Source organism: Hyperoodon ampullatus (assembly GCF_949752795.1).
Source record: "Hyperoodon ampullatus genome assembly, chromosome: 19".
NCBI classification, from domain to species: domain Eukaryota; kingdom Metazoa; phylum Chordata; class Mammalia; order Artiodactyla; family Ziphiidae; genus Hyperoodon; species Hyperoodon ampullatus.
The window spans coordinates 50436755-50507291 of NC_136932.1; the positions used below are offsets into that span (position 1 = coordinate 50436755).

Genomic DNA, 70537 nt, shown 5'->3' on the forward strand with positions numbered 1-70537 from the left:
AACTTATGGTTACTGGGGGGAAAGCGGGGGGGAAGGGATAAATTGGGAGATTGGGATTGACAAAGACACACTACTAGATATAAATTAGACAACTAATAAGTTATCCAACTGTGTAGCACAGGGAACTCTACTCAGTACTCTGCAATGACCTATATGGGAAAAGAATCTAAAACAGAGTGGATAGATGTATATGTATAACTGATTCGCTTTGCTGTACAGCAGAAACTAACACAACATTGTGAATCAACTATACTCCAATAAGGGACTTCCCTGGTGATCTAGTGGGTAAGACTTCACACTCCCAATGCAGGGGGCCTGGGTTCAATCCCTCAGCGAAGTAGATCCTACATGCATGCCGCAACTAGGAGTCCGCCTGCCTCAACGAAGATCCCATGTGCCGCAACTAAGACCCAGTGCAGCATGCATAAATAAATAAATAAATATTTTAAAAACTATACTCCAATAAAAAAACTTTTTAATAAAATTAATATCACCCATACACTGATAACTCCTGATTTATATCCCCAGCCTTAACCTTTCTCCCAGGAGGCATCCTTCATTCCCTTTTCTTATCCAAATCTAATGCATTAGTTAAGTCCTGGCAACTCTACCTCTAAAATATGCCCAGAATCTGTCTACTTCTTTCTGTCTCTACTGGTCCTAACCACCAACATCTCCTGCATTAATTGTTGCCTGTCCCCATCCCAGCCACAAAGTAATCACAGTAATCTTTTTAAAATGTAGATCAAGTCACTCTGTCACTTAAAACCCTTCATTATATGCTTCCGTCACACTTAGGGAAAAAAAGAATCCAGGCCCTATCAAGCCTACATGATGCTCTGTGGTTACTAATTCAAATATCTACTATTTATGAGCTGCTGACCACGAGCCCCATGAAAGGAGGATGGGAGGGGACAGGTAAGCATAATTGCTGTATGTTGAAATCAAATGTTAGCATTCAGGAATAGAGGCCTGGCCTGGCCAAGTTTCTTTAATTTTCAAGAGAAATTGCAAGTCAGGGTCATTTATGTTTTTAGTGAAATCTCAAAAACACCATGTGAGCTAAATGTGATCCAGGGGACCCCACTTTGTGAACTACTTTTAACGTCATGTGCTACACTCTCCCCTTTTATTCTCTATGTCCCAGGTCTCACCGGCTAGCCTCCTATTCCTCAAGCATGCCATTTCAGGACCTGTGCCTTGCAGTTCCCTCTGCTTGGGGCCTGACCTCAAATAGCATGGTGGTAGTCTCATCATTCAGTTCTCAGCCCTAATGTCCCTTTCTCAGATGACATAAACAGCCAGCCCCCCACCTCCTGTCATTATATCACATTTTTCCTATGAATTCAGTAAACTTACCACTATCTTAAATTAGCTTGTTTACTGGTACATAAATTTTGTGTCTCCACATCAGAAAGTAAACTCCACAAGGGCAGGGAGCTCGTCTGTCTTGTTCACAACCTAAAATAATGCCAGGGGGGACTTCCCTGGTGGTACAGTGGATAAGACTCCACGCTCCCAATGCCGGGGGCCCGGGTTCAATCCCTGGTCAGGGAACTAGATCCCACATGGATGCCACAACTAAGAGTTAGCATGCCACAACTAAGGAGCCTGCGACCCGCAACTAAGACCCGGCGCAACCAAATAAATAAATACTTTAAAAAAAAAAAAGCATAATCCTGGACTGGATCCTGGATCAAAAAAAATAAAATAAAATAATGCCAGACACATAATAGGGCTCGATAAATATCTACTGAATGAATAATACCCACAAGGCAGCAAGTTGCTTGGCAAAGTTCTCAAAAGACCAAACTCATGGAAATTGGAACCAAAACAGAAGTCAGTTCAGCAGCTTAAAGGAAGGGATAAGAAATCTGCCTTGTGTCTCCCTTCTCTGGCACATGAAGCCCTTATCTATACTGAGAGGAGCAGCACAAGGAGATAGACACAATAGCCTCTACAGTGTAATGGGCCACCTCCGCATTTAGCAGCTAATACGAATTCTTCCTGGCACCAAACAAGCAACCCAGTAAGTAAATTGTTTTCCTGAGTTCTGTCAGCTGCTCTAGCAAATTAATCGAAACCTGAGGACGGGGTGGTGGGAAATTCTGATCTACAGTCAGTCAAGCGCAGATAACAACCTGGATTTGTGACTGGCATCCAAAATGGTGGGAGGGTGCAGTCTCATTGGACTGCGCACTTAACCGATGGGGTCTGACACTAGCTCCAGGTAGATAGCGTCAGAATTGAATTAAATGGCAGGACACCCAGCGGGTGTCACAGAATTGCTTGATGTTTGGAAAACCCATATGTCTGGTGTCAGAGTTAGGTAATATTCAGAGAGTATTGTGTATAATGTAAACGGAAACAGTAGAGTTTTTTCCATTACAATCACCAAGACCAAGACAGGAGCTGAAGGCAGGAGTGGGAAACCATAGTGGGCTGCTGGTCGGAAGGCTTCAGTAGGAAGTGGAACCTCCCAGAAAAGGAGAGAAGAGGGCTTGGGGCTCTCCTGGTATAAAGGCAATGGCACGAGGAACAAGAGAGGGAGCGTTCAACCCAGTCTTCAACCTCTGCTGCACACCAGAGCTGGAAAACCAGCGGTCATCAGTCCTGTGGAGGACACAAAACTTAAGTTTAAGGACACAAAACTTAAGTTTGCTCCTCAAATAGGCTCTCTCGGTAAAATTAATTTTCCTTTTGAAAATTATTAACTTACCTCCTAAGAAACGTGACCACCAGGACTTCACACTAGAAAACCCAACCAAAAGTTCAAGCAAGATGGTAGTACCTTTGAGTCTCCCTCCCTCTGTATCTGTGACCTCACCCCTGCCCCAGAAGCCCCATCTCTGGGCCATGGATTACCTACTCCCAAAGGCACACCTGACTCCTCTCAGCTGTCCTACTTCAACCTGGCAACTGCAGCACAAAGATGTTCAAAGGAGAGGCCAAAAAAAAAACCCTCTGGTTAAGAACCAACCTCCAGGGACTTCCACAGTGGTTCACTGGTTAAGACTCCACCCTTCCACTGCAAGGGGCATGGGTCTGATCCCTGGTCAGGGACTAAGAATGCCGCACAGCCAAAAAAAAAAAAAAGCCAACCTCCATAGCCTTTATTGAGAATGAAGAGCCATGGGTCGATATGAATTATTACATCTTCCTACAGCTGTTCCCTTTTAAATATTTATCCTGGCAAACACCACCACTGTTTTTTACAACTTATTTTAATTGTGTGACTATTAAGCAAACCAAACCGTAAAATCAGCTCTCGGTGCTGAAATTTATGTGATTCATAGACCAGAGCTTATTAAAAAGAAATCTACCGAGTGCGAACTAGCCTCATGAGTGCCCCACACCATCTCTAGGCAGGTGTGAAGCCTTTTCACTATTACTGCCTGTGGCTTCCAAGCTTCCACAGGGTGCAGCGTAAAAAAAGAACAGAATCTACTCATTTCCCTGTGATTTTTTTTTTTCTTCTTAACAATCCTGATGACTGAAAACCGGATGTCAGGGATGCTACAGTCCTAAAGGGGGTGGCAGAAGCTCTGAGAGACTCTCAAACAGGATCGGTGCCCTGGAAGATTTAGGATCAAGGTCTGAGGGAAGGACTTAATCATGGGACTTCGAAGAGCCAGGAGGTATCCTGCATATTTCCTACCAAGGTCCTTCTTGATTTGGATCATGGAACTGCTTTGAGACTCCAGTAGAAGCCCTCCCTCCAAAAATGCACTTACACACAAATATTTATATAAAATTTCAGGGGGTTCAAGGACACCCCTGAGCCTATCCACAGATCTCCTAGGGGTCCATGAGCCTTCAGTTATTACTTCTTTCACTGTTACCACTCAAGCTGCCCTCATTTCTCCCCTTTTTACAGTAGCCAACTAACTCATCTCCCACTCTCTCTACACAGCAGGCAGAGTGACAGCAATCCTGTTAAAACCTAATCAGATCATGTTACTTCTCTGCTCAATACCCACTAGCTTCCCATTTCACCTGCAATGAAACCCAACATCTTTACAGTGGTTTACAAGACATCTATCTCCAGATCCCCTGCTGAGCCCATCTCCCGTTCTCAGCCTTAACTCCTGCTGCTCTAGACACACCCATCTCCTTGTGACCCCTCAACAGCACAGACACCTGCTGCTCTGTCCTGTGCGGCCTTTTCTCGCTGCCCCCTCTCCACCTGGCTCTCTCCTTCATTCCTTCAAGTGTACTCAACTGTCACTGTCAGCGAGGCCTTCCTGACCACTGTATTTAAAACTGCAACCCCCTTTCTGCCCTCCCTGACACCTCCTGTCCTCTTCTTTCTTTTTCTCCATAACACCCATCATCATTTCACACAGTATGCATTTTCCTTACTGTTTATTATCTTTCTCCCATGCTAACCTGTTAGCTGCAGGAGGGCAGGGATTTCCGTCTGTTTTGCCTCACTGCTGTACTCCAGTTCCTGGAATAGTGTCTAACCCAGAGTAGGCACTCAATAAGCACTTGACTGATTGATGACTAGCTTAAACTCTGCAGTGCCATGAATGTGTCCAGGCTGGGAGCAGGCGGGAATGTACATTTACTGAAATACCTCCAAGGGACAAGCGGTTTGCAAGTTAATATATGTCATCTCATTTAATTGTCACACACAATCCTAAGAGGTATTTTTATCCCCATTTCACCATGCAAACTGAGCCCCAGAGAAATTAAGAAAATAAAGAGAGGTTACAAAGCCAGTGGTGGAACATAATTCAAACCTAAGTCTGTGTGACTCCAAAGCCCTGCTTTTCCCACCACACATCACCTCCTTCCTCTTGGTGGCAGCTCCCACTTCCCTAAGGAAATGCAACTGCCAGCTTTCACACCTCCTTCCACTTTACAGCTGGGGTCTCAGTCAAAGGTCATTAGGGGTTCGTTGGAGCTCTAATCAAGCAAAACACTTAGAGCCTGAGTCTTTTTGCACATTTACATCTAACATTGTCAAAGATACAATGTAATGAACATCCTTCTGAGGGAAGTTTATTGCTTTTAGAGGTTCATTCATTCATTCATTCCATTCACTCATAGGTTTCATTCATGTATTCATAAATACTTGCCTAGTGCCCACTATGCACCCGCTACTGTTCTAGGCGCTGAGGATAAAAAGATGCACGAGGCACAGACGTCACCCTTCACAAACAGGTTTGACCTCTCAGGTGGTGCTGTCCAACAGAAGTATAACACGGGCCATTTGCAGTTGTATATTCTCCTGTCACCACATTTTCAAAAAAGTAAACAGTTAAAATTTATTTGAATAATATATTTTTATTGAACCCAACATATCCAAAATATCACTTCAACATGCAATCAACATAAAAATATTATTAAAGAGATACCTTACAGTCTGTTTTGTTTGTTTGTTTTTCTGCGGTATGTGGGCCTCTCACTGTTGTGGCCTCTCCCGTTGCGGAGCACAGGCTCCGGACGCGCAGGCTCAGCGGCCATGGCTCACGGGCCCAGCCGCTCCACGGCATGTGGGATCCTCCCGGACTGGGGCACGAACCCGTGTCCCCTGCATCAGCAGGCGGACTCGCAACCACCATGCCACCAGGGAAGCCCTTACAGTCTGTCTGATAACATCTTCAAAATCAGTTTGTACTTTACACTTACAGCACATCTTAACTTGGATTTTTTTTTAAATTGAAGTGTAGTTGATTTACAACCTTGTGTTAGTTTGAGGCGTACAGCAAAGTGATTCAGTTATACATGAGCATATATCCTTTTTTTCATGTTCTTTTCCATTATAGGTTATTATGAGATATTGAATATAGTTCCCTGTGCTATACAGTAGGTCATTCTTGCTTATCTATTTTATATATAGTAGTGTGTATATGTTAACCCCAAACTCCTAATTTATCCCTCCCCCCAGCACATCTCAATTTGGACTGGCCACATTTCAAGAGCTCAATAGCCACATGTGGCTAAATGACAGCAACTGACAGCACAGGGCTGGGGAAAAAGACAGATGCAGTCAAGGGGACTTTCAAAACACCATAGTAAATGCAGTGACAGAGATTATGTTCAGGGCAGGGTCACTCAACCGAGAGAGTTCAGATTTGAGCCTCCAGTGACCTTCCAACCCCAGAACTGTTCACGCTGTCGCACATCAAAGACGTTGCCCACTTCAAGCAGTGGCCTCACTGCTGGCCTCGACCAACCAAACTTAATATATCCAAAATAAAATTCATCCTCTTCCCTCAAATACCTCCTCCTGCTCTCTCACTTTCTATTTCAGCTGATGGCACCATTATCTATCTGTTCACTCAAGTCATCTTCATTACATCTTTAGACAAAAGATTACTTTCCCTAGAAGATAATTTAAAATCTAAACGCTGGGACTTCCCTGGTGGCGCAGTGGTTAAGAATCCGCCTGCCAGTGCAGGGGACACGGGTTCGAGCCCTGGTCTGGGAAGATCCCACATGCCCCAGAGCAACTAAGCCCATGCGCCACAACTACTGAGCCTGGGTACCTAAAGCCCGTGCTCTGCAACGAGAAGCCACCCGCTCGCCGCAACTAGAGAAAGCCCGCGCGCAGCAACAAAGACCCAAAGCAGCCAAAAATAAACAAATAAATAAATTTATAAAAGAAAATAAGCTTATAAAAAAATCTAAATGCTTATCCAAAAATGCACCTTCCTCTCCACCCCAACTCACCGAGCTTGCTCAGGCCACTTTCATCTCTCACATGGGTTGTCACAAGAACCTTTTTCTTACCCAGTTTTATTGAGATATAATTGACATTCAGCACTGTGTAAGTTTAAGGTGTCCGGCATAATGGTTTGCCTTGTGCAGGAGAGCCGTGCTCATCTCTGTATGGGTCCATTTCAGTTAAAGTTTTGCCCAAGCCAGCACTGAAAACCTCTTAATTGGTTCCCTTACTATTTCATAAGGCCCTTCAAGGCTCTCCATCCCCTACATAACAAAGCCCATGATCTTTTTCACATAGCAAAGAATTCCCTCCAGGGTGTGACCTTTGCTCCTCTAACAATGCCCAGCTGTTTACCTTTCTTCGACCCTGAACAAGTTCTCTCACCTCCTCTGAGCCTGCAATTCTTTTGTACTTTGGTTGGTTGGTTGTTTTTTTTGGCCGGGCCCCAAGCTTGGGGGATCTTAATTCCCCCATCAGGGACTGAACCGGCCCCACCACTGAAAGCGCCCAGTCCTAACCACTGGATCGCCAGGTGTAAAAACAGCCATCCTAATCTCTCAAAAAGTTGACCTGAGGTTTAAAAGAAATATACCTTAAACAATACACAATCAAGGGTTTTCTGTACCCATTACTCCTTTATATATTTATCTAGTGCCCCTTTCCAATTAAATAACATTTATTGAATACTTACTATGTGCTAGGCACTTTGCGGGACACAAGACAATGGAAATACAGACAAGTAGATTGAATAACGCGACCTTTGCCTTCCCCAAGCTCATCACAATATAGTTTCTCAACCAGTACCTTTAATGACTAGATAATCTCTAAAGTTAAGAGCAAATGACGGGGGCACTTCCCTGGTGGCGCAGTGGTTAAGAATCCACCTGCCAATGCAGGGGACACGGGTTCAAGCTCTCGTCCGGGAAGATCCCACATGCCGGGGAGCAACTAAGCCTGTGCACCACAACTACTGAACCTGCGCTCTAGAGCCTGTGAGCCACACCTGAGCCCTTGTGCCACAACTACTGAAGCCCACGCGCCTAGAACCCATGCTCCGCAACGAGAGGCCACCTCAATGAGAAACCCGAGCACGGCAAGTAAGAGTAGCCCCCACTCACCACAACTAGAGAACGCCCACGTGCGGCAACAACCCAACACGGCCAAAAATAATAAATTTAAAAAACAAAGAGCAAATCAGCGTGTCCCCGGCGTTCCTTCAGGCGCCGCCTCATTCCAGCATCTGTGCTTTCTCCTGATGGGTAAACACCTCCGCCACGCCCCAATACAGAGTCCTAGGCTTCTCCCGGGGAACCTGACCACCGCCCACGTGGCAGGCGCGGGGCGGGGACTTCAGGCGCCGCTGGGGCCTGAACCTCTGCGCCTGCGCGCTGCGGCCAGCGCAAGGACCCGGATTTAAAGAGACAGGCGTTACAACGTTGGTGGCTGCGCGCGGCCTGTGGGTGCCTGGCCCTAGGCCTGAGGTGGAGCCGGAGCCGGGAGCGCAGGTGAGGGACGGCGCGGCCGGGCCGAGCAGGGGGGAGAGAGGCAGCCCGGGCCCCGAGGCTGGGGCGGCTGGGAGCCAGCCTCCTGACCTCCTCCTCCGCCCGCCCGCGGAGCCCCAGGGCACACCCTCCGTGACGTGGCGGCCCCCGGGGAGCCCCACCGGCCTGCGCCGAGGCAGGGTGCCCCCGGCTTCCGCGGGGCTGCTCTGGCCGGATCTGCCCACCCGCCGCGCTGAAGTCGATGGGCTTCGGAGGGACCTCGGGAGCCTTTCTCTTCCCGCCGCGTCCCCTTCAGCCCAGCCCCGGGCTGTGTCCTGGAGGCCCCTCCTGCCCGAATCGAGGGACTCGCTTCCCCGCCCCCTCCCGGTGTCCCCGCTGTCCGCCCCGGGCAGTAGTAGCCCGTGCCCACTCCCGAAAGCGTCGCGGGGAGGCCCTGCGGGAAAAACGGTCGCTGGGCTTTCATTTCCCGGCCCGGCTGCGTTCAGGCCTCAGTGGTTTTCTTTTCGGCTCCCTTTGATGAAATGCTGAGCGGCGGCTCTGGGGGCTGTGAGCCAGGCGGGGTTCCTCACGCGGCTTTGTGCCTCGTGGCCCAGCGCCTCCTGGGCCCTGCGGAGGGTCGGGCGCTGCGAGGTCCTCTCTTGTCGGCTCCTGTGGTTCCGGCGGGGGTGGGGGGGACGGGAGTGGGAGGGCTTCGTTACTCGCCCTCCAAGGAAGGTGGTGACCCTTGTTCTGAGCGCCTCTTACGGGCCTAGCGTGCTTTCCCGTACCTCACCCCTGTGGTTCCTCAACTTCTCGGGGTTATAGAGACCTTTGTGAGTTTCCTGAAAATCATGACCGTCTCTCCCCCCGCAAAATGTACAATGCTGAATGTGCACCTTTTTGTATACATTTTCAGGGAGTTCAGAGCCTCCCCCCCATGGACTTATTTTAATTTTCCCAGCCATCCCGTGAGGTAGGTATTATTTTCTCTGTCTTAGAAGTAAGAAAACAGACTCAGGGGAGTTAAAGGAAATTCTCAAAGATAACATAGTCCTTGAACTGTATGGTCACACTTGTGCTCCCGTCTCTGATTCCCGGTTACCTGCTGTCCTCTGCATCATGTTGCACTACAGTAAGTAAAGCCTGCCTTCCATTATCACCCGATAGCAATTTCACTACAAAGGTGGGTGCAGGCTGAAAATAACATCCAGTCTGTTTGAAGTTGGAACTACGAGGATACTTCAGAAAATATGTGTGTAAGAAGGTGGGGGGGGGTTCCCCTGTGGCGCAGTGGTTGAGCGTCCGCCTGCCGATGCAGGGGACGCGGGTTCGTGCCCCGGTCCGGGAGGATCCCACATACCGCAGAGCGGCTGGGCCCGTGAGCCGTGGCCGCTGAGTCTGCGCGTCCGGAGCCTGTGCTCTGCAGCGGGAGAAGCCGCAACAGTGAGAGGCCCGCGTACCGCAAAAAAAAAAAAAAAAGAAGAAGGTGGGGGATGCCATGTGGATATGATACCTGTTTCCATTCGGGTTGGTTGATCAGTTCCTTTGATTCTTGCTGTTCCAGCTACTTCAGCATTTCCCAATTCAAGCTGCTGAATCATAACCAGGCTAGTTTCACACAGGGAGCTTCAGCTTAAAGGATAACTGCTTCATTGATTTTGAGGGCTTTATTCTTAGAGTGACAACTCTTTGAGTTAGGTACTATTAATATCCACATTTTACAGTTAAGGAAATTGAGGAACTGAGAGGTTAAGTAACCTACCAAGGTCATACAGCCAATGAGCTAGGTAGGATTTGAAACCAGGCAGTCTGGTTTTAGGCTCCATTTAATTGCCTTTCAAAATAGGGCTTCTGATTAAATCGCACATCTATATAGTGGCTTAATTATTTTCTGAGGACGGCATATATATTATATTTCACATTAAAAACTTTATGAACATAATGTAGTGGGTTTGGTTTGCCGCACCACACAACTTTTGGGATCTCAGTTTCTCAACCAGGGTTTGAACCCTGGCCACTGCAGTGAAAGCGCAGAGTCCTAACCACTAGACCACCAGGGAACTCCCAATGTAATTTTTCTTGATGATTAAAAAGAAACTTTAGGATCTTTTTTTTTTTTTTTTTTTTTTTTTGCGGTACGCGGGCCTCTCACTGTTGCGGCCTCTCCCGTTGCGGAGCACAGGCTCCGGACGTGCAGGCTCAGCGGCCATGGCTCACGGGCCCAGCCGCTCCGCGGCATGTGGGATCCTCCCGGACCAGGGCACGAACCCGTGTCCCCTGCATCGGCAGGCGGACTCCCAATCACTGCGCCGCCAGGGAAGCCCCTAGGATCTTATTATTCTTTTTTTTGTGTGTGTGTGGTACGCGGGCCTCTCACTGTTGTGGCCTATCCCGTTGTGGAGCACAGGCTCCGGAAGCGCAGGCTCAGTGGCCATGGCCCACGGGCCCAGCCGCTCCGCGGCATGTGGGATCCTCCCAGACCGGGGCACGAACCCGTGTCCCCTGCATCAGCAGGCGGACTCTCAACCACTGCGCCACCAGGGAAGCCCGGATCTTATTATTCTTAAGGCTCACCATCCATTTTAAGGATTAGGGGCTGCTGGTGGCCTGAGAGAAGGTTTTATGTTATTTGGAGTCTCTTGATTGTGATTTACTAGAAACACATGTATACATTAGGTAATTGAACATCCTTTTGCAAACTGAATTTTCCTGTATTGGAACTCTGCATCCTGTAGGCAATAAATCTTTCATACCTGGTCTTCCCTGGTGGTCCAGTGGTTAAGACTCTGAGCTTCCACTTCAGGGGGCGCAGGTCCGATCCTGGATGGGGGAACTAAGATCCCATGTGCTGTGCTGCACAGCCGGAAAAAAAAAAAAAAACTTTCCTACTTTGGGAAGTGTTTGATTGGCCAGCATGGATTGTGTTAGGATGTCTGCCTTTGAGGAAATTAGAAGCCTACCTCCTCGTTTATAGCTCACTTTTCTGCTTCTCACCCTTTCATGCAGCTGTATGACTTTGGCTTTTAAGACCCTCTTACCACCAACTCTCCGTGCGCTCAGCCAAAAAGAACTGTGCCTATTCCGAGAACAACATCACTGGCCTGACGTAAGACAGTTCAGCCGGTGGTCAGAAACAGTTCTTCATGGACACCACCTCCTCCAGAGAAGAAAGCCTGTTGGGTCATTCCAGGAAAGCAATCTAAGACCACGTGCCACCTGCCTAGTTTTCTTGCCAGGGTCGCATGTGGGACTCTGCAGTGGCCCCTGTGAGATGGCAGAGCAACGGTTCTGTGTGGACTATGCCAAGCGTGGCACAGCTGGCTGCAAAAAATGCAAGGAAAAGATTGTAAAGGGCGTGTGCCGAATCGGCAAGGTGGTGCCCAATCCCTTTTCAGAGTCAGGGGGCGATATGAAAGAGTGGTACCACATTAAATGCATGTTTGAGAAACTGGAGCGGGCCCGGGCCACCACAAAAAAAATTGAGGACCTCACAGAGCTGGAAGGCTGGGAAGAGCTGGAAGATAATGAGAAAGAACAGATAAGCCAGCACATTGCAGGTGGGATGGAGAATACTGCTTTGTCAACTTACTGGTGCTGAGAAGAAAAGGGATGAGAGTAGAGCCCAGCTTCTTTCTTCCTGTTTGTCTTTCTGTCTTTGTTTTAAGTTTTGGTTCAGAAATAACTTCAGACTCACAGAAGAGTTGCAAGAATAAAAGTAATACAAAGGATGCTCATATTCACTTTTTTTTTTTTTTTTTTGCCACACCACGTGGCTTGTGGGATCTTAGTTCCCCAACCACAGATTGAACCCGGGTCCTCATCAGTGAGAGCGCAGAATCCTAACCACTGGACCGCTGGGGAATTCCCTCAGATTTACCTATCGTTAACATTTTGCTCTCTTTGCTTTATCATTTGTGTTCACGTGTGCGCGCTCGCGCACTCTCTCTTACTCTCTCCTTCCACACACACAGTTTTTTTTTCCTGAACCATTTGAACATACATTATGGCTCTTTGCCTTTAAATACTTCAATGTGTATATCTTAAGAATAAGGATATCTTGACCATAATACACCTATCAACCAGTAAATTTATCATGATATAATACTTTAATCCACCATCTGTATTCTAGTTTTGTCAGTTGATCAGATAATTTACAGCTGTTCTCTCCCTTCAGTATGGAATCCTAATCTAAGATCGGGTGTTTCATTTAGTTGTCATTTCTGGCCTCCTTTAATCTGGAACATTGCCATGGTCTTTCTTTTTCTTTTATGACATTGACATTTTTGAAGAATAGAGTACCTACCACTACACCCTTTTATCCATCAATTTATTATCTGTATGAACTCACAGATTACTACTTTTTCCTGGTGGCTTATAATTGTACTGTATTAATTTGGTACTAAATTGTCCCATATTTGGCCAGTTGGGAGCCCCTCTGAGCTAGTTTCTGTCCTCAATGCCCAAATCACATTTTTAAAAATGTTTTAAAGTACTTCCTTATTCTCTGGCATAACAATATGCTTGCTCTTAGGCTTACCTTGTATGTATCCTATCTTATCCCTGGAATCAGCCATTTCTCTGGAGTCCTTATTCCTGTTAGTGGGGAAATGGCATAAGAGACCAGAATCTAGATGTTCCATGTCCTGGGTGCCATGAGGTGTCCTTGCTTTTAAGCCCCTTCAGCAGACAGAACTAGAAAATATATGTTCGTATGTATGCAAAAACATATACATACACAGATACATATAGATGTGCACATACGTGCATATTCACATGTATGCATATTTTAGAAATCTTATACTTACAAATCCAGTTTGTACTTTCTGACCTTCAGTGTCTTCATCTATAAAGTAATATTCATATCTTCGATTACGTTTAGTTCTGGTCACCGTAAGACTACTCTAAAATGGGCATCTATCTTTGTTCTTTGAGAGGAAAAGAGATTTCTGGGAGAGAAAACTACTCGTACACTTTTTCCTCAAGCTCCCCTCCTGCCCTGCCTGGCCTTAGCCATTGGCCTCAGCCTTTGTTACTTCTTGACCCATCTCATTCAGAGGAAGAAGAACATGAGGTAGAAGTAGACTGTCAGATAGCTCAGATAACTCAGCAGCTGGAGGTTTTCTCCTCCTTAGACCAAATCAACATGCTCTGTTTATCCATCTTCATTTTGCTTTCTTGGTTATCTATAAATTGGGGCTAATTCCATAAGCTGAGGTCGCCACATTTTATCTGCTGAGACATGATTTCTGATTTCCTCCAAATAATCTGGAGATTATTATATGTGGGATAAGGGGTGGAGAGTGTTGATGAAAATTTAAGTTACTAATGAAAATAAAGAGTAACTGAGTCTTTTGTCCCCAGGACACCCTCTCCCTAATAACCTATTACTCACTACCTCCACTCAAGAAGACCGGCCAGCCAGTAGTCAGCATTGGGTTAATTCCATGGTAGTAACTTACCTAGCCAGGCTGTAAGAGCAGTTGATAGATTCTTTAGAAGCTTTCTCAGGGATCTTTCACTGAAGGATATTTTCCCTTCTTTTGGGGTCCTACAGATCTGTCTTCCAAGGCAGCAAACACACCAAAGAAGAAAGCTGTTGTCCAGGCTAAGTTGACAGCCACTGGCCAGGTGACATCTCCAGTGAAAGGTGCCTCATTTGTCACCAATACCAATCCCCGGAAATTTTCTGGCTTTTCAGGTAAGATAGGTCAGGGTTACCTGAGCTGTTACAGTCCTCCTTTTAATTTGGTATCCTATTTGGGACTCTGGTTAAGAGTGAACATTCTGTGCTATCTAGCCTCCTTAATACGGTGACCCTTGAACACATGGGCATTAGAGGCTCCAAACCCTCTGCACAGTTGAAAATTTATCCCATGTTTCTCCATACCCATTGTTCTCCCATACCCTCAGTTTGCATCCATGGATTCAATCAACTGCAGATTGTATAGTACTTACTTGCTATTGAAAAAAATCTGTGTGTAAGTGGACCCAGGCAGTTCAAACCTGTGTTGTTGAAGGGTCAACTGTAATTTGCTTCCATCTGAGCAGAGAGGTAATGGCTAATTCTCATTGCCCCACTTGTATAGCATTTCTTTGTATATTTTAATCTCTGTTGCAGCAAAAAGATGTTTGTTTTGCCAAGACTTTTTCCCCTCGAAGTAGTTTACCTGGATCAGACATAACCTGCCCTTTGCTTCCTTGTTTTTTAATAATGGAAGAATCTTGAGAAATTGCATGCCTAAACTTGCCCAAACTGGAGATGAAAGTAGAGAAGAAGGGAGATGTCCTGCATGGCCTTGTGTAGCAGATAGCGTTGGGCTGGGGGCTTTTACATACATGGTTTCATTTGTTCTTCGTTAAACTTTGGGAAGTACTTGTATTAGGCCCATTTTATCAATGAGAAAGCCAATGCTCCGCATCATTATGGAGTTAGTATTTACACTGAAGTCTGTTTAACTCCAGCACCTGTGGTCTTTTACCCTACAACCTGTTACTTTTATATGGAGACATTCTTGTGACCGCCTCAGCTAAAGAAAATAAAGTCATAACACATGGGCTCAGAAGTTGTTTGAGGAGGTTGCTTCTCTAGTGAGTGAAAGAAGCCCGGACTTGAGGTCAGAAGACCTGGGTCCTGGCCTGAGCCTCTGTGGCGTCATCTGTGAAGTGGGAATGGCAGCACCTGCCTTGTTGATCCCACAGTGTCTCACAAGGAATAAAGGAGATAAAGTTGCAAAAACAGTGTCCGACTCCCTGGGATTTTTTATTATTTTAAAACTCCAAGGTTTGCTTGGTTTTTGTCCAGCGGTAGGCCAAAGATAGAAATATGGAAGAGTCCAGGTGACAGGGCAGTGTGTTTCTGGAAGGGCCCTGGTTCTAGGGAGCGAATTTGGGAGAAACGGGGTGTTCTAGTTCTTACAAGCTGCTGAACAGTGACATTTTGGAGATCTTGTCCCCTAAAATCCTCTTTAGGCTCCGGGTTAGAGATGAGGATAGATTTATAATTTATAGAGCCCAGGCAAGAAGACACATATCAGCAGACAGCTTGCTAATGGCTTTGCTGCAAGCTTGCAGAATGAAATTTACTTTGTAAATGGTCACAAGGAGGTAAAAGAGGATCAACTCGAAAGAGTTGTACAGTTATTTGGGGTGTCTGGAGGAAAGACCTACTTGTTGCCTACTTTTTGTTTTTACAGTAAGGAAGAAAAGAAAGCGGTGTGGGGGTGGGTGGGAGTGGCAAGGAGCTGGGAATGTCTTCTCTCCTCTGGCCTTGGTCTCCTCATCAATAAGAAGAGATTGAACTAGATAATTTTTAAGGCTTCTTCCAGTTCCGACAATCTGCAGTAGCAGTGGTTTCAGATTGACTAACGAGTTCCCTGATTTCTTCCCCCTTCCTGATCCCAACTTTTCTGGGTTCAGCTTTGCAAGTGCTCTGAGACCGTCCTGACTACTCTTGGCATGAAAACGGCCCTTATTCTTCTGTGAAGCAGTCATATAAAGGGATGCACGTCAGCGGGTCTTCTGCTTCAGTGTGAGGCCGTCGTTTCTTTACTATTAACAGCTGTGAGATCTGGGGAGATCACTTGACCTCTGTTTTCTTACCCTTAAAATGGGTATAATATCTACTCCCAAAGGGCTCGTTTTGGGGGGTTAAGTGAAGCTGCATCTGTATAGAGCGCCAGCAGAGTGTCTATTAGTTTCCCTTTCTTCCTTCTCAGCAAGGCAAGATGAATCATCTGTGCTGTCTCTCTTTTTCTCTTCCCAACAGCGAAGCCCAACAACTCTGGGGAAGCCCACTCAAGCCCTACCCCTAAGACAAGTCTGTCCTCAAGCAAATGTGACCCTAAGCACAAGGATTGTCTGCTACGCGAGTTTCGGAAGTTGTGTGCCATGGTGGCTGAAAATCCTAGCTACAACACGAAGACCCAGATCATCCAGGACTTCCTTCAGAAAGGCTCAGCAGGAGGTGGGGCCTCGAGCATCCTGGATGGGCTTCTCCTCTAAAGAGCTCAGAGTCGTGGCCGCTTCATGGACATGTGAACAGTACAGTTTCACGGGGCTTCACGCTTGGTTTAATGCTTTGCTATTGCCATCTTGAAATTCTTAACACTTTTGAACAAAGAGCCCGCATTTTCATTTTGTACTGGGCCCCACGAAGTGTGTAGCCACTGCTGCTCAGAACATGTTGGCATCTTCCTTCCTCCCTTACTCTGGCCCCCAGGAGACCAGAAGAACCTATCCCATTTGAACAAGAGGAAAATACACTATCCTGCATGTTTGATTAGGTTTTTGTGAACCACTTGCACAGCTTGGGAATAGAATCTTCCAACTGTGTTTCTTTCATTCATCTAACAAATGATCATTGAGCATCTGTGATGTGCTCATCACTGGGGACACTACAGTGAAAGTCATGGCTCTGCCATGCGGGAGTTCATCCAGGGGCTAGAAGGGAGGCACACCACCAGCCACGCAACGCCACGGCCTTTGCTGCCGTAGTGAAATGCACACCCTACCCTGTGGTCCCGTCACGGCAAGGGCAGCAATGTAGACATCTCTTTTGGTTCCTTGAGGTTATGTATTTATTTGTTTATCTCCATTTCTCAAGAAGGGTTTCTTCTGTCTCCTCCAGATGGTTTCCACGGTGACGTGTACCTAACAGTGAAGCTGCTGCTGCCGGGTGTTATTAAGAGTGTTTACAACTTGAATGATAAGCAGATTGTGAAGCTTTTCAGCCGCATTTTTAACTGCAACTCAGATGATATGGCACGAGACCTAGAGCAGGTCAGAGGAAGGGGAGGGTAGGTGGATTCCAGGTGGGGTTCTGCCTAGCCAAGCACCTGTACCCTCTTTTTTCTGGCGGAGCACATACTGTTTTAGGAAACTGAAACACACTTGAGCAAGCTTTCATTATGAGAGGAGCTGAATGGGAGGCTACAGCTGTTAGTTTCACAAGGTTCTGAGGACTGAACGTATACCACTACTGCACCCGAGAGGCCTAGACCTCGAGGGGCTGGATCTGAGACTTCCCACTATCTCTCCAGGGGCTCTTATTCTAGACCCTGGCTTTTTCTGGCTTTTTTTCCCCTATAACTTGGGCTTACCATTCAGTTTTGGTTTGTTCATGACTCCAGCCTTGGCACAGTGGAAAGTTTCTATCCAAACATCCCCATTATCTGATGACCATATCTGTCTCTTAGTTCAGATTCTAACAGGCCTCAAATTGGCTTGGCCCTGGATTAGTTCTTGCATCACTTCTCAGCTAAGGCAGGTGGCCAGATCCTGTGGAGGATGGAGGTACCTTTTCCATGAGCTGTGGGTGGGACAGATTCTTAAGAAGTGAGGTCAATATGTGTGAGTTGGGGATAGGAGCGGTGATTGAACTCTCTGATTCACCCTTCAGTCCTGGGGACTCAGGGGTTACACTTGGCCACTCTGGGGTTGCTGCAGTGGCATTTTGGTTTTTGGAGACAGGGTGACGTGTCAGAGACAATCAGAGTCTTCTTTGAGCAGAGCAAGTCTTTCCCCCCAGCTGCCAAGAGCCTTCTTACCATCCAGGAGGTGGATGAATTCCTCCTGCGGCTCTCCAAGCTCACCAAGGAGGACGAGCAGCAGCAGGCCCTGCAGGACATCGCCTCCAGGTGGGGATGGGCCTGGGGGGATGGAATCACTAGGGAAGGAAGGTTTGGGAGTGCAGAGCTTTTCAGAGACCAAGTTGAATGTGCCTCCTCCCTCTAGGTGTACAGCCAATGACCTTAAGTGCATCATCAGGTTGATCAAACATGATCTGAAGATGAACTCAGGTGCAAAACATGTGTAAGTACCGGGTGCTCTGATAGTTGAAGCTGCCCACTTTCTTTGTTGTCAGCTGGTGTCAGGACTTTGGAGCCCTGATTTGGTTTTGAATCCTGATTCTCCCTTCTTCCTTCCTGTGGGACCCATCACTTGACCTAGCTCAGCCTCCATTTTCTCATACATTAAATGGAGATAACAGTACCTTTTCACAGAGTTATTACAATCAAACATATGGAATATGTTCAATAATTATGGTATGAGTTGCTTGCCCATTCCAGCCCCCGCTTTGCTGGAGCAGCATCCATGTAGCACAGTATCTCAAAAGAGCTGAGTTTTCCAAGAGCTTTTTCTCCTGCGAAAGTCTTTAGGCAATAGAACATAACCCCTTCCCCATATATTGGGAGCCCTCCTCTCTCTGAGGACAGACTGCTATCCAAAGCCTTAAGGTCAAAGGCAGTGGTTTTTGTTTCCTTGCTCCTGTTGGCCTTGGCAGGTTAGATGCCCTAGACCCCAATGCCTACGAAGCCTTCAAAGCCTCGCGCAACCTGCACGATGTGGTGGAGCGGGTCCTCCGCAACGAGCAGGAGGTGAAGAAGGAGCCAGGCCGGAAACGATCTCTGAGTGTCCAGGCCTCACTGATGACCCCGGTGCAGCCCATGCTGGTAAGGACGCTGCTCTGGCCCTGCTTTCTACTCCTATCCACGGTTACTATCCTTCCCCGTGAGATCTGATAGAGTACGATATTGATGGCCTGTGCATGTTGGCTGGAGGAGTTTGGGGTAGAGGGGGAGAAGGGTAGAGATGCAGAGGTGGTTTCTCATGGAGGAGTAAAGGCAGAGGAGGAGACGGAGTGACCTGGTGGAAAGGCCCGAGATCTAGGCTTGGCTCGGCCATCAGCAAGCTGTATAGAATCTTAGGTGAGTTCCTTAGCCTCTCTTGGTCCTTAGTTTTCTTATGGGAATGAAGTCTGAAGCGTCTACCTAGAGCGGTTCACCTGTCATCTTTCCTGAAGTCAGGTGGATGTATGAAGTAACTCCTGTTTCTGTCACCTGCCCCAGAGTACCTCTGAGAGTTGGTGACAGAGCCAGGCTTCCTATGACAGGGTGACTTGGGTCTCCTTTTTTTCTGGAAAGAGAGGAAGCTTAAGGAATGAAGACCAGCTCTTCTTGGGCCTCTGCTCATTTCATGAAAAATGAGATTTCCTTTCTGGCATGGGTTTTGTTGTGCAACAGGACTGTCCACATCTGCTGCCATGCCTGCTGTGAGAGCCTTTGCATTGTTTCAGTGGGGTGCGCTGCTTTGTATGAAACGGTCTTGTGTGTTTTACTGAAGTCTTGGTCTAGGGTTCTGTGTTTGGGACAGGGAAGTATTCTGTGGGACAGCCAGCACCAAAATAGTGAAATCTCAACTTGAGGGACCGGCCCCCTCCATTAGTGGCCTTTCTGACTTTTATAAGAATTCTATCTGGAGTCTCTTCTACAGCCTGTCATTTGAAGAGTGGCATGGGTTATACAGCTTACTGGTTAACCACCCAGGCTTTGGAGTTGGGCCTAGATTCACATCTCATTTCTGCCCTTTACTAGCTATGTAACCGAAAATGGGCATTTAACCTCTGTGAACTTCAGCTTTCTCATTCCTAAAGCGAAAGCAACAATATTTATGGCATAAGATACAACATTGAGGATGAAATGAAATTTTGTGTATGATCTGACACATAGAAATACCTCCAAGATGATAGTCATTGTTGTTTGAGTCAGGACAGCACAGTTATGTGAATAAGCACTCCTGTGTCCTGTCCTGTCCTAGGGATTCCTGATCACTGCCATCCTGCCAGCCTCACTGTCACCTGCACGCTTTAATCTTACCTCTGCCTAACCCCTGTGCTGAGATAACTGTGTGTTCAGTAATAAGCCAGAGGCCCTGCAAGACCCTAAATTATCACTGACAAAAAAATCAAATGCTGTTTCAGTGGAATTGTATTTGCTCTACAATGAATTGCATTCATATATTCCTCAAAATGCAAGCTCCTGTGTCAATTTCGATGGCGCTTTTATTGTTGGAATACGACACTGCCCAGCCTTTCCCATTCCCATCACCTCTTCCGCAGCCTGCCCTGGGGTTATGCTCTGGCTGTTGGCCCCTGGGACCTGGGCTCCGGGCTGTCCTTGCTGAGCAGCCCCTCTTGGAAGAGCACCTGTAAGTCTCCAGGCTTTTCTTTCCCTACCTCAAGGCCGAGGCCTGCAAGTCCATCGAGTACGCTATGAAGAAGTGTCCGAATGGCATGTTCTCTGAGATCAAGTATGATGGGGAGCGAGTCCAGGTGCATAAGAACGGGGACCACTTCAGCTACTTCAGCCGCAGTCTCAAGCCAGTCTTGCCGCACAAGGTACAGGTCCCTTCCTTTCCGCTGGGACTCTTTCACTTCCTGCCTCTAAGAAGCTCAAAGCCAGTGTTCCATAGCCATTCCAGCTCTGGTGTAAAATAGGGTCTACTTTGTATTTGTTGAATGAAAGAATGAATTCATGTATTCAGTTTTGGAGTCTTCCAATAATGAGGGGCTGCTCAGTAGGGACAGCCAAAGAGCGCAGACAGGGGTCAGTCAGCACGGAGCCTGGGGGCAGTGATGCCAGCTGTGATGCCGCGATAGCGAGCTCAGCTGGTGAGCCACGTGCAGTGCTTGTCTTCTGCGTTTCCGGGTCCTGTGTGCTCCCCCCTAGCTAAGTCATGGCTCAGGCACAAAGGGCCAATGGGCTGTCATTCATTAATTTGTTCAACAAATATTTATCAAGTGTTCAGTATATTCTGGTTGCTGTTTAGGTAGTGGGCATCCAGCATTAAAAAAAAAAAAAAAAAAAAAGGGTGGAAGTTCTGCCCCTCCAGAAGCTTACATTCAGATGTAAACACAATCCCACAAGGATTTCTGGGAGCCCAGAATCCTGCCCTCAATCAGAGGGCATTGAGAACCTCGCCCCTCAGCCCTTCTTAGCTCCCGGGGCCTCTGGGAGCTTTTGGGGGTGTCCAGGGAAAAGCAGCGGGAACATCTGGCTCCAGTCACTGGAGGGTAGGTAGACCTCTTGTTCTTGTTCCCCCTTCTATCTTGGCTCAGACTCCACTTCTCAGAGCCCCGGGAGAGGGGACGTGGTATGGGGCTCGCATCCTTACCTCAGCCTCCCCTGCCTGCTAGGGCACTGGGCAATCAGACCGTTCGGTGTGAGTGTTCTGGAGAGCTGAGCACGACCTCCCCGTGAGCACTGGTGTGGGCTCACTTGCTCCGTAGGGAGGGCTCACAGTCAAACTGTGAGCTGGTTCTGGAGCCACCTGCTCCTTAGGAAGGCATTTGAGCGCAGCTTTCCAGACCGGGGGCCGTTTCCCTGCTCTCCCTTGCCAAAGTTCCATTCATCCCTCTCTCCCCTTTGCTTTGGTTCCTGAAGGGCTGGGTCCCGGATGGAAGCGGAGTGGGATGGATGTGCAGGCCTTTCCTGTACCCCCTCCAAGCTTCTGAGGCAGTGATGGCCTAAGTGCCCTGCCCAGGGGAGGATGGGACCACAGTAATGCTCTCTGGACTGCCTTCGTGGCCTTACTCGGCAGGGGCCACCATGGGTTACAGTGGGACCTCTTCCTGTAGGACTGTAAACCTTAAGGCTCTGCCTTTCACAGGAAAAAAAAATCCAATTCCAAACACCCTTTTCTTCCTCATTCTGAAGATGGCTGTGGGTTCAGAGCTCCCACTCAGAGAAGAAGCTCCTCACGTTTCCTTGCTCCTCCTAAGGGGACTCATTTCTTCCTTCCATCTGTTTTCCAACTGGTCTGTCCTCCTGCACAAACCTCTGCCGGCCCACCTTCCCTCCCTCCACTCCGCGTTTGTCTGCCCCACCTCCTCCCGCTCATTTTCACTCTCAGTTTCTTCCTTTTTCCTGCAAATTCTCCTCTGCAGCCAATAGAAAATGACCTCAACATGGGCTGACCTCTTCCTGGGTCTGGGCAGAGGTCCCGAAACATAGCTGATTCTTCTTGTCTAGGTGGCTGCCGAGGCCTAGGTCTGTTCTGCACATTAGCTTGGCTTGCACATGTTGGTGTTCTGTGTTCCTTCTGGGGCCTGACTCCCTCCCCTGAGTGACCCTTCTGCCTCCAGGTGGCCCACTTTAAGGACTACATCCCCCAGGCTTTCCCTGGGGGCCACAGCATGATCTTGGACTCTGAGGTGCTCCTGATCGACAACAAGAAAGGCAAACCACTGCCCTTTGGGACTCTGGGAGTGCACAAGGTACTGGCTCAGGACCAGATGTGCAAGAGTGAGCGTGTGCACGTGTGTGCGCTGTCAGTCTGAATGGAGAGGAATGTGTCACTTACTTAGGGTCAAGCTTATCTTCATCTCTGAACTGGTTCTGAATTTAGCCCTGAGTTTAAATGTGTTTTTGTGTTTTGCATAAAAAAAGAGCTAGTAGTGGCAACTACCTTACAATTGGGTCAGTCTCTATTCAGGACCATCTGTCAAGTGCCCTTATGGCCCAGGGACTTCACAGCACAAATAGGCCTTTTGTATCAGATGCTTAAGAGGGTCTCTGGAAGTGGACTGGTACTCCCCATTTTTCATGCCCTCTTATTTTTGTCCCTTATGTACCTACTACCTCATTTTCCCTTACAGAAAGCTGCCTTCCAGGATGCTAATGTCTGCCTGTTTGTTTTTGATTGTATCTACTTCAATGATGTCAGCTTGATGGATAGGTGAGGAATCTATTTTTGATTCCTGGGTGGGGAGGTGAGGGCTTCAGATTGGATAGGAGGGAGGAGAAGTGGCTGGAGCTGGTGCCTCTGTGCCCAGGAGCTGCAGCGGGAGGGAGCTGAGAGCCAGCACAGTTGCTACACAGCTCCCCATTCAGTGTTACGAAGAGCCGATGTGTTGACTAGGTCTCGGCTCTGAATGCTTAAGTCACAGAGGAAACTCAACCACCCGCAGCAAAATGGATTGTTGACGAGATACAGTCTATGAGCACAGTAGGGTTTCAGTTTATCTTCAACAGCACCTACGGGTACATGAGGCAGATAGTCTTCAGCTCAGAGGTTTTGTTTTTGGAAGAGGCCGACAACAGGAAGCTTGTGATTGTCGGTGTTCTGTGGCTGGGGCCTTCTTAGGGATAACTAGCAGTCTTGACTTAGCTGCATCCAGTTCTTGAGCCTGAGAAACCGTTTTGGCCTCTTCCTCCCTTAGAGAGGCATCCCAGCCCCCACCCTCCACACCAGCCTTGAGTGTGGAAGGGGAAGGAGACAGAAGGGAGAAAGAACTGCGGGGGTAGGAGTTGGGGTTTGGGCTTCAGGTCCTGAGGCCTGTCAGCCTGCTCCAAGCACCAGCCCACCTGGGGCCTGGGGTGAAGCCGGGTGCAGAAAATGAGAGTCGGAGTTATTTTTCAAATGGGACCAGGATTTATACAGTCTGTTTGGGCTGATGAGGTAGAGACAGGAACTACAACAATGAAGTGGCTCTGTGCCATGGCTTATAACTGTCTGTCTTTGGTCCCAGTGGAGCCCTTGTCACCCTGGGCAGGCAGAACTGTTAAGACATGAGGGCCCTAAGCCATGGCAAACCCTGAAGCCGAAGTTCATGGTTGTGCCCCCTCCCTCCTCGGAACTCCTCAAGGGGGTGGGAGGATCCTGGCCTGACCTCGGTTCTCCTGTCCCCCTCAGGCCTCTGTGTGAACGGCGGAAGTTTCTTCACGATAACATGGTTGAAATTCCCAACCGGATCATGTTCTCAGAAATGAAGCAAGTCGCAGTGAGTGAATCCCACCCTAGGCAGTGTCCTAGTGGTTTGAAAGCAGTGCAGAGAGCCCCTTGGGTCAGATGTGACTGGGAGAATGAGTCTTAATTATTTTCTTATGAGGGAAGTGATGTGTATAGAGGCAGACCTTGGAGATATTGTGGGTTTGGTTCTAGACAATAAAGCAATATCACAATAAAATAAGTCATGAATTTTTTGGTTTCCCAGTGCATAGAAAAGTTATGTTAATACTATAGTCTCTTAAGTGTGTAATAGCATTATGTCTAAAAAAAACAATGTGCATACCTTAATTAAAAATACTAAAAAATGCTCACCATCATCTGACAACACAGGGTTGCCACAACCTTCAGTTTGTAAAAAACACAGTATCTGCAGAGTGCAACAAAGCAAAGCACAGGAAGACAAGGTCTGCCTGTGTTCGTCTACCAGTCTCCGCCTGGGAGGGCAGGGCGTGAAGCATCCTTCCCAGGTGGGCTCCCAGTGTCTCTGAGCCGCAGCAGCTCTCTGGCTGGTCGCTGCTCTGCTAGAGCTTTTGTCCCTTCTATTCAAGTCCGGGTGTCTCCGGCAGGCGCCGTGCCAGTGTGTGGAAAGAAACTCCTCTCTACCTCACTCCCAGAGCCCTTCTCTGTTCTCGCACCAACCGCAGCGTCTCTCCTGTTATCCCGCAGAAAGCTTCCGACTTGGCTGACATGATCAACCGGGTGCTCCAAGAGGGCTTGGAAGGGCTGGTGCTGAAGGACGTGAAGGTAAGACTGTCACCTCCTTCGCTTTCTCCTGCGAAGCCCTCCCCTGAGCCTTTCCAGCCCTGGCCAGGAGGTGGCGGTGGTGGTCTGAGGTGTTTGGGGGTGAGTGCAGGGGGGCGTCTTTCCAGAGTTCTGGGTCCTAGAGGATGGGTTTGTGTGTGTCTCCCGTAGTGCCTGGAGCAGAGTGGGCTGGGCACTGTGACAGATCCGGCAGGTCGCGTGAAGAGGTAGAAAGCCCACCCTCATACAGAGCATCCATTCTAGTTTGTGGTCTCTCTTGCTTCCCCTCAGGGTACATATGAGCCTGGAAAGCGTCATTGGCTGAAAGTGAAGAAGGACTATTTGAACGAGGGGGCCATGGCTGACACAGCTGACCTGGTGGTGCTTGGGGCCTTCTATGGGCAAGGGAGCAAAGGTCAGGGTGGCCTCTGGCCCCTGGGATGGTACTTCTTTGAAAGGTACCACTCAAGGAATAGGCAGGCCTTTTTCCTGGCTTGGTCTGCTAGCGTGGCCAGTCATGACGTCCAAAGCTCTGGGATTAGGGGCCCCAACCTCACCCATGCTACGTCAGGCAGGGACATTGAGAGCTGCGGACCTGGTAAGGGAGAGATCAGGCAAGAGTACCCTGTGCTAGCCTGGCGCAAAGAAGCTCACCACCAACTGTTTCTTCAGGGACTGGCAGCTTTCTCCTCAGGGAAAACCCCCATTTCCTGACTAGAGAGGAAGCTGGGTCTGAGGAGCTAGTACTGGTAGGCGTCTTTCTGTGTGCCAGGCTCTCTTCAATTCCTCTTACTCCACCAGAGCCCAGCGTCAGGTGTGATTATCCCTAATTCACTGAAGAGCAAACTGAGACTCAAAAAGGTTAAACTTACACAGCTAGTGAGGGGTAGGTCCAGGAGGTGATCTCTGGCATCTGATGCCAAGGCCTGGGCCCCTTCCTCCAGCAGGCTGCCCCTCACAGGGCACGAGCGGGTGGCAGAGATGCCCCCCCCCCCAGTTTATTTAGCCCCTCCTCCCCCCAGGTGGCATGATGTCCATCTTCCTCATGGGCTGCTATGACCCGAGCAGCCAGAAGTGGTGCACAGTCACCAAGTGCGCAGGAGGCCACGACGACGCGACGCTCGCCCGCCTACAGAAGGAACTGGACATGGTGAAGATCAGCAAGGTGAGGAGGGGACCTGGGGGCCCTGGCCTCTAGACTGGCAGTCATTCCTGAGACAGGCAGTGTTATGGGGGCTGCAGGTATCGTTTATCTGTTTCCACAGAAAAGAGAGCTGCTGCTTGGCCATAGGAGCAGTATTAGGCCCTCAAGTTCTCTGAGTACCTACCTTGTGGAAACTGGCCTGCATGCCCTCCAGGCCACACCCTCTCTGGGCAGGGAGGATCCCAGGGGGTGAGGGTCAGCCTTTTGTGATAAGTCACCTGTTCTCACAAGCCCGTGACCAACAAGGGGTTTAAGTCTCATTTTGGCAACAGCCCAGGACTGCATCTTTTCTCCTCTAGGATCCCAGCAAGATACCCAGCTGGCTGAAAATCAATAAGATCTACTATCCTGACTTCATCGTTCCAGACCCAAAGGTATTAGCCCAGGGTCTGGGGTCCTCCAGCCCAAAAACTGAGCTTGTACATTCTCTAGTGCCACAGAGACGTCACCTCGGCCTCACTGACAGTGCACCCAGGGTGGGGCTCTGGACTGTTTAGCCAAGTGACAGGCACAGGGATGACCAGTCAACACTGAGGAGGCATCCTCAGTAGAGAAAGGGACTGCCCATCCTCTAGGCACAGGGGGTCTGCTCTAGAAGTGACCTGGGCCAACCCCGTCCTGCACTGACAGAGAAACTGAGGCCCAGAGAAGAAACGAGACTTCCCTAAGGTCACACAGCATCAGCAGCAACAGTGGGACTTGAATTCATCTCCTTCCTGTTAGCCACTGCTTTTTTGATTTTAACTTGTTCTGTATTGCTTTTAGCTGGTTGGGAGGTGTTTTCTACTTAACCAGGGAGTGACCTGACTTACTCCTGACAGAAAGCTGCAGTGTGGGAGATCACAGGGGCTGAATTCTCGAAATCTGAGGCTCACACAGCCGATGGGATCTCCATCCGTTTCCCTCGCTGCACCCGAATCCGTGATGATAAGGACTGGAAGTCTGCCACTGACCTCCCCCAACTCAAGGTGCCATCTCTTGGGCTGCGTGTGTGTCCTGTACCCCACTGTCCCAGCCTTGGAACCGAGGGCCCCTGGCCTCCCGCGTCTTCTGTCTTCTCCTTTCCCCGCTGCACTGAGATGCGCAAGGAGGGCAGTTACCAGAAAGGGAGCCCAAGCCGTGGCAGGGCCAGGAGCAGCAGCACCGGGCCCCCACCCACATCTCCCGGAAGAGAGCCCTACACTCACCGGGCCCCCGTGGGCAGCCCTGGGTCCTGGTGAGGGGGAGCTCCTGTCTCACGGCTTCCTGTGGGGGACCTGGCCCCAGGCTGCAGTCTCTACGTTGCGGAAAAGAACTGGGGAACAGAACAGTGATCTGTGCTGATTACTCCAGAAACAGGGCCAGAGCTAGAAAAGTACCAAGGAAGCCAGCCACTTTTCCCTGTTATGTGTCTCTTTCCCCTCATTGTTCCTCAGTCACCTAAAACGTACCACACAGACTGCCTGAGGCCAGTGGCTGGGAAGGGAGTGATACACCAACATTCTCCCCCCTCCTCAGGAACTGTACCAGCTCTCCAAGGAGCGGGCGGCTTTCGCCATAGTGGCCGCAGATGAGGGGAGCTCCACTACAGGGGGCAGCAGCGGAGAGAACGAGGGCACCTCGGGGCCAGCTGTGTCTCACGAGGCCCCGAGAACCTCCCCCAAGCAGCCCTCCGCCAGTGCCAAGAAGGCAGGAGGGAAGCTGAGTAGCTCCAACAGCAAAGGCGGTAAGGAGAAGGGTCGGGGCTGGGGTGATGAAAGATGGACACGAGGGCAGAGACCAAGGACAAGGACCCAGTCTCACACTCCAGCCCTGAGGTCATGGATTCTCTGTCCACTGCAGCTGACGTTGGCTGCATTCTTGCTGTGTGTCCACCCATGGGCCAGAAGCTGTTCTGCTGGGCATCCTCCTGCTCTGTAAATCTGAATAACAGGACCCCGGGAGAGCCCCTCGGAGCCGGGGATAAGCCACCTCTGAGCTAAAGGCTCAGCGTACAGCCCTTAGCTCCTGTCTCGCCCAGCCCTCCTCTGTACTCCCCTGACCTCAGGGACCATTATCCGCTCCCCTGCCCGCTTTTTAGTTCTCACCCTGAGCTCTCTCCTGCAGGCAACAAGCTGGCTGCAAAGCCTTCCCCTGTGAAAGTGGGAGAGAAGCGGAAGGCTCCTGATGAGACCCCATGCCAAGCAAAAGTGAGGGTAAGAAGAGCAGTGCCCTCTGGGGGGTGGGAGGGCCTCGTGTGCCCAACTCTCTGCACTTGGACTCTGAGAGACGAGCGAAGGTGTTATCAGGACTAACTGCCAACCCCCTGCCCTCCTGCAGCTGCTCCTGGCCGCGAGCTGGGCTGGCAGTGCTACGGCTCCACCCTGTGCCCTCTTGTTGCCTTGCAGAGGCGGCCGGCCAGCGAGCAGAGAGGAAGGAGCGCTGTGCCAGCAGGCAGGCGATAGAGCAGCCAGCCCAGCCGAGAGGCTGCAGGGACCCAGCCGGCTGCCGGCCCCAAGTCACAATTGACATTAAAGGGGAGAAAGCCCAGTCTGGGTGTGGGAGTGCAGCAGTGTGAGTTTGTGAACAGGGCCAGCCAGCGAGGAGCGGGAGAGGGCACTGGCTTGGTGACCGTCCTTTTCCCTCTCGTACTCCCTTGTTAGTCTTTGGTTTGACAGCAGCTATTGAGCGCCTACTGAGGCCAATGACTCGGTTCAGCCCTGGGGGAGCTGATGCCCCAAAGGGCAGATAAAGAACTCGACATCTGGTCACTACACGGTGATTGTGCCACCCCAGCCCAGGAGTCAGCACGGAGGTCTGGGAACTTGGGCCCTGAACCCAGTCCCCAGAGCACCTATACGACCTTTCCGTCTTTTCCCTGCCTGAAGCCTGGAATCCGCGTGCAGTCACGAGCCGGGCTCCTGGCCCCTTGGCCAGCTAGTGCACACACAGTGGACCGCTCGATCGAGCAGCATCGCTGCGTCTGAGCGCCCCTGGCCCTGCCCACCAGCCCCTGGATGGTTCTTGGAGACACATGCTTTCCAAGTCCCCAGTGTAGGGACCCGTCTCCTCTCCCTCCTCTTCCTCTAGGCAAGGATGGAAGGGCATGTAGGTCCTGTGTAATCTGGAGTGGCTGGAGGATCGGGGTTTTGATGCCTTTACCTTTCCTCCAGTAAACTCTTTCCCCTCGTGTCCTGACCGCTAGGCTCCCTGTCTCGGGCTTTTGTTCTAACCTCCCTCCTCGCTGGTCTCCGCTCCCTGGGCGGAGAGCCATCTGCCCCAGCACAGTCCAGCCCTGCTCTGGGCCTGCCCTGACCACAGTGCATTTGCAGGTGCTGCTGGACATCTTCACCGGGGTGCGGCTCTACCTGCCGCCCTCCACGCCAGACTTCAGCCGTCTCCGACGCTACTTTGTGGCATTCGATGGGGACCTGGCACAGGAATTTGATGTGGCCTCAGCCACACACGTGCTGGGTAGCAGGGACAAGAACCCTGAGGCCCAGCAGGTCTCCCCGGAGTGGATCTGGGCCTGCATCCGGAAACGGAGACTGGTAGCTCCCTGCTAGGACTGCTGCCTGCCCCCCGCCCTCTGGCTGTGCTCTCCCCACTGCACTACTCCTGGACGGGGCAGGCAGGCAGGCACGGCACAGAACCTGGGGGAACGGGCTTTCTTCTCCAAGCTGTGCGTCTTCCAGAACCCACCAACCACGCGTGGTCTCTTCCAGACTGGAGTTAGTTGCTGTGGGTACCACCTGTGAAGCCAGTTTCTCCTGCCAGTTTACATAGGTCTTTCAGATCTGGGTGCTGGTTTTGACCTCTTTTTTTTTTCTTCTTTAAAAAGCAGCTTTTAAAAAAAACAAAAACAAAAAAGCCAGGAACTATCTTGGAGTTATGTATGCCCTTCCCCCCACACCCCCTATAATTCTAGTGATTGAGGAGTGACAGGAAGGCCGGCTGTTGAAGCTCTGTCCACAGAGCCCGTCCTGGCGGCAGTCTTTTCTCCCTTACCTGCCCCTTCTACTTCCAGGCCCATTTTAAAGTTGTATTTAAAAGAAAGACTGTCCCCAGAAATGCTTATATTTGGCAAAACTTGTATTCAGCCTGGCCGCCAGGAATGAAGTCTCACTTGAAAGAAAACAAAATGGGTTTTATGTCTTTGTGCTCTCCTCTTACAGCGTGTGGGCCCCGATGTGAAGGGAGGGAACCGTGATGAGGTGGGAAGGAAAGGGAGGCTGTTCGGGCTACTCCTCGGGGGATAAAGGGCTCCAGGAGGATCTGCCTCCCCCAAATCTGGAAACAAGACTGCTCTTTAAAGACCCACCTGACGACAAATCTACACAGCCTGCTTCCAAAGAATGGCTCCTGCACGCCTGAGGCTGATCTATTTGAATAAAAGGAAAACAGTTTAGCATGGACGAGTGCAGTTCAATAGAACTTTTTATGGCATTGGACGCACCCTGTAAATCTCCACTGGCCAACATGAACCAGCTATACTCTGAGCATGTGAAATGTGCTAACAAAACTGAGGAAGTGAACTTTTCATTTTCGTTCAAGTAGTCAACGTGAGGCTAGTGCTAGTGACTACCACCTTGGGCAGTGCAGGTGTAGACAGACAGAGTTTCAATCAAGCCCTGAAACTTAACCTCCCTAACCCTCCAGGAATGGGGACAGGAACTGCACCTAAATCACAGGGTTGCTGTGAAGAGTAAGTGACCTCAGGAGGCCTTAGGTAAAGCACTTAGCACAGAGCCTGGCACGTAGTGATCTGGAGTTGGGAAGATCAGCACTGGTGTGCATGTCCAGACCCTTCCCAGGAGACTGGGGCCTGGCCCCTGACTTCAGAACCCTGTCGGACCACCTCCACAGCTTCGCACCTGTGCGGTACAGCCCACTCTGGTCTGAGTGCAGGCTCGTCATGTCACCTTCTGGTTTTGAACTGACTTCCAACTGGTTCTGCTGACTTCTGAGGGTCCATTCCGTTTTTTCTTATCAACAGATTGGCAGAGGCTCGTTTGTCCAGGCCCTGTGAGTGAGGTTAATGTGACTCAGTCTCTGGAGCATACCCGAGCATGAGTCTGAGTCTGGGCCGCCGCCTTGCCCGGCCCTCCTCCAGTGCACTCAGCCGAGGTCACACTCTGCTGGGAAGCCAACTCCAACCTGATTGACCGGGGTTCCCAGCTGCTGCTGAAAATGTGTTGGGAGGGAGGGGGAGGTGCCCTGACTCTAGGCCAGGACGTTTGGTGTTTCTGAACAGGCACCATTCCGTCTGGCTTCACTGCTGAGAAGACGACACACTGTTCATTCTGTCCCCTGTGGAGACAAAAGCTGCTCCTCTGAGCACTGACCTACATAAATTTTCATCCCCGTCTCCAGCCTCCTCAGGCCAAGCAACTGGACAGAGCAGCAGAACAGGGCTCTCCCCTCAGGATTTTGCCAACGGACACAGACGCTGCCCTTCTGCCTGGCTGGTCTCTCACTCGGGGTGCGCTTGCACAGCAGAGGTGGGTGTCTCAGTCATGAGCTCAGCCCCTCCCTGCCTCGCTGGGTGTGTTGTCTTCGGTTCACCGTACAAGGTGTTTATTTCCTTCCAGTCTTTCTGACACAATTTTTCTTTGCTGCTGAGATTAGATGTGATTTTGTATCCATGTATTTCCACAGGCTGTAAACAACATCATGGAGACCTCCCCAGCAGAGTGCTGGAGGCCTGCCCTCCTTTGAGCCTTTGTTGATTTGCTGCTGGTTGGCAGCAGACAAGAGGTCATCCAGGGTGCTGAACAGGTCAGCTACCCAGAACAATGAGAACAAAGTGCTGCGGCTCAGCCTCGAGCCTTTACGCCCTTTTGCAGAGATTTCTTCCCTCAGTCACAGGGCAGATCCGCACTAATCCAGCTCTCCCAAAGTCTGCCTACTCAGGGGTCCCCTCCCCTGGGCACCTGGTCAGGCAGGCGTACAGACCTGCACAGACAGGGCACTCTGCCCTCGAGGCTGGGCCAACCTCTGAGCCACGCTCCAGCCACCACAGCTGTATCCACAAGCTACTGTCCATCTCCCGGGGTCACCTGAAGACTTAACTAGGCACCCTGGCTGTCGTCAGATTCCTTTCTACCCACATCCTTAAGGTCTGCCTCTACCAAATCAGTGTCCCATGTCTGAACTCACTTGATGCTTTTTCCTATTTGGACTTAGGATTGGTCCTTTTTCCTACCCAGGTCCCATGCTCTTCTAGGCTCTTCCATGACCAAGGCCACATGGCCCAAGCATCTCCAAAAATAATGCAGTCTCTCAAGAGCATGCCTGTGTGCCTGGGATTAGCCTGTGGTTTGTCAACTCATGTCAGTCTTAACTGTCAGACCTCTGGTATCCTCACACCAGATCAGACAGGCATCTATATTGAAACTTTATTACAAAGTTATAAAGCAGAGCTCCGTAACAAAAAATACACATTTGGGTTCGCTCTTAACACCCAAGTCAGTCTGAGAAAATCTTAATATAAGCCACTTGAAATAACACATTCACATCCAAAAGATTTCAACAAATGTATACATTTTATATTGAGCGCTAATTCCTGTACAGCTTATTCTTACTAGTTTGGATCCAGCTATTCCAATGTATTAGGAACCAGTCAGCTGTCCATGTCTTTTAAAACAAGTCTCAACTGAAACCTCAGAACAGTCACAGCAAAAGCCATGGAATGATGGAAGAATTAGATGCTTCCATGATGGTTAAGACCAAGGACCTATGAAGAGCAGGAGAGAATATTCAAGGATAAAAGTCAAGTTTCCTACCTATAGGTTAGATAGTAACTGAAATGGGGTCTTAGGATTCCCAACTTCTACTTGGTGTAGGAGTAAAGAAGATACAAAAACAGTGGGGGGAGGTGTTTGCCACCTTTTGTTGCTAAGTGGAAACCTTCACCAAAAGAGGTTAGAAGACTTCAAGGCAAGTCCTTTCTCCAAAATGAGTAAATGACATCAGTTCTAATTCTTACTGAGGTTACAGACCATCAGGATATTATTAACTCATGTCTAAGAGGGACGTTGGGAGGTAGGGAGAGGTAAGGCCTCAGCAGAGAAAGCAAGTTTTAAGTAGGGAGACAGCCAGCTTCTGCCCTGAAGTTATTGCTAGGTTGTAAATGAGCTGCACACCTGTAGACCTGTTTCACAGTGGAATTGAGGAGTAGCTGAATCCTTTGTTAAACTGGTAGGCACTGTAAACTGTAGTATTTACTGTCCAGCAGAAAGGGGAAAGACGATGTCTTTATAGGGAAATTTCTTGACTCCCCCAGTTCCTACAAAGGCTGTAGCTCAGAATCAAACCACCCAGGACTTGGTATAATGTCAAGGTAAGTGGTCCAGTGTTCAGCTGACAACCACTTTAAAATTATTTCACTCCCCCAGATTAGTGGTTGACAGAAAGCATTAAACATGTCTGTACCAATAAACAGGTCCTCTTAGAGGTTTCCCACTGCTTTCAAAGTCATGACTGGTTCTTCCAGTCTGAGAGACCTTGGCTGCATGGGGTAGGGGTCGGGGGACTGCCAAGGCCTTCGGGTGTTCAAGGGTTTGCATAGCTCGCCCAGTGGTGATGGCAGCACACACCGCTCCTCTGAAAGTACACAGTACGTACGTTTGTGCTTGGCTAAGCTTCTCCGGCAAACTTGAGCTCTTCCAGTGGTGAAAAGACCCTAAGAGGGCTCGAGAACATCACCTGTTCCTTGCACGGCCCTTCCTAAAGGGCCTAGAGAATGCTTCTTCCTGACCTGCCCCTAAATCAGCAGGCTGAGAAAGGAAATGGGAGTAGGGAGTCCCCACCAACCTGGGGAACTAAGACTTCCAGCTGTCTGCTCAAGGGGCTGAATCCAGCCTCGTTCAGTACCTTCTGATACCTCTTAGGTGCTCTTACATGCTCAGTCTCCGGGAGCTTCATGAGAAGTCTGGCTGGAGAAGCGTGAGGCTCTCTGCCTAAGTCTCTGTGCCTTCAGTGAGACCATGTTTAAAACCTCCATGGGAAAGAGGCACCTCATGCTCAGGGGAAAGTGGTTTAAGGCTGTCTGTCGGAGAAGGCAAAGCCAAGCAGAAAGCCACTTCTTCCACCCAACGCTTTCCCTTTTCTCATAAAGTAAAATTAAGGATGGCACAAAGTCAGGCCCCAAGAGAAGCAGCAGAGATGATCCGTGCACCATCTCGTGCACAGAGACTGGAATTTCCCAGCAGTTTGAAAGCCAGATGCTTTGTTGACTGCCAAGGTCAGGTCAGGAGACTGATAGCTTCCAATCCCAGCACTTAAGGAAGCAACTCTTAATGTCTTCAAATTTTTTCAATAGCATTTGTGTGTCATTTCTTGCCAGAACTGAGTTTACTGGGCCAAATTCTGTCCTAAGGAGGATCACTATTGGTCTGGGAGGCTAACATCTTTTTGGTCTGAAGAAACGCATGGATTTTAGGTAACGTAGCAAGAGACTTTAGCAAAGGTCGGTTAAAGTACAGAAAGCCAGAGGGACCAGAAATGAATCCAGATGTGCTGGGGAAGAAGAGAGCCATTTCTACCAGGACTTCCGATGGGTGGAAGAGAGGCACGCAGCTCAGGGGGATGGGTGGGCTACAGGAGGAAGGGTGAAACTGTTTAGGTTGTCAGAGGAGGGGAGGAAGATACGGTCCAAATTCCAGAAAGTCCTCTCTTCATCAGTTACCATCATCACCCCAAGATCGCTGAAACAGGGACTTGCCTGTGTGATCTGTGCATGCCCAGAGGTGACACAGCATCTTGCTTGCCCTGGTCTTGGGAACACTGCAGACTTTCTTGTTAGGCTGCCCCCCTGCAAGCTGGCCAACTGTGGGCCCAGACACCTCGAGCTACGTCCCTGTAAGGCACTGAAGAAGCCGGTACAAGCCCTCAGGATCGGAAGACGTGCACGGCTCGGATCACGTACTGCCGGCAGATGGGACACTCGTTCATGCGCTTGCCGCACTTGGTACAGGTGACCATGTGGCCGCACTCCAGCAGAACACAGTCGATGGGCGAGTCCATGCAGATCCGACACAGGTTCTCCTCCAGGCTGGATGGCACTGCTCCCCCTGGACACACACAGCAGAAAGCGGGTAGAGGGGAAAGTAAGAAGACTGTCTAAGTGTACGGGGTTGGGGGACGGGGGGAGAACGGGCACACTGGGAAGAGCCCCCCCAAACCCACATACTTCACTCAAACAGAACTCCAAGAAAACTTTTCCCCAGGAGTTAATTCCACTTCCTTGTTTAATCCGCACCTCTATAGGTCAGGCTATAGATTTGAAGAGTCAAGTACTCGTAGATCAAAGACGTCCCCAGAACATGAGAACTAAATAAGGCAAAGTCCTCAAAGCTTAAAAGAAATAATTTTCAGACAATTGAGGCTGTAATACAGCCAGTGAGTGGCACTTAGGGACTCAATATTCTCTGAGGCAGAACATGATGAAAAGATAAAACTGGTTCAGAAAAGTTTAGATATAAATGGAGCTGTAATGAATGGCTCTCACTAAGGATCATGAGGCTTATATGTAAACATATCCCCAATTTAATAAAGCCAAGGATCACGGGAGCCCCTGGGCCATGCCACAGTCGACCCCCAGGCTTCCTCTGAGGAGACGTCGTGGTGCAAGAACCCGGCAGAGATTACGGCTCCCTCTTCTCTGCTCCCCACACACAGCTTCATTCACACCCTCGTGACTGCTCATCACACTGTATGAGAATTTTTGAGTTTGCCTACTTGTCTCCCTACTACACTATGGGCCCCTAAATTCAACAAATGCAATCAATTTCTATAATAATGTACTAAGCATCTGCTATGTGCTCTGAGGTCTGACATTCATCTTTGAATCCCTGCAACCAGTCACATGGTAGGTGCTCTCTAAATGTCTGACAAATGAACATCTCCCAAGGGAATGGTAACAGCCCCCATTTACTGCAAGCTTACAGGTGCTAGCAGGGTCCTAAACGCTTTGCATGTTTTAACTCATTGGATCCTCACAAAAACTATGAAGCAGGTACTCTCGTTACTCATTTTATAGATGAGGCAACTGAGACCAAAGGGTTAAGTGGCGTGCCCAAGGATTCAAATCCAGGCAGGCGGACTTCTGGGCAAGGGGCCTGAGGGCAGGGACTGCCAAGATAGTATTCACTGCTCAGTGCACAGTTCTCGACAAGGCTAACTGGCTTGTGCAAGTGGTAAGATACAGTGGGCATGACCAGCATCCTAGGTTAGCTGCAGGAACAGAAAAACCTTCACTTCCCCAAAGCCAACCATCCCCAGCATGTTTTAAATGGTAGACTGAACCAGGCAGCTATAAACAGGCAACTGGCCGTGTACCAGCCACCTCTACGGTTCCACAAGGAATTCTCTCACACTCCATTGCCTCTGCACTTTCTGTTCCTGTTCCCTGGACTATTCAAAAAGTCAAGAAACACTTGAGGAGGGCTGGCTGTAAGAGGCAGTGAAACCTCTTTACCCCTTTGAGGAGCTGTTGGCCCTAACAGGGAAGGTTTGGAAACAACTGAACTATATAAATACCTAAGATGAGCTGGAGTAATTTATAGAATTTCATTACTGATTACTTCTATCAGGATTAACAAATTCATCAACTCAGTTGCCAGCATTCTTCCAGGGAATCAGAAAAAGAAAGACACCAAGTGGATTGGCCAGATCTTGGTATCAGATGAGGGAGTGGGTCTAGAACTCCAAATGATTTGGGGGGAGTTCAACTCTTGAGAATTTATCAGCCAGAAGACTGTGCCCCATTCTGAGCTATATGATTGTGGGTTCTTCCCCAAGAAAGGATGTTCTCAGAGTAGTGTAGGGACCTGCAAAGCACTTTAAAACTTTTTCAGAAGACTCTCCAAATTTGTTATTTAGTAAAACAGCCATGTAGCCTTTAGGCTTTCAAAAAGGTCTAGCATGTTTTAGAATGATTTGGATCTGAAGTCAAGATTCCTGCAGTGTGTTCTGGAGGTGCCCAAAGGCCCAGTGGTGGTCTTTAACACACGGGTGAGTTTGTGGCAGCTGAGCGCCACAGTGAGCACTATATGTAACACCTTTCCCGATCTATCCCCAGGGCAGTTCTAACCACTACCCAGCCCTGTACAAACAAGGCTCTCAGGTCACCACCCTTTTCTTTTCTTTTCTTTTCTTTTCTTTGGGGCCACACCGCGAGGCATGTGGGATCTTCGTTCCCCGAGCCGGGATCGAACCTGCACCCCCTGCAGTGGAAGCGCAGAGTCCTAACCACTGGACCACCAGGGAAGTCCCCACCACCCTTTCTTTTTAGTTGGTACCAGAAGCTGATAAACATCCCAAGTGATTTCCCTGAAGGTGTACAAAGAAACCCTTCCCACTCAGACCAAAACGGAGTGAAAACTATAGGGGAGGGAGTGCCGTAGCCCCAGGAGTGTGGGAAATGCACCGGATGTGCCACATGCCACCACTTGCTTTGCTGAATATTTTACAAATGCTGGCTTCCGAACTCTGACAACCCAGAGGCATGCAGATCAGGCTGCCCCTAGGTGTCCCGCCACTCTTGTCCCTTTACGGGGACGGGCATGAGAATTTCCAGAGATGCTGAGAAGCCTTGGTTCCCAGTGAATTCCCCCACACCCCCTCTGGACGCTGACATGCTCAGAATTCTTAGACTGTTAACAGAAATCAGGGCTGAAGGAGGGGAAGGACTGAAGAGCTAAGAGCCTAAGCCTGTTCCCAAACAGGAACAACTACATACCGTTTTGGTCTTCAGCACCACACACTGGAAAGGAAAGAGAAAGAAGGCGTCTGAATATGTGACGGCACGAGCAAAGTCTCCTGCCACCCTGCCTTCACTTCCGAACTCTGACTGCTCGCCTGCTGGGAACCAGGCCGGCCAAGAGCCCAGACAGAACACGGGCCCTCCTCACTCCCCCTACATGCGGAGGACTCACGCACAGCTCCTACCGGGGTATCTGGTCTAGTCTTAGAAAGGGAGACTCCACTGCTTTGCCATGAACAAAACTGCCAAGCAGGAAGGATAGTGCGTAAGCACAATGTCCTTTTCTGTTGCTTCTGAAGCCAGCACTAAAGTCAAGAAAGGAGGAACAGTCTGCGCCAGTCAGCCAGGGAGTCGGGATGCAGCCCCCCGGAGGAGCCACCTCCTAGTCCCAGGTCCTCGCCACTCTAGGGAGGTTCTGGGGACGATCCCAAAGGGGAGAGTCTGTGATCAGGTGACCAGTCAGATGTCCCCTAACTTTGACGAATCTGAGCTTCTGGGAGAGGAGAGCCCCAAATCCGACTTCAACCACTGTTAGCAGGCAAGGAGTCAAAACGACCTGCAGGACCAAATCAGCTGGGGAGGGGTTGTTGGCGGGGGGCGGGGGTAGGTTCTGGGTGAAGTCACTTCAGGAAATGCGGAGCTCCACACGGCTCAGCTCCTCTCTCTTCTGCAGGACTTCTCTGCCTTTACTGTTCCATTATTCATCCACCGTAAATCAGCAGCAGGGACATAAAGTTTCTTTTTTTTTCCAAACTCATCTGAGCACAGACCTTGATATTTTACTGGGCACCGCGGAAAATGATACCATGCTTTGGGAAATGAACAGCCCAGGTGCAGGCAGGACACAGTGTTCTTGCACCGTGTGTGCAAAGAAGGAGTACTGGTAGAGGCAGTAGTATGGCAGGGGCGACGTGTGGGGGGAAAGGCCATGGACTTGGACCAGGAAAACCTCAGCTCAAATCTGGGCTCTACAATAAAAGGAAGACACTAATAACGCCTATTTCACAGGCTGCCCTGAGGATTAAATACATGTACATGATGCCTAACCCAATCCCAGCCCTCAACTCCAAAGGACAGCTATTATTAGAGGCTGCAGATGTATAAGGTGACTCCTTCCTGGGCTAAAAGCAGGGAAATTTAGTCAGGTCGATGTCGACTCTCAAGCGAGACGGCAAGCACTCTGCAACTCCGTGCAGCTGTCACCCAGGCGGCCCCTCACCCAGGTGCTGGAGCCCCTTCTGATCCTTGTACAGCCGCGTCACCCTCTCCATCAGCTCCCACTTCTCACAGCAGCCCTTGTAGTTGACGAAGTTGCGAGCCAGGATCTCTTTGAGCTGCCGCACGGTTAGACCTTCAATGTCCTCCAGGTCGGTCAGGTCAGACAGAGAGGCCCTCCGGCCCGGGACGAAGCTGTCCTCTGAGTCAACAGACTGCAAAGGCAAAGATGAGATCGGTGGGCTCAGCTCCCCCAACCCAGGCTCTCCCTCCCAGGACCCCAGAGCACTCATCACCCCATGCTTTTGGTGACTGGCCTCAAGAGGAGTAGGAACAGGAGTAGCTGGCATGGGGCCCTGCATCGCGAGAGAGACCGCGGTCTCTTCCTGACCCGAGCCCTGTGCTCAGGCGCAGCCGGCCCGCCCCGCCCAGCAGCATGACCCGGTAGAAGGAGCTGCAGTCTGAGGCAGGTGGCCCTGGCTTTGAATCCTGAGTCCTCCGCTGATTAGTACTGAATAGTATCAGGCAAGTGGCTCCCCTCTCGGAGCCCCACTGCCCCTCCGTGAAGAAGAGGCAGCAGACCTGCCCCACAGGGTTGCCGTGACGACTAAACGCAGCAGCACCAGAAACTACCGAGAATGGTGTTGGTCCTTCTCCCCCGAGACAGTGCTGCTTTCCCACGAAGGAGCCCACCTCCCGGGCAAGCATCCTCTCTACGCACCCGCGACAATAGCTCCACGGCCCCAATGGCTGTGCCCCCTGTGCACTGGGCCCGCCACGGCTGAGGCCTGAACTCCCTCCCATCTTTCCTCCTGATTATCTGACTTCCTTCCCCTAACAATGGCTACTGTGTGCTAGAAGCAGAAGAAAAGAACAAGATGTGCACAGCGGCACCGGGAGCCTGCCCTCTGGCAGCTCTTAGAAAGTCGAGAGACTGGAAACTAATGGGCCATGTGGCTCCCCAGTCTCCACTGTGACTCACAACTCCACACTAACACACTGACAGCCACAGAGGTTAATCTGGAATGCTAACACTAAACTCCACCCCTGAAAACAGAATTTCAGAAGGACTATCATCACACACTGATTCTCCTCTCTCCACTTTGAGTCTGCCAAGAGGTTCCTAATAACAGCCTAAGAACGCCAGTGAAAGAGCAAAGGCAAAGGCACAGACCCAAGCGGAGGCCCCACCTGCGTCTCATCCTCAGCAGGTGCTCTGGCTGTGCTCTCCAGGTAGACGGGTTCCTCTTGGTCCTGAGACACATGGCCATTGGCCTATGGGAAGAAAAAGGTGCCATCACATCCACAGAGATGCCCCAGGGATAGCATGGGCCTCTTGCCAGCTCACACCATAACCAAAACACATTCCCATCTCCCCCAGAAATCCGGAGTCTCGCGTAACAGCATTACAGAAGCCTGCTCTTTAACACTGACTTGGTCAGGCAGGGAAGCAATAGAAATAGATCTAGAACAAGATGCATTAATTCTGCCCACCACCAGGACGGCACTAACCGCCACTCACCGTCAATTTAGTCTCAGTTTGAACACTCCGAGTGAAAGGAAGATCACACGTCCACTCCTGTGCTGGACCGCTGTCAAGTTTTCTCCTGATACTGACCCCAAACTACCCTCCCGACAACTTCTGCCCACCGTCCCTGGTTCTGCTCCCAGACCAATGCCAACTATTTTCTTCCCAGCTGTTCATATCATATCTTCCCTTCCTCCACACAAAATCTCCCCCACTTCCTCATCCGGCCCGGATGAGACCAAGTTTCCAGACCCTCACCACCCTACCCCTCTCTTCTGGCTAGTTGCTGCTCTCACATTCTAGAATATGCGCCAACCAGCAGGGCACACTATTACTGAGAGTTGTCTTGAAAGCTGGTCAAAAATTATTATTAGCCTGAGACTATATAAGACAAACGCCTGTGCTTAAGAAGTTTCATTCTGCTTAGAATTCTAACTTCTCAAAAGGTTCCTCCTAGATACTCCTTCAGGTTTTGCCACAGAGTAGTCAGAACTGTGAGCCTCCTAATCCCATCACCACTGAAGCCACAAATCCCTTAACCAGATCCTCTTCACCCACTGCTCCCAACAGGCAAAGGGCCTGGTGTGAGCCCAGAGCAAAGAGGTGTCTGAGCTCACAGTCCTTTTCCACTGGCCTCAGTAAAGGAAACCAGTCACTCACTGCCTCTAGCCGCTCACCTCAGATTAGGATGCATAATACGGAGCTAATTAACAACAGGCAAGCAACTACAGTGGCAATGAAGAGTAGAAATAACCACCACCACCAAAAATGCCAAGGGACGATATGCTCCCACATATAGCACACATGTACGGAGATGCATCCAAAACAACGTCTAGTTTTCTCTTAGATTTACGTCGGTGTGGTACACACTGGCCTCCTGGTGTCACCTTGGAGTTACAGAAAGTCTTTCAGAGCCTAACCTCATCTTAAGTAGACAGCTTCTTGTATGTCCTTTCTTTTCCAGGAAAGAGAAACTAGATCTCATGCTGCAAAGTATGCTCCTGTCTTTTCAGTTTGCCCACTGGCTAAACCAAAATCTACAATGAATATGTGTCCACAGTTGTGCTTATTCCACACACGTCCTTCACCAGCAACTACCGCCAGGACATTAAAGGTACAGGAAAGGGCCCTGGTAGGGTGAGTGGTACAAGCAGATTTGCATCCTGGGTGCAGTTCGCTGTAGAATCGTCGGGCAGCCGTGCACAAGTTCCTTCGCTTCCCCTGTTTTTCTGGCTGACAAAATGCAGACCTCACCAGAACAGGGGATGTGAGCTGACCTGAAAGGCCCTCTGAAAACATCAGAGAAGTATCCAATGAGATCCGGTACACAGTGTCAACTGTGGGTGCAGTCTGGAAACTTCTGATTAATGAAAGGAAGCTTAAAACCGACTCCTTTCATTGGAAAAGCCACCTGAAGGTTCTTGAGGGAAAAAAAAAATCCCTCAAGGCACTCTCCTGGCTCCCCATAAACAGAGCGAAAGCACTTAACCAAGCAAAGGGAGGAAGTCAAAGCAGGAGCCCAAACCTGTCCAGCAGACAGAGCCAGAGCTGAGGGAAGAGTTAAACTCCAGAGTGCGCCGGGGAGAAAGCAAGCTCAAGCCAACAAGGGAGCTGCTGAGTTCCCTGAAGGTAAAGCATGCTATCACAGTGGCCTTTATGCCTCAGTGCTCGTCAGAGCTGAATCAGGGGGCCCCATCCTGGCAAAGGAGGTGATCATAAACAAGAGGCAGCAGCCATCCACATCCTGTGTGGGAACTGACAGCACTGGCACGTGCCTGCTCTAGGCGGCTCAAAGCCCTTTAGACGTGAGATCACGCTCGTCAGTCCTCCCAACATCCTGGCAAGAGCAGAAGGGGTCTGGATTACTAACCCCATTTCATTGTTATGGGCTCAAACCTCACCCACACTGACCCAACAGTCAGTGACAAACTGGATGTGGAAACCGGATTTCTTAGGTCCTAATCCTCCCACTATTGCCCAAGCCATGTAAGTAAAAGGCTCACTAAGGCACTCACGTATGTCTACGGGACGCCATCATGCCTTACACAATGGTGAGGTCCGCCCGCGTCACTCTAATCCAATAGTTGGTTTCTGCGTCGACCTTCCCCCTTAGAGGGGCTTTCTCAGCACAGAAGCAATGTGTTACTCATTTCTGTAGTTTCCATGCCTGGTTCATATTTCAGTCGATGTGCTGCTCTCAGCTTACCATTCCCAGGCCCCACTAGGATGCTGGTAAGGCTGCTTACAGTTCAACAGCCCGCCAACCACTGCCCCGCCCAGAGGCGGGCAAGAGAAGCAGCGCCCTTGTCTTAGTCACAGTGCTTCCCCATCTCCCTTCCCTCTCCATGTTCCTTTGCTTCCTTCGTGCCCTGTGACGGTCACTGAGGAATGGAGGTCCCCATCCGGCCAAGGACGACCACAACAAGGGTGCGTAAGTAGGAGGGCAATTTGAACAGAACTAAATGCAAAGACTACCAGGGAGTTTTCTCAAAATATTTCTGGAAAAATGAATTTTTTAAAACTCTCTAACTGGGATATGTACATATTAAAAACAAACAAAAGGGCTTCCCTGGTGGCACAGTAGTTGAGAGTGCACCTGCCAGTGCAGGGCACACGGGTTCGAGCCCTGGTCCGGGAGGATCCCACACGCCACGGAGCAGCTGGGCCCGTGCGCCACAACTACTGAGCCTGCGCTCTAGAGCCCACGAGCCACAGCTGCTGAGCCCACGCACCACAAGTACTGAGGCCCGCGCGCATGGAGCCCGTGCTCCGCGACGGGAGAAGCCACTGCAGTGAGAGGCCTGCGCACTGCAGTGAAGAGTAGCCCCCGCTCACCTCAACTAGAGAAAGCCCGCACGCAGCAACGAAGACCCAACGCAGCCAAAAAAAATGAATAAATAAAAAAAAAAATTTAAAAACCACGAACACCCAGTACCGTGCATCAATATCCCTGAAAAAAGCCAAAACGTGAGTCGGACGTCCAGAAAACATCATCCCTCATCAGTAAGCAGAAAGGCGTCACATAATCCAGACACTTAACCTTGCCCCACTCCCACGGTGCAGGCGCGGGAGGAAAACGAGCCCTCCGACTGGCAGAGATGGTGTGGCTGCAAACAGGCCCGTACCTGCTGCCGGTCCCGAGCCTGGGCTGGGGGTGAAGAAGAGAGGCCGGGTGAGGTAGGAGGTGCCGTGCTGGTGTGAGGCTGGGTCAGGAAGGCCTGCTGCTCGGGGGAGTCCGGGGACAGGCTGGGGGCGTGAGTCCTGCCCTCCTGGGAGATTACAGGCTGCTGGCCAAGCACCAAGAACACCAGCTCCTCTTTCTCCCGGCACATGTCGGTAGAGATGTCATGGAGGCTGAGATAGTCCCTCAGGTCCTTCACCTTCATCTTCATGAGCTCCTCCCGCTGAAAGGCTGTGGCTCGGAAACGCTGGCAGAGAAGGCAGAGGCGGGGCCCACTCCCCACTTGGCTCGAACAGGCCACGCAGAAATTCTTCTTACAGTCCAGGCAGGTCTGCTGCTTAGAGCAAGAGGCAGAGGAAACCACGTCAGACAGTGAGAACAAGACAGTGCGACGGGAGCTGGGCGAGACGCCCGCATCACCCTTACTTTTACCGAGCCCCTCCTCTCCCTGCGGGTGCAGGCTACCTTGCAGATTTCAGGGTAAAAGCCACTCGGAGGTGGCGCAGCCCCTGTAGGCATCATGTATCCACATACAGGACACCACGTGGAGTGTTCCGTCAGAGGCTTACTTTATTCATTTTACTGGTAGAGAAATGGAGGCTATTAATTAAGACTACCAGCTTCAGGATAAAAAAAAAAAACGCATTTGTATTGTCTCCCTCCTCCATTTCTTGTGGCGTTACCTTGGGGGTGTAACTTAGCCTCTCTGGCCCTCAGTTTCCTCATCTGTAAAGCAAGGCGATAACAGCAGCTGCCTCATACGATTGTTGTAAAGTTAAGAGATAATGCATTTAGTATATCTGACACATGAGTCTTCAATAAGTGCTCAGTGTTTTAATTATTCTTGCTAGGAAATACAAGCCAATGATAAGAGTCAAGATTCAAATCCTGAACTATGATTCTTTCTACTTTATTGCTGAAATAAGAAAGCAAATGCATAAAGGTTACGGTGGTGACTGTTGTTACCATTAATGTTATTTAATTAAATTATTGAGGGGCCACTATGTGCTAGAGCTAGATTTGGCTTGTCATTTAATTCTCAAAGCAACCCCGCAAAGTAGGTATCCGCGTACCTCCCTGTTTTACAGACCAAGCATCTGAGGCCTAGAGAGATTAAGTCCCATCCTAAAGGGCAGGCAGTAAAGAGTGGAGCTGGGATTCACACTCGAGGTCTGTCTGAGTTTGGTGCCCACGGTCATGCTCACGTTGCCTAACTCAGCCCCAGGCGAGCCTACAGCTGGGCTGAGTCAAGGGCCTGGCTCTCCATCTCCCAGCTGCCAACCCCGCGCCCCGTCTGCAGAGGCTGGGGCCCAGGCCCACCCCCACCCCAGGAAAGCCCACTCAGAGTGCTGGGAACTCAGTGGTGCCTGAGAGCCTACCCAGGACAAATATTTAGTCAGCTACAGGAGGCCCTCTGGACGTGATTAGGGAGCTCTCGCCTGTGAAAGTACAGGGTGTCTCAGACGGGCGACGAGAGCGCCTGGCAGGCAAGCGGGTACCGCCTGGCAGCAGCTCCTCCCAGGATCGCAGACAACACAGCTCTTGAAGGCTTGCTCGGCTCACAGGAAGCAAATCCTCAGCCTCTCGCCCCGCAGGCTGACCGAGCACGGTGACATCTGACTGAGGCCTGTTCCAGCCACCAGCAGGCCACACGCCACCAGACGGGTAATCCCTGGGCCCACGGGGCTGGTCCCGGAGGGCGCCCTCACTCATCCTTTAGAGAAATTAAAAACTTTTCATCCTGTGCTGACTTAAGTATTAACCTAAAGATTTCCGCTCCCTCTTTTCTAAGTATAGAAAGCTATTCAAGCTAACAAGAATGCCCAGGAGACTGAGATTCCCAGAGTGGAAATCACAGATACTGTTGTGTGGCACTGAAGTAAAAGTCTGCATAGCTGACGTCGTTATAGTTAGTTTTCTCTAAGTGTCATTCGTGCAGTAAAGGAAAACAAGCATAATGCTTACCATCGTTTTGACTAGTCATACTTAGAAGCTGGGGAAGGACACACACCAAGCTCCCTTATTCTCTACACAGTTATAACCAGACAATAAAATGTTCGGCGACTCACTGGAAAGGATGCATGGCTGCACTCGCTTCATAAGGGCTCCGGGACCAGTAGCCACTCAGGTGGAAACTGGATGTTTTGGGGTATTGGGGGTTCAGTCATATCTAAAGCTTTTCTGTTGGGCAATGAGATGTGCTTAGGATGACAGAGTGAAACGAGGAGGCTTCCGTGTCATAAAGCTGTAGGTCCTGACGTGGAACATTACTTAAGTCAATGCAGTTTGATCAGACCTAGCTTGACACAATTAAAAAGCCCCGAGTTGCTCAATCAGCCAGATCTAAACAACTCTCTTCTTCAAAGGTGTGCAGCGTATTGGATGCAAGATCAGAATGCAAAGGCAGCAACCAACCCAGCTTCTCCGTACCCCGCCCAGCTCGCCAGGGACTCTCAAGTCCCGGCATCGGCATCTGAAACACACCCTCCGGGAAAGAGTAAGACAAGCGCTCTCTTGAGGCTAAAACCTCAGTCTGCAGAGGCAGAAGAGAACAAAGGAGAAGGAAAAAGCAGCCGGCAACAAACGTGGGCAGACGAGCAAGGGAAACACATATGTATAAATTCTCGCAAACGGTGCAAACTGACTCACGAGGTCGCGTGGAAGATGACCCGGGGGAGCCGACGAGCCTGCACACATGCCGGGAACACAGGCAAACACCAGCATCGGGAGGCTGGCAGGGGCACCCGCCTTTGCCACTCCACCCTTCCTTGTTCTAGCCTCTCCCCAGCCTTGTCCCCTGGCACAGGGCGGGCCCACTTTCTCAGCCCGCCAGCCCGTCCTCCTAGCCATGCTGCCCATAAGCATCCCCTCCTGCAGCCCACCGGGAGGAAAGGGGCAGCCCGAGGCGTGACACACTAGGATTAAGCCCGAGCTGGTCACGTCCCAGCTAAGGGAACTTGTGCAACACAGATAACCTCCCAGAGCGTCAGATTCTCACCTGTCAAGTCGGAAGCTCAGCCTACCTCGAAGGACGACTCAAGTACTACCTGAGCTAAGGCACAGCAAACCTCAGCATGCGGTGGGCGCGCAACGCACTTAAAGGTAACACCGTCACCTCCTTTTCCCTTTCCCCCGTGCCTCTTCTCCGATGCGGGCCAGTACCTAGGAGCCACCCCCTTTCTACTCTGAGACTTGAGTGTCTCTTCCACGTTCCCAAGTACAACCTCCCTGCCAGGCCACCTCCCCAACCTGGTCAGCTCAAGAGGCTGGGCGCCAGACTCCCTCCATAATGGTCAGGGCTGCTGCTAGACCATATGTAGGTGTTACCAATACAGATGGGATATGAGGATTGTGGCAAATCCCAGCCTGCCATTTCTCTCTGAGACTGGAAACTCTGGGAAGGCAGGGCTCCATCTTTCTTACTACGTCCTCTCTACAAAGTCCTTAGTGCTCTCAGGACTTTGTACCCAATGAGCAGTCGGAAAATACTGACCTCGATGACGAAAGGAAAAAGAGACAGTAGGATCCATGTGATCACGTCAATTCAAACACTTCTAGAACAGACATTTTAAAAGCTTGCAGCTGTTAAATGCCAAACCCTTAAAATAAGATGCTGATCCACTTAAGCATGAAATTACAGTGCAAAGTTCTCATAGGAGAAAACATCCTTAATATTCACAAAATTCACTGTGAATTACACAAAATTAATCCATCCCTTTGTGGCAAGAAAATATTGTACCAATAACCATCTTTTACCTTCCAGACTGGAACTTTCTTTCCCCCCACAAAAGCTCTTCTTGCTACAGAAGCTTTCTTTTTGTCTCCTTGTGTGGCTGCGTATTTGTCCCCATCTTCCTGTCAGACTACAAGCTCCCTACTAAGGACAGATGACTTTCTTCACCTCTGCCTGCCTAGCCCATGCAATGTCTGACACACAGTAGATACTGAATAATATATTTTCCACTGAACCACTGAATAGGAAAAAAATTCCTTATTTTAATCACTGTCAGGCTCCTAGGCACCCAGACCGATTCTCTGCCTTCTTTGGTTTGACCTCCTCCTCCTCCTCCGTTTCATCTGTCTTCATCAGCTGCGTGCCCTTGTATCTTAGTAGCTAAAGTACCTGTTGTATCTGAGTCTCAAATTTTTCATCTGTAAAATGGGTTAACAACCACTTCTTCACAAGGTCTGGCACAAAGAGCTGTTCACTAAATGGAAGCTACCTCGATCAGTCTCGGCCTCCACCCTACACCAGGCTCTGGGAACTTCCCGCCAGGTGTGTGGGAGCTTCCTAACTGCTACTCCTATGGCTCCATCAAATCACCCTCCTCACGAAGCCACGTCTGCTCCCTGAAATGGGATCGATCAGGTTGCTGCTTTGTTCAAACTCTTTCTGATGCTTCCTCGTTGTCTGGTGGCAATAGGCTCCTTACCATGGCAGTCATGGCCCTTTACCACTTGATCCCAACCTTGCTGCCCTAACTTCCCTGGTACCCTGCACTCTGGCCAAACAGGCCACTCACAGTTCCCAAGTCCACCTTGAACTTGCTCCACATCTGGTGCTTTTACCTCAGCCACTGCTCTGCAAATCAACAAACTTTCCTTCATCTGGCTAGAATTATCCATTTACCAACAATGCCTGAGGCCCTAGTACTTAACTTATGCAATTGACTATTATTAGTTCTTTGTAAATGTGGGCCTCCTCGACCAGACAGTAAGCTCCCTAAGGGAAATACTATGTCTTAGTATTCCCTCCACAAAACTGAAACCTCCAGCTACTAGCATGCTGCTGGGACAGAACTGGCCCTCAGTGAAAATCTTCAGCATGGAAATGTCAGCCATAAAGTGATGAAAATAGAAACTCTCTGGTCTACTTCCTCTTTTTCAAACTGCTCTCAACTCAGCAGTCCATTCGTTCATTCATTCATTTATTTTTAAAATTTTATTGCCTACCTACCACGTGTCAGTCACTGTTCTAGACACTGGGGAAAAGTTGTGAACAAAACTGACAAAATCCCTTATCCTATGTACCATCTGAGAAGACAGGCAATCCACAAATACATGTATGTTGGGTGGCGATAACCACTAACCACTGAAGAAAATGAAGCATCTTCCCACCCTGACCCAACCACCATTCTCCTTCCTCTGGGGGCGGCTTCTTTGTTCATTCACACTCTCTCTTCAGGCTGAGCAATGTCAAGGACTCGCTAGATCCCCTGGTTCTCTCACGTTTCCAATGTGCTCGACAGGCCTAGCCTGAGCCTGGATCACCACCTTCGTCCTCTCTGCGCTTTCCCTCCATTTCCACTCCAGAGGATAACTGACTTTTTTTTAAAAAGTGGGGGATGGTGGTTTGAAACAAACCTATTGCAAATTCATGCTGCTTTCTTTGTTTATTTTTTAATTAATTTTTTGGGGGGGCCGCTCCACACGGCTTGCAGGATCTTAGTTCCCCGACCAGGGATTGAACCCACGCCCTCGGCAGTGAAAGCGATGAGCCCTAACCACTGGACCGCCAGGGAATTCCCCATGCTGCCTCATTTAAACGAGGGTTTTCCCTATTCCTTTCTTGCCAATTACTCTGCCACTTCAACTGGTTGTTCCTAGCATTTCTCACAATGTAACAGTGAAAACAGCACGAGCTTTGACGTCCAACAGACTCTTGATGTACTTGAGGAGTCCCTGAAACTACTACCTTAGATAAAGGGAACAATTTCTTCATCTGTAAAATGGGAACAAATGAGAGTAGTACACACATCATAGGCTATTGTAAGGTTTCAGGGAGACAACGCATCTGAAATGCCAGGCTCAGTGCCAGGCACATGACCAGGACCCGACAGCCCTCCTCCCATCTCGTCTCAGACCCTGACTCCACCCCACCGTCTCCACCACCGACAGCACTGAGGCCACGTGGCCCCGAGTTTCTCCCACTTGCCACTTCAGTCTCCATCATGGACTGAACCTTTCAGCCTACATATAAAAGGAGAGGCACCCCTGCCCACGGAGCCACAGCCCCCTGGCCTGCAGGAGCCTCTCTGGTTGAGTTCTCAGTGACTGGGGTAGCCAAGCAAACCACAACAAAGCTTGGCTACGTGCCCACCTCCCCCGCACTGCAGTGAGGTGTAGGCAAAATACAGCCTACAAGGCAAAATGCCAATCCTCCATCGTCTTACAGTTACAAAGGGGTGGCTGGTCAACACTTTGAGCTGCAGAAATTCTGACATGCTGACTGTCTTCTGGGAGAAAGCTTGAGAGTCAAAGACCTATGTTTGAATCCTGGCTCTGCCATTTAATAACCAGGTGATCTTGGGGCACTACTTAAGTAGAGGGGAAAGAATGAGTATTTTAATGTCTCCAATGCTGTCAGGAACTTGACAGTTTCCTTTTTACCTGTTAAACTTTAAGCCTTAGCTTCTCGTGTGTAAAGTGGGAGTGTAGGGACCCTAAAACCTACATCATAGAGTTATTGTGAGGATTAAATGAAACAAAAACTCTATAAATTGCTTAAAGAGTCCCTGGCATACAGCGTGTGGTTTAGAAAGTATTTTTTCCTCTCAAATTTCTCATTATCATCATTTTAACATCACATTCTAGGCTGCAAACCTCTCATTCTGCAGAAGAAGACAGATGCAGCAGTTCTCTTCTCCAGGTCAGGGCTCACCTTCGGCCCCAGGTGTGCTTACCACAGACAGAGGGATGGCCCACACCCATACACCACGGCCCAGCCAGTGATTTTACCTCCTGCTCACTAATCTGGAAAACACGGCTACCATGCATTTCAAATGAAATGGCAACAGTAAATAAGCTCCAGTCTTCATCTTGTTAGGGTCCTGACGTACCTGAGATGTCCTTGACACTGTCTTCAATAGAAAGAGCAAGTTCACCTGCAGCCAGGCTTTTTACGACGGCAGCTAATGAAGGAAATAACAGCAAGTGCCTGCTGCACCCCAAGCATCGCGCCAGGCACCCTTCACAGCTTAGCGCATTTTATTCCCACAACACTGCGAGATGTTGACTTGGGTACAATTATTATATCCCTACTTATGCATAGACGGAGAAGATGAATCTCCAGACAGGTTAAGTCATACAGCTAGGAAGTGGCCGAGCTGCTATCAGAATTCAGATGTAGCTGGCTCCAAATCTATGCCAAGATGTGTTGCTTTTGCTTGGTTAGTTTTAATACTTTTGTGAAAGGACAGGTCTGGGTTGCCAGCTTTGCACAGGCAAAGGCCAGGGGCAGGCACCACGGAAGGGTCAGCAGACCTGTCTGAGGGCCTGAGGCTACAGCGGCCGAGCAGGCCGAGAGGTCGACACTCACCTTCCTGGCCATGCTTGCGAAGTGGGCCCCGCAGGCCTTGCAGTTTGGTTCCGAGCCCGTAGGGGAAGGGAAGGAGCTGTACCCAGGGTTGGAATAGGCCTGCGTCCTGGCTCCCTGGGGCGGTGGGGCCTCCTCAGGCTGTCCATCCAGGCAGAACCAGTTGCAGCAGGTTGCCCACATGATACAATCTGGCACGAGGGAGAAAGGGGGAAAGGTCAGAGTTAAGACGCAGCTTGACGGCGTCCCCACTCCTGAGGGCACAGGTGAGCGGCGACGTCGGTCCACACCTCCCATCTTAGTCAAGGTGAGGATGGGCTTTCGGGGGCCACCGACGTCCTACTGCCTCCTGCACCACGCCCGCTGCCGTTACAGGAAAGGTGCGCACAGACGCCTGATCTGCAGGACAGGCCGGCACAGGCAGCAGAGCTGGCACGCTACCTTTGAAAGGTTGCTGATGCCTGTTTGGGTTTAATCTGAGAGCTTTACTTCAAATAAAATCTTTTGTCTTAGCAATTACAAGTGGCCTAACAGCCATTTTATTCAGGAACATGACCTTTGCCCCTAGAGCTCAGACAGACAGAGCTCTATCATACACACGTGTACAGTTCCACACTCACATTGACCGTGGGGCGGAAGGACCATTACTTCCTTTATTTAGATCAGGCAACCCAGGCTCAAAGGAATCAAGGTCACACAACTGATATATAGAGAACCGAGATTCCGAAAACCCAGCTCTTCTGACTCTAAACCTAACGTTCTCTTCCCTATACTACGTTGCCCCCTGGTTTCCCCTCCCACCAGCCAGCAGAACTTACGTACAGCTCTTACATTTGTACGTCCGACCCTACATCAACGTCTACCACGGCACCTGTAATAGTTATGCTTTTTTTCTACCACTAAACCATACATTCCTTGAGGGCAGGGGCCACTTCTTATTCATGTCTGTTCTGTACTCAGCAGTGTCGTGCACACAGCAGATTTTCCACAAATGTTTGCTTCCTTGCTGAATCAGTGCCTCTGCGGGCTTCTTAAGAAGTTTGGGGTTATTACTTCCATTTTACGTATCAAATACAGGAATTCGGGGCTGGGGGGTTGATGATCTTTTTGAGATCACAGAACAAAGAGGATCCAACCTCTCAAATGTCAGAATAAACTAAACATTGCAAGGGGGTCCACTAAAATGCCAAGCGCTGCTGTCATAAAGTAAAATGTGCTTTTCTCGGCAGACCAAGGTGGTCAGGATGGACACTGTGAGCCTGAACTCTGCTTACAGAGATAACGAGTGAAACGTGTCACGTTTTAACCATCAGTTCACACAAAAGAATGGTATCTTCTGCTCAGCCTCCTGACTCACTGAAAGGGCCTCTGTTAGATCAGAGTTCAAAGACGTGGTAAGCTGGAAGGAACTGAGACGCCAACCCAACGGGTTCCACCTTGGTTATTCTTTAGAGGAAAAGAAAGAGGCCCAGCAGGAGGAAGGAACTTCCTGGTTCACTCAGCTATAACCTTCGGCCTCGTGATTACTCCAGGGCCTTTCCAGCTTCCCAACACCGCCTCCAATAATACATGCATTCACTTGGCAGGCATGTCCGATTAATACCTGTCTCACCCGGTGGCCTATGAACCCCACGAGAGCAGGGACCGTGACAGTCATACAGTGCGCAGCAGATGGGTGGCTCAACAAGTGCTACTGAATGAATGAATCACATACGATATTTAAAGATTAACTAACCACACATTCGTTCCATTTCCTTCACATCAAAAACATTTCTCTCTGACTCACTATGACTTGTCTGAAGACTCTCAATTCCCAGAAAACAGGGACTTAATCTGCCTTATGAATTCACAACGAATAATGAAGCCCAGAGCAGTAAAATAACTGAGTTATTTGTTGGCAAGAGACTGCAGGCAACAGCAGAGCAGTAGCCCTCTGAAAGAGGAAGTTTGTAACTCTTTAAATCACCTGTTGATGGAAGCATCTGAAAACAGTGTGTAATAATACAAAGATCAGAGGATCTGGAATCTGAAGACCTGGGCTGTTACCTACCTCCAACAAGTCATAGCCTTTCTGTACTCCATTTGTCTCATCTGAGATTCTCCAGGCTGTAAAGCACTAAATAAACCTTAGGTGTTGCTACTAGCATTATAACAATGCTTTCACTGCAATTTCTCTGAGACAGCACAGATAAAAAGTAAGCCTAGAGACTTCACAATTACCGTTTGGCTTTCTGGGCTTGTCCCAAACGTGGACAGATAGATCTTTGACAGAATCAGCAGGATGCGTCAATTAACTGAATGAGGTCAGGGGAAGGGGAACAGCAGAGCAGCCTTGAGACAAAGCTGTGGGTGGTTCACTAACTTGTCAAATCCTCCACTCATTCATGCGTGCAGCCCTTAGAGGAGCCAATGCCTTGCTGTCTCCAGTGCTAGGTGAGTACGGTCGATTACCTAAGTTCATGGTCTAGTGGGGGAACTAGAAATGTAAAACCAAAAATTGAAATTTCAGGGTGATCCGTGCTTTAACGGAGGTCTGTGCAGTGTAAGGGGGGTTACAAAGATGGGAACAATGATCAGCTCCTCAGGGGTGGAGGAGTGACCAGGGAAGACATATCCTATTGAGACAGGCTGGGACCCCGGGACCCTTTGCTGCAATGCTTCACCTGGACAAACGTCTCCTGGAACAACAAAATACAAATAAACTATAAGGTACTAAAAATAACTACGTGCACGCACTGGGGCAAATTATGGACAACAAGATACAAAAAGACCAAACACCCAACTGCCATTTCTCAAGAGCCAGGAGCAAAAGCAGGACACTGCGCATGCCCCCGGCACACACCACTGCCAGGGGGCGGGCAGAACAGCCCAGCCAGCCCTCCAGTCCGACCCCTGGACCTGGTCCTACCCTCACCCCATCTAAGGAAACAGCGCGCACCCCTGCTCAGCAAGCCAGCAAGCAAGGGAAACTGCTGCTTGTTCTCGCTCCCCCTTGCTGCAGCAGGGGCCCCAGTCAAGCCTTGCCTCAATTTCTCATCTGCCCTCTTATTAATGTCTATTGATAAAGGAGGCCGAGAACCCTGGTCGGTAACACTATTATGGACCAGAAAGTCCAGAGCAAAAAGACTTTTCAAGAAAAAACCAAGAGCATGCACCAGGGCATTAAAGAAACTACAAAATGCTTGGTTGGGTCAAAGGTAAGGGTAGGGGTGGCTGAGAGCACAGCAAGTAAACAAGCAGCCATTTAAAAACAAAACCTTGTATTCCATGGTGAGGAGTCTGGACTTTATCCTCTAGGTAGTGGGACACAATGAAGGGTTCAGGCAACCAGGTTTCGCGATCTTATTTGCATTTTAGAGTGGCCGCTTACAGCAGGAAGCCGTGTGGAGGACAAACCCGAGAGGGGCGGGTTGGAAGCAAGATATGAGGATACGGGCAAAAGAGAAAGGGACGGCTAGATCTGTGACAAACTTAGCAGGATGTGGCAATGAAATGAAGAGGTGGGGGGAGGGGAGAGAAGACGCCGGCTCTCAGTTACACAACAGGAGAGAGAGTGGAATGGTTGACTGGGATAAAGCCCTCGGGAAGAGCATGTGTCTGTGTGTGAAATGGGGAGCGGGGGCAGGTTAAGATTGAGTTGAGTTTTGTACCTGACCTGTGGGATCTGCTGGTGTATGCACAGCACCGTGTCGGCTGAAGATAAAGGTTTGCGGATCCTCACCTCCTGGAAAGTGTGGACAGTCAGAGAGGGCCAGAAGGCTGGTTAGACAGCCCGGGGCAGGAGAGAAGCCAGCCTGGGAGAGCCCTCGGGAACGTGCGATCTGAAGAGCAAGCAGAGGAGAACCAACCAGCACAGAGGAAGGAACGAAGCGTGCTCAGAGGTGGGAGAACAGGAACAGTGTCTTGAATTTCAAAAAGAAATGTTCAACGTTGTCTCATGACCCAGAGAGGAGAACACGCGGAAGAATGCGATGGACCTCGTTTTAGGAAACTGTGAGTGTGCTCCATGCCCGAGCAGTTTAGGAAGAGACAAGCTGACCGGTAACCACAGGCTGGGAAGTGAATGAGAAGTGAGGACTTGCCAGACTTTAAGGATAAATTATTCCTTCTAGAAACTTTTGACAGCGAAGGGAAGAGAGAAGGCAGCAGAGGTCATGAGATAAGAGAAATGTAGACGTATTCACAGACCGCAGAGGAAACCCCCCAAGACTAAGAGCTGAAAGAAGAAGGGAAGCTGGCAGTGCATGATGGGAGCGACGACCAGGAGTGGGAAGAAAAGTGACCGAGTGACGAGACGTGGGGCTGGACTACGACCTCCCTCACCAGAGGGTGGAACAGAGGTGAAGACAGATGGAACCCAAGATAGGCTGACGGCATCAGCAGAGAGAGACGGAAGAACGAAATATTTAACCACAAGAAGAAAACAGACTTCTCTTCCACACAAGGGGAACCCACGTGGTGCAATTTTTTTCCCTAAGAGGTAAGGACTTTGTCACGGAATGGGCAGGCCCACTCGGTAAGGCACCGTCAGTCGGGAACTCTGGAAAGCCGGCCAGCTGTACCTTGTTTCATTTCATGTGCTTTTACAAGCACTTGGGAAGCACCAGATGTGCTGGGCACCGGGGAGACCAAAAGTGAATTCCACAAGGTCCTTGCCCCCGGGGACTCTGGGCCCAGTCAGGCACGATATATACAGCTCAACTCAGCCCTCCTGGTACAGAAGCTAAGAAAGCTTTTCCTTAGCTGGGAATCAAGAGGACCTGTCTTCCTCAGCACTATTTCCATCCTCTAACTTTGGCTCTAAACTTAACTGCCTGCCTCCTCTGAACAGCTCTGAAAGAAACACCGTCAGCCTGTTGGGAGTATTTGGCTACTCTTACAAGGACTTGGCTGTGTGGGAAGACTTGAAATTTGCCCCTTGGTTATTCCACCGGCCCCATGTATGGGTGGAGAATGCAGCCTCATCCTGGGGATGTGGGTGTGTGGGCAGGGGTCACTGGGGGAGAGTCTCCAGTGCAAAAAATACCTCAGACCTGCTCACCCTAACAGAACAGGCCCACCGAAGTCAGCAAACTAGGCTTCTACTCTTTGTGACATATTTAACTACCCAAAGACACATTTCTTAACGTGGTCTTGCCAAACTGGAAAGCCCTAAGCCTAAATGAGAACTATATTCAGGGTTATTTCAAGGAGTGAAAGCAAAGAGCTTGTCATTTTAACGCTGCCGTACAAATAACACTCTTCTTTGGGGAGTGTGTTGCATCCGTCAGCCCTAAACAGAGACACACATGTGGCATCTATTACTTAAGGACTGAAAGTGGAACCAATTGTGGGATGTATAAAGAATTCTCCCTAGGCTGACAACTGTGAAAAACTTCCCTCTCTGATCTGCAAACCTCTTTCTGATCTGCAAAGAAAATTATCATCAAACCTTCGCCGAGGGCTTGAAAATCCCTTCGCCAATTCCTCTCACCCTCTTCACAGAAGATGGGACTTGGCGACCTAATTTTCAAATACAGTCTGACTGCCCTCCTACTGCGTTTGTTTGAAACCTGCCAGGCTCTCCTCTTCCAATTTGCCTAAAGGGTAAAGACGACGGGAGATGTAGGGCTGGGGTGAACAAGAAAATGTACTATTCCCTGTGGAAGGACCCGGTGGTATGAGGCAAGGACGGCTAGCTCGCACATGGGGTTTTGTCAGCTTGATAAGTAAGCTGGTATTTCTTGGGAGGCTGAACCTGTTGAACAGGAAAATTACAGTGCTAAGAACAAGGTAAGATAAGTGACCTATTCCAGGTAGGCTGAGTACAGCCATAGTTAGAGGCAAGAGGGCAGATACTGTGATTTCTCCCTATTAAGTCCTAGAATACTAAGTAATTTTAAAACAATCACTTCTCTACTTGTCCGCCTGCTCAAGACAAATGATCTTAAGTGGATCAGTGGTTGTCACAGACTTTCCCATGGAAGACAGAAGGGTCAGAATGGACCCATGGAGTAAAAAGGTCAGAACGTCAGCATCTTAGTAAAATCTCTGAGTTTGCAATGCAACTCCAATGCAAACCACCTTGCTAACCACCAAAATCTAAGGCACTAAAGTTGAGGCCCCCAAGATTCTCATCCAATCTGTTCTGATTTTAGTTAACTGCTCTGTGTGCCAAGCTACAGGCTTCACCCGGATGCAGAGACAGCAACATCTTGGAATTAACATACTTATGGTGAACCCACCGTATAAGACATTACAAAAATCCTTTGGAAAGAACCTAATTAAAATGCCCCCAATCCTCAAAGAAGTACCTTTATGATATGACAAATCAGAAAATGGCTAGTTGCAAGCCTTACAGAATCATCTCCAGTTTATTGAGGGTGGTTTGCCTATTGTCACTACTGTATTGCTGGAATTATCAAAAGCATCTATGCTGTTAAGTGCAGAAAGGAAAGTGTCCCACGTTCTGGAACATTAATACAGAATGGGCTTTGTTTCATCTTGTATATCATCCTTAAAAAGCAATTAAAGGATGACTTTGAAAGGAACTGCAATGCAATGGATTTGAAAGGAAATACTATGAAAAATCTATCAATATGGCTTAGCCATGCCTCTTTGAAATAATTGTACAAGTAATTACATATTCTGAGAAGTAAAGAAGAAAGTAGCCATACTCTGCTGGAAGAACGCTTCTTATCTGCCAGGCACTGAGCTAGGTACTACCTAGTGTTATCTCATGTGATTCTCACAACGATCTGGCAAGGCAGATTAGTTCTTCCCATTTTCAGGTAAGAAAACCAAGGTTCAGAGAAGTTGAGTAACTCGCTAAAGGTCATAGCTAGAGGGCAGTAAAGCCAGAATTTGAACCTAAGTCGCTTAGACCCTGAAGCCTACACTCCGTAGGCCACAAGAGAAGTGTTCCCGATTCCACCAAAACAAAAAAAAAATTCAGTCTGTCTGCCCTGCAGCCTATTACCCTCTGAGCATCTGCTTTCCACCTCTACTGGAGCTTTCCCATCAGCACAGAGACATTTTCCAGGACCTCCCAGACTTAAAAAACTCTTCCTTCTCATAATGCAAGTACGAATTACAATCACAATGTGTTGCCACCAAACACCCACTGGAATGGCTAAAATGGAAAAGACAGATACTAGCAAGTGTTGATAAGGATTTTTTGCTGGCAAAAAAATATGAACTGGCACAACCACTTTGTAAACACACACACACACCCCCCCCCAGGGCTTTGCAATTCCACTTCCAGGTACATACCCAACAGTAACATGTTTACCAAAAGAAGTATACAAGAATGTTTGCAGCAGTTCTATTGTAATAGCCCCAAGGTGGAAAAGATCCAAATGTTGATCCACAGTAGAATGGAGAAGTAAAGGTATATTCATACAGCAATGAGAATAAACAAACTACTGCTCCATGCAACGGTAAAGATGAATCTTATAGGGGCTTCCCTGGTGGCGCAGTGGTTGAGAGTCCGCCTGCCGATGCAGGGGACACAGGTTCGTGCCCCAGGCCAGGAGAATTCCACATGCCGCGGAGCGGCTGGGCCCGTGAGCCATGGCTGGTGACCCTGCATGTCCGGAGCCTGTGCTCCACAACGGGAGAGGCCACAACAGTGAGAAGCCCACATACCGCAAAAAAAAAAAAAAAAAAAAAAAAAAAAGATGAATCTTATAATGCTGAGTGAAAGAAGACAGGCACAAAAGAATGCATACTAAATAATTCCATTTACATAAAATTTCAACACAGGAAGATTACTATATGGTGCTAGAAATCGCACAGGGGTTATCCTCCGACAGTAGATGGAAGGGGGCACAAGGGGGCTTCTGGTAATGTTCTGTTGCTTAATCTGAGTGCTGGTTATATAGACGTTTACTTTGTGAAAATTCATCAAACTGTACACTTAGAATTTGTACACTTCTCTAGTTTTTTATATATATATATATATATATATTTTTTTTTTTTTTTTTTTTTTTTTTTTTTTTTGGCTGCATTGGTCTTTGTTGCTGCACGCGGGCTTTCTCTAGTTGAGGCGAGCGGGGGCTACTCTTCGTTGAGGTGTGCGGGCTTCTCATTGCGTGGCTTCTCTTGTTGCGGAGCACAGGCTCTAGGCGCGTGGGCTTCAGTAATTGTGGCTCACGGGTTTAGTTGCTCCGCAGCATGTGGGATCTTCCCGGACCAGGGCTCAAACCTGTGTCCCCTGCATTGGCAGGCGGATTCTTAACCACTGCACCACCAGGGAAGTCCATCTCTAGTTATATTTTAAAGTTTATAAAAAGAGTTTTAAAAGCATCTAATAAAATATTTGTAATTTGTAAAAAAAATAAAGTTAAATTTAAAAAACCCCACAACATGTTGACTCCACACCCGCCACTCCTCAGTAAAGGTCCTTTTCTCTGCTCTCTACATCAAAATTTCTCCAAATATTCGACTGCACTTCCTCAACCTCTAATTCACTCTTCAGCCTTCTCCAGTCTAGCCTGACTCAATCACTCTGCCTCATCTCTTCTTTGTAAGGTCACCAGGACTTCCAAGTGGCCAGGTCCAAGTGACACTCTCTAGCTTCATCTTCCTCAACCTCCCAGCAGGGCTGGACACAGGCAACCCATCCTTCCTCCTGGAAAAGCTCTCCCCTCTAGGCATCTCTTAGCTTCCAGAACTCTGCACCCTTGGTTTTCCTCCTGCCTCAAAGCTTCCGTGCTGCCCCCCTCCCTCTGTTCTTAAGTTTTGCCAGTACCTAGGTTGTCTCCCATGTCCTCTCCATCCACACTCTCTCTCGAGGAGACCCCAGTCAGGTGGCTTCAAACACCATTCTCAAGCTGAAGATTCGTCAGTGCCCATCTCCACCTCCCTTGCCCCCGACAGTGGTCTAGATCGCATCTCCCATCTATTACTCACATTTCCCTCCTTAGGCCCTTTGAATTTACTGTTTGTTCCTCCGCCTGGACTCTTCTCCCCAGAATATCACGTGCTTGGCTCCTTCTTGTCATTCACCTTCAGTTCAAATGTCACTTTCTAATCTCATGCCTAACACTTAGTACTAGCTGGTGTTACTTGCTTACTTGTTAACTGCCTTCCCTAACTAGAATTTAAAAATCCATAAGGGCAGGGACTTTGGGTACTATTGCATTTCCAGGGTCTCTCATAGCTTCTTGGACAAGAGAACTGCTTCCTAACTAGTTTCCCAGCTTCAGTTCTTGCCTCTCTCCAGTTCTTCCTCCACAATTCTTTCTTCCTTCCCTGACAAAAACACTTAAAGCTCTTTCATGGACTCCCATTACATTTGAGAATTAAAAATTCCCACTCCTTGGGGAGGGGGAAGGGTAAGCTGGGATGAAGTGAGAGAGTAGCATGGACATATACACACTACCAAATGTAAAATAGATAGCTAGTGGGAAGCAGCCGCATGGCACAGGGAGATCAGCTCGGTGCTTTCTGACCACCTAGAGGGGTGGGATAGGGAGGGTGGGAGGGAGACGCAAGAGGGAGGAGATACGGGGATATATGTATACGTATAACTGATTCACTTTGTTATACAGCAGAAACTAACACACCATTGTAAAGCAATTATACTCCAATAAAGATGTAAAAAAAAAAATCCCCACTCCTTACACGGTTAACAGACCCCACGTACGCCGCCAGCCCCGGCCCACGTACGCCGCCAGCCCCGGCCCACGATGCCGCCAGCCCCGGCCCACGATGCCGCCAGCCCCGGCCCACTTCCCCAGTTCATGTTCTGCTCCTTTCCCGACCACTTACTAAGCTTCACGCCTTGTGAGCTTTCAGCTCTTCAAGGACACCAGGCTCCCTCCCGCCACGGGGTCCCTGCACTGGCTCCCCTGCCAGTACTGCTCGTTCTCATCCTCAGGCCTCTGCTCAAGCGTCCCCTGTTTAGAGGAGTCCTCCCCAGTCACACACTCGCTCATTGCCCTTTCCGTTTCCTTTGGGAAAAGGATCATAATCTGTAATTATATCTGTCTGTTTAACTCCAAGGGCACAAACTCCAAGGGCAGGAACCTCATCTGTCTTCACTTTTCTATCCGCATCATCTAGCACAGGGCCACTTCATAGCAGGCACCCAAATAATTTGTGGAATGAACAAGCCGAGGTCAGAGAAACAGTCCATATTTTATCAATACAGCCCATGAGGCAAGTACTAGTTATCTCTGCTTAGGGCCCAAAGCATTTTGCCAATATTTACAGTGACATAAAGTGACTACGAAAAAGTTCTTTACCTAAAACAAAGGTAGCGGGACTTCCCCGGTGGTCCAGTGGTTAAGAATCCGCCTGCCAAGGCAGGGGACACAGGTTCAAGCCCTGGTCCGGGAAGATCCCACATGCCACGGAGCAACTAAGCCCGTGAGCCACAACTACTGAGCCCATGTGCCACAACTACTGAAGCCAGCACACCTAGAGCCCATGCTCCGCAACAAGAGAAGCCACCGCAATGAGAAGCCCGCGCACCACAACGAAGAGTAGCCCCCGCTCGCCGCAACTAGAGAAAGCCCACGCACAGCAACGAAGACCCAATGCAGCCATAAATAAATAAATAAATAAATTTATTTTAAAAACAAAGGTAGCTAACCTTGGGCAGGCTCCTTAAGCTTTCTGAGTCCGTTTCCTCACCTGTATAAGAGGGTAACACCTCCCATGGAAGGTTACTGTAGGGATGAGAAGTACCTAACCTACAGTAAGTGCTCCATAAATAGCAAACCAAAATAAATTGTCGTTAAACTATACGTTACAAGTCTAAGATGGCAACAGCTCAGCTGTTCAATAGCAACTACTGACTGGCAAGCCCAAGGTCCCTCTCCCCCTCTGGTCGCGCAAAGCCCGAGTGTCCTACCACCCAAGGGACTGGGCTGGATGGGGACTAGGACACAGCTGATCACATCACCCACACAATAAAGACACAGTCATTATCTGAAGAACTCACCTGAAGTTTAAAATCATCTCTCAACTTGGAAGGTTGCTTATTTTTTAAAAGAAGTTAGTCTGGAAAGAAACTCGAACTCCCTCAAAACTCTTAAATGTAAAACAGAATCTCAGAGTCGCAACTGGAATTTTCCAGGAAAGCTGCCTGAGGGGTCCACCTCAGAGAGGGAAGATTTAAAATGCTGGTGACAACACAATGAGCATAAAATAGGGTGACTGTGGCATGTGTAAGTTAGGCAACCGGCAGAGTCAACCATACTACAGATGGGTCTCCCTTGCCAGGTGTGGGACAAGGACGCATGTTCTCGGTGGTACTGAGATTATTTCTGAGATATTTATTTTACAATGAAGAACTCAGAACACCTAAGTCACAGAGGAGACAAGTATATTGCGGAACTTTAGAAAACTTTAGAACCCCAAGGCCTGAATTAGAACAACAGCCCTGCTGGGGTAGTGTATAGGCTGGACATAAACAGGGGAGCTTTCTCAAGGCTGCAGCATTCCCAAAGGCTTTAAAGCCTAATGGATGTCTTCCATCCTCCAAGGCAGTCCTTTAGATGTGGGTAATGGATAATGAGTCGTTCCTAGATAAGAATTTTCTTTTAGGGCTAAATTTTTAGAAAACGGAACAGTAAAAATATATATATTAAAAAAATAAAGTTCCCAAATATGTTTTACTTTGGTTTTCGATTCCGTCAGACTTGACCTTAAATCCTGGCCCTAACAGTGAGTCACTGAAGGAGCTTGAGAAAGTTGCCTCTCTGAGCTTCACTGTAACAGGAAGACACTTACCTGCGTCCCCCAGGCTGGACACAGAGTTGGCGCTCAGTATGGAGGGAACAGGCCTTACTGGGCTTTCCAGTTTTACATAAGGGGTGGAAGGCAGTACTAGACGTTCAGTAAACAGTAGGCACTAGACTAAGGCACGGGACCAATGAGGATCGAGTGTCTGCCTCTCTCCAGAGCCCCATTCACACTGAGACGTGTGGGAAGACTTCAGAGACACCGGGGCCTGGCTCCTCCCTCCTCCCATCCCTGCATTACACTTCTGTACAAACGATCAAAGCTTTGGGTGAGAGAGAGGATCTCCTGTGCTGGTATTTCAGGCACAGGCAAGGGGAAAACTGGGGGAGTTATTCAGACTCCGGGGTCCTGAAGCCCTTTCTCAGATGATCCTAGAAATTTTTATTTTTTAAGGAAAAAGCAAAAACACTACAAAACACCTAACATGTGCCAAGTGAGTTGTTACATGTCCATCTACTGTCTCGTTTAATACAGTAACGCTGCCCCAAAACTCAGAATTTAAATGGTTATTTTGTAAATGAAGAGGCTGGACCTCAAGAGGGTTGGGTAACCGCAGCAGGGTCACACAACTAGAGGGCGATGGGATGTAAGTCCAGGTTCTTCGAGTCATCTGTGGTCCTCCAGAAAGAGGAGGCTGCTTTCAGCATCCACATGCCCCACCCTCAGCACCAGTGCTTCAAGGGCCTGTTCGCCAGGAGAGCAAGGGGAGAAGACCAGGGAAAGCGCCTGAAGCGGCCAGCGGCGGGGAGTGCTTCGCACTGGTTCCTGCTCCCTTCTAGGGACACCCAAAGGGGCACCTACCCGCCAAGCCAACCTTCAACACTTGAGGACCTTGTGAAAGGCACCATAGACAGAAAAGCCATTCCTGGGAATCTAGAATTTTAGTTTACACATCCAGAAAGGCATCTGCATTCCCTACTTCCTACAACCTCAGGGCACCAGTGCTCCAGACAGATGCCCACTTCCTAAAGGTAAAGCCCTTCCTCAATATTTGGGATCCGTTTCCGTTTCTATTCTTGCCCACCTGTGTTGGTCCAGTGGAGGAGAGAGGGGTTTCTGACTTAACTGTCTCGAGTACAACTAATGCTCTATTGGCCCCCTTTTAAGAAGTGTTTTCACTGGTAACGATTAAATAATAATGAAAGTCCTAAATGTCCATCGACAGATGAATGGATAAAGAAGATGTGGCACATGTATACAATGCAATGTTACTCAGCCATAAAAAGGAACGAAATTGAGTTATTTGTAATGAGGTGGATGGCCCTAGAGTCTGTCATGCAGAGTGAAGTAAGCCAGAAAAACAAATACTGTATGCTAACGCACATATATGGAATCTAAAAAGATGGTACTGGGCTCCCCTAGTGGCACAGTGGTTGAGAGTCCGCCTGCCGATGCCGGGGACGTGGGTTCGTGTCCCGGTCCGGAAGGATCCCACATACCGCGGAGCGGCTGGGCCCGTGGGCCATGGCCGCTGGGCCTGCGCGTCCGGAGCCTGTGCTCCGCAACGGGACAGGCCACAGCAGTGAGAGGCCCGCGTACCGCAAAAATAAATAAATAAAAATTAAAAAGATGGTACTGATGAACCTAGTGGCAGGACAGGAATAAAGATGCAAATGTAGAGAAGGGACTTGAGGACACACGGGGAGAAGGGGAAGCTGGGACGAAGTGAGAGAGAGGCATGGACACATATACACTACCAAACGTAAGGTAGATAGCTAGTGGGAAGCAGCTGCATAGCACAGGGAGATCAGCTAGGTGCTTTGTGACCACCTAGAGGGGTGGGATAGGGAGGGTGGGAGGGAGGCTCAAGAGGGAGGGGATATGGGGACTTATAGCTGATTCACTTTGTTGTACACAGAAACTAACAAACCACTGTAAAGCAATTATACTCTAATAAAGATATAAAAATAATAATAATAATAATGAAAGTCAATCATCAGAGCTCAGGGCCCCACCCTCCTTGCTCTCAGCTCCAGCTACCCTGCTATGCTTTCAGTCCCCAAAGGCCAAGCTTACTGTGGCCTCAGGAACCTCCCTCCAGTTCCTCTCTCAGCCTCGACCCCTGCTCCCACCCCATCTCCCTCATGTGGCACCTACTTCCTCAGCAAAACCTTCTGGGCCCCGTCTGTGCTCTCAAAGCATCTTGAACACCTCCGGACAACTGTCATTCATTCATCTGCTCAGCCCTCTTCCAGCCACTGGCGATTCCAAAAGGAACAAAACCAGGCAAGGTCCCCACGCAGCGTGGCATGGCGAGTGCATTCTAAGGGGATGAGCATTCCGGCAGGACTGCATTTAAGCAACCATTTAACAATTCGTATGATTCTTTCTAAAGTATTCTTCTCCAGTGATTAGGGAGCAGAAGGTGAAACAGAAAACAAGAGCAAGTCACTTTACAGCTTTATTTCCAACCTCAGTGCCAGGCAAACGTGATCACCAGGTATTTGTTGAAATCTTACTAATGATAACGGCATTAGAGCTTTAAAAACTGGGGGGAGGGACAGACGTTCATTCTTGAAAACTCCACAACCGTGATTCCAGGGTGATGAGCAAATTACGGGTTTTAAACCCACAGAACCACAGCAATCCTTTTAAGGAAAGATGTCATAGTAACGCTGCCTACACCTCACACATGCTGAAAATAATTTAAGCGTCTGCTAAGACTGCCTGAAAAAGAAGGAAAGAACAGGAACAGGAACAGACTGACCTGCTAAAAGTAATAGAAAAATGTTACGATTGTCGGTTCTTACAGCATTAAAAAGCCAGAAAGGGAGAGCCTCAAAGATGTACAAGATCGTCAGTCACTTCCATCCCTCCCCCGCATCAAAAGGCACAGAAGGCATCAGGGCCCTCCTGGAGGCTGTGGTTTGAAATGGTGCTGCGATGAAACTGCAAAGAATACAAATAAAGATGAAAACAGCAAACGGAGAAGCAAGAGAACAGAGAAAAGAAATGCTGGAAATCAAATAGACAGACCTCAACCAGACAGCCAGGTCCAAGCAGAGCTTTGCCTGTGGCTACTAGGCGCACAGCCCCAAGCCAGGTGGGAGAGAAACAGGACAAAGGCGGTGAGAACCAGAACAGCAGAAGGTCTCGGGGCACAGAGTGTTACAAAGACAACATGAAGAAGGGGAGGGCTTCCCTGGTGGCGCAGTGGTTGAGAGTCCGCCTGCCGATGCAGGGGACACGGGTTCGTGCCCCGGTCCGGGAAGATCCCACATGCCGCGGAGCGGCTGGGCCCGTGAGCCATGGCCGCTGAGCCTGCGCGTCCGAGCCTGTACTTCGCAACGGGAGAGGCCGCAACAGTGAGAGGCCCGCGTACAGCAAAAAAAAAAAAAAAAAAAAAAGAAGGGGAAAAGGAGAGAGATTTCTACTTTTGCACCAGTAACAAATGAGCTCTTTTTTTCTGCAGTGGTAACTGTTGTAAACAACTGAAAAACATACTTAATAATCATAAATTATAAATGTTCCTGGAAACTCCCTGGTTCCAACTAGTTCATGACAAATATCTGCAGAGGGACCTCAGCATCTGCTCTGAAGTTCAGGGGAAAGTAATTCTAACCAATGGGGGTGTGCCAAAGGATCACCCTCGGGGTCTGACCAATTAAATGGCTGCTTCTTTGTGCGGCGTTTTGGAGAGATGACAGATGGAACAGTGCAGCAGAGAAACCTACACATTTAATTGCAGCCCAGGCATTCTGCCCCAAAGGGCAAGTCAATCAGGGAAGAAAGCAGTGCAGAGTGAAGTCTTCTAACAACACTGAAAACAGAATAAACGGACCTGCAGTTTAATTACCCCGGGATCCTTCTTCCATCAAAACTGGTGACAAAGCCCATCAAGAATAAAGACTCTGATCCTCCTTGTACTCTTCGGCAGGGAACAGGATTTACCAGATAAGCTTGTCTGGACCTTCTGATTGAAGAAGCTGCTTTCACTAGACACTATGGCAGTGACTGACTAATGGGTAACCATGATAAAAAAAAAAAAAAAAAGTTCAAGGAGACAGGAACTAGGTAAGAGGGTTTGTGGTACTCCCTGCCCTAGGAAAAGGCAGTGCTTCAGGACGGGATAGGATCAAAATGATGTTTTTTACGTAGCCAAATGTACTGGGTGTGGAAGGAACAAAGACTCTAGATTTTGGTGCTATTTAATCCCTTTAAACCTTAATTTCCTCAAAAACAACAGAACCTGCCTGCTTCACTGAAACTGGTAATTGAAAGAATTAAAATAACAAGCATTTCTAGAGCTTACCACATAATAGGTGCTCAATAAAATTTGGCTATAAATAATTTTAAGCAAATCTTTTTTAAAGTTCTTTAATGGGACAATTTATCTGCTCTATCCTCTACTTAAAAAAACAAAACAAAAAACAAACAAAAAACGCTGATACCTTTAACCAGGCTCCATCTAGTTTTCCAAAGATCCTCCAAGAACTAAAAGACTCCAGGCCCCTCTCACCAGCTCTTAATTTTATAATGTCTGAAGAACTTTTCTGTGAGGTGGTCAGAAGTGGTTTCTCCACAATGCAGCCCTAGGCTGTTTCTTTCCAATGCTACTCCATTGCTAATAAATTTGTCACTTTTCCTGCAGCCCAGACAGCTTAGCCTGTCCCTTAGCTCCTCAACCCCTCTTGTTCACCAAATTCAGGGAATGGAACATTCTAGGCCCTACCTGGTGCTCCGTTAACTATTTGCACTGCACTGAAGTCAGATGGGATTTGGGGATAAATCCAGGATGAATCCAGACTAACCCCTTCCTCCCAAAGACCTTTGGGCTTGGTTTGACGTTTGACCTCAATCTGAAAATTATGCTGACTTTCTGAAATGTTTTCTGCTCCTGCCAGGATATGATATGCCCAGTATCTATCCCAAGAAGCAGCAATGGAAATTTCTAGTTCACCCAGTACCACAAAGAAAACCTTTGTATTCACACCACGTTATCTCCTCGTGAAGAACACCTGTGCTTACCAGGTCTTCAGGTTTTATTCTTTGCCTATATATCCCACAACACAGTGCAGACTGCCTCATGTTCACCACTCCTTGACAGATCCAAGAAAAAAAAGCCACCTGTGCTGATACCCGGAAGAACTGCTGTTTTCAGGGATGTTGTGATGTGCTGCTACTTCACCCATTTGCTCCTGGAATTATAAAGTGGCAGGATAGTCTTCTTTGCAATGGGGCAGGGACACGACATGCACAAAAAAAATTACCCAAACCTTTACCTGCCCCGTACTCATGAGTTTATGGTTTGAGACCATCATTGTTCTGAAATAACTCAAGCAGTTATAATAATCCACAAAGACCCCAAGATTACTCCCTAATAGACATAATAAAGCAGATTTCACAGTGGCAGGCAAGAAGGAATGGCGGGGGGTAGGGGGGTCCAGAAAACAGGGGTTCCGAAGATTGTTTACCGCTGGGTACCACCCCACCCCAACCAAATTACTTAATCTCTTCTCCAGGAACTCGCCTAGGTACAAAACAGTTCAGCAGTTGCCATGAGATCCAGCCTCCACAACGGAGGAAACTTTCAGAGGCTAAAAAGAGCCCAGGGTCACTTGTGAACTACCTTGCTCAGGAAACACTCAAAAGGTGGGCTAGAAATCCTGGAATTCAATAAAAGGAAACTGTAATTTAAAAGGCTAGTGAATTAGAGGCTAAAATTTCCTATCGCTATTAAAAAATAAATAAGCAAGCACAGCTTGAATCCCACATCTACCAAAGGTAACAGACTAGCAGTCAATTCAGGGGTTTCATTTTATAAAATATACGGATGCAATATGGTGTAAACTAGGAAAAACCACCACGCACCAGGAGGAAAGAATGACCTGATCCCCAGAAGAAAGATCTGCACCTGTACAAAGGCAAGGGCAGTAAAGGTCTTGTTGCCTTATCTCCTTTTTAGACCAGAAGCAGACACTTCTTCAGCCAAGCTCAAGTATTAGAAGTCTTGACTTATTAACTACACCAAGTTTCAAAACACAGGCATACAAGTTACAGTAAAGACAAGCACATCCTGTTTGCACTTGACTTCCTGTTCTGGGCTGTCTGATCTCTTTAGAGGGCTGCTCCCTAGCCACAAATAGGTAACCTTTCACATCTGCCAACCACTGGCTCACTGGACAGTATTTCAGTGACAATAAAATACATAGTTCCACGAGCCAGGTAAAAGATGCACCTAAAAAGGACCAAAAACCAATCATGAGCCTCTAAGACACTTTCTGGATTTCCCATGCTTCATACTGACATCTGACCTAGAGTAAACAATAAAAACTTAACACAAATAGTGCTGAGATAAGAAAATTAAGCCTGGAACAAAATTTGGAATATGAGGGCTGGGAAAAAGAGCAAAAAAAATTGGAAATGTTTTTATTATTAAATGTTGGCCTCGGGGCCTCCCTGGTGGCGCAGTGGTTGAGAGTCCGCCTGCCGATGCAGGGGATACGGGTTCGTGCCCCGGTCTGGGAGGATCCCATATGCCGCGGAGCGGCTGGGCCCGTGAGCCATGGCCGCTGAGCCTGCGCGTCTGGAGCCTGTGCTCCGCAACGGGAGAGGCCACAACAGTGGGAGGCCCGCATACCGCAAAAAAAAAAAAAAAAAAAAAAATGTTGGCCTCCTTTCAAATGTAGAAGGAACAGATTTCTCTGTCAGCCAGTCCCCAGTGAGCAGATCCCCAGAAGGGAACCACGCAGAGCGATCACAGCAGTTAACAGGGCCCTTCTGGTGAACACTGTCCCCAGTCCAACCTGCTACCAACCTCAGTCTACTTTTCAGCACTGCAAAAGCCTTCAGTTTAGAGACCTGAAGGCTCCACTTCAAGCCAAACTTCCATTGTTTTCAAAGAGGTAGTGGTTCTTCCAAGCCACATTCAGTGCTGGGAATAAACGCTGGGCAACGAATATCCCAGTTTTTATGCACAAGTTATTTAGCCTCTTTGGGTCTGCTTTCTCATCTGGAAAACAGGAGGGTTGCACTACCCTAATCACTAATGTTTCTTCCAGCTGTAGAAGAAATGCAGGAATCCAACACTAACAGTTAGCAGAAGATGCTATGGCTTCCTGCTTTCCTTCGCTCAAATAAGATGCCTCTAACATCCCACATCCCGCCATGTGAATCTACCTTGATCTGCTTCCCAAGCACCCAAGGATTTTTTTTCCCTTTCCTTTGAAATGTGGATCAGAAAGTTTCCCACTTGAAAGCAATATACTAACAAACCTTGAAGACTCTTCTTTACACGTCTTTTTAGTAAGATGGTAATGTAATCCACCACTTGGTTCCCATGCTGGTCATATGATTCCTGGAGTGAATAGAGCCACAAAGGATGCAGAAAATTGACCAGCAACATGTGGTACTCCCTCCCACACAGTGACTGCTAATGGGGAAAGAATGAGGCAAATCTGGGTAAGAAAAGGGAGTGGCGAAGACCAGTTCGATGAGTCAGTGCAAAAAAAGAAATAAGAAAAGAAAAGGAAATGGAAAAGGAGGAAGGGAAGCAAACAAGAGGGAAAAATATCTAAACCAGTGAGTAGAAACTTAAATCTGAAATTCTGTTATCCATTCATCCAACAGCTATCCAATGTCTACTATGTGCATGAAATGGAACTAGACTCTGGAGGAGATACAAAGGTCAACCAGATAGCTCTGCTCAATGAGTTTATGGTCTAGTAGAAGAGATAAAGGCATGTACACAAACAGTTTAAATATATGGCAGAAAGTGCACTGTGCCACAAAGGAGACATAAAAGAATCCTCCACTGTGAGACTCAGAGGAGGAAATGATGACTCCCAGTGAGGGATCAGAGAAGGCTTCATTGGAAGAATGACATTTCAAGCCAAAAACACAACAGAAACAAGGGCACACAAGTAGGAAATCAAGGACATATCGTTTCAGTAAGTAACTAGATTTAATTTGAGACGTAAGTGGGCATGAAGGGAGAGATGGTAATAATAATAGCTAACGATCCAGAGAGCCATGGCTAAACTAGATAGCTGGATTGGAGCCAGACTGAGCATTCCAAAATCAGACTCAGAATTTGAACTTAAATCCAGTGGGGAAGCAAGGGGAGCGGGGCGGTGGGGAGGGAGGTTGACAAGTTAGGAGCTGGAGGAGTCTCATAACTTAACCCCTAAAACTAAGGTAATAAAACCAACACAAAATCAATGTGTGAAGAT

General features: G+C 48.9%; 2 protein-coding genes across 5 annotated transcripts; one reads left to right on the forward strand and one right to left on the reverse strand.

The window, feature by feature from the left end:
- Nucleotides 1-8172: 8172 nt before the first annotated feature.
- Nucleotides 8173-30032, forward strand: LIG3 (DNA ligase 3). Of its 2 annotated transcripts, XM_079725790.1 has the most exons (20): nt 8173-8181; nt 11164-11714; nt 13712-13855; nt 15923-16120; nt 16784-16935; nt 17626-17792; nt 17890-17967; nt 18440-18608; nt 20177-20332; nt 22079-22210; nt 22592-22671; nt 23629-23716; nt 24391-24468; nt 24757-24880; nt 25488-25630; nt 25969-26043; nt 26491-26637; nt 27167-27374; nt 27755-27837; nt 28960-30032. In XM_079725790.1, the coding sequence occupies exons 2-20, from the start codon at nt 11168-11170 to the stop codon at nt 29191-29193; spliced, it is 3003 nt and encodes a 1000-aa protein (XP_079581916.1). In that variant the 5' UTR covers nt 8173-8181; nt 11164-11167; the 3' UTR covers nt 29194-30032. The 2 variants fall into 2 exon arrangements, with proteins under 2 accessions (XP_079581916.1, XP_079581915.1); XM_079725789.1 differs by lacking the exon at nt 8173-8181 and having other exon boundaries at nt 27755-27843.
- Nucleotides 30033-34519: 4487 nt separating this feature from the next.
- Nucleotides 34520-50930, reverse strand: RFFL (ring finger and FYVE like domain containing E3 ubiquitin protein ligase; the record flags this gene model as incomplete). 3 transcript variants are annotated; one of them, XM_079726053.1, is made up of 6 exons in its annotated part: nt 34520-34701; nt 37371-37394; nt 38614-38824; nt 39801-39884; nt 43263-43652; nt 50637-50824. In XM_079726053.1, the coding sequence occupies 6 exons, from the start codon at nt 50814-50816 to the stop codon at nt 34520-34522; spliced, it is 1071 nt and encodes a 356-aa protein (XP_079582179.1). The 3 variants fall into 3 exon arrangements, with proteins under 3 accessions (XP_079582179.1, XP_079582181.1, XP_079582180.1); XM_079726055.1 differs by lacking the exon at nt 39801-39884 and having other exon boundaries at nt 50637-50930; XM_079726054.1 differs by lacking the exon at nt 39801-39884 and having other exon boundaries at nt 43263-43655; nt 50637-50930.
- Between the last annotated feature and the right edge of the window lie 19607 nt (nt 50931-70537).

Excerpts from the sequence above, each read along its gene's own strand:
- LIG3 (XM_079725789.1), top strand. The coding sequence starts at position 11,168 with ATGACTTTGGCTTTTAAGACCCTCTTACCACCAACTCTCCGTGCGCTC. Across the intron at positions 24,469-24,756 it reads TGGTGCTGAAGGACGTGAAG|GGTACATATGAGCCTGGAAA; the intron begins GTAAGACTGTCA and ends GCTTCCCCTCAG. Across the intron at positions 26,638-27,166 it reads CTGACCTCCCCCAACTCAAG|GAACTGTACCAGCTCTCCAA; the intron begins GTGCCATCTCTT and ends CCCCCTCCTCAG.